The sequence below is a fragment of the Cucumis melo genome, chromosome 5 (assembly GCF_025177605.1).
Source record: "Cucumis melo cultivar AY chromosome 5, USDA_Cmelo_AY_1.0, whole genome shotgun sequence".
Lineage (NCBI taxonomy): Eukaryota > Viridiplantae > Streptophyta > Magnoliopsida > Cucurbitales > Cucurbitaceae > Cucumis > Cucumis melo.
The window spans coordinates 14570629-14642717 of record NC_066861.1 but is presented as its reverse complement, the minus strand read 5'-3'; the positions used below and the strand labels follow the sequence as shown (position 1 = coordinate 14642717).

General features: G+C 34.4%; 2 protein-coding genes and 1 long non-coding RNA gene across 7 annotated transcripts; 1 reads left to right on the top strand and 2 right to left on the bottom strand.

Annotated features, from left to right (window-relative positions):
* Positions 1 to 20423: 20423 nt before the first annotated feature.
* Positions 20424 to 27041, bottom strand: LOC107990539 (uncharacterized). 2 transcript variants are annotated; one of them, XR_007820810.1, is made up of 3 exons: positions 26725 to 27041; positions 25716 to 25808; positions 20424 to 25535 (listed from the first exon to the last, which is right to left on the bottom strand). It is a non-coding gene; the product is annotated as an uncharacterized LOC107990539 (long non-coding RNA). The 2 variants fall into 2 exon arrangements; XR_001762176.2 differs by lacking the exon at positions 26725 to 27041 and having other exon boundaries at positions 20424 to 24221; positions 24342 to 25535; positions 25716 to 26718.
* An 8726-nt stretch (positions 27042 to 35767) lies between these two features.
* Positions 35768 to 42482, top strand: LOC103485798 (glutamine--fructose-6-phosphate aminotransferase [isomerizing] 1). Its single transcript, XM_008443498.3, has 11 exons — positions 35768 to 36364; positions 36908 to 37080; positions 37362 to 37467; positions 38152 to 38297; positions 38985 to 39149; positions 39579 to 39939; positions 40031 to 40281; positions 40362 to 40476; positions 40980 to 41235; positions 41313 to 41481; positions 42034 to 42482. The coding sequence occupies exons 1-11, from the start codon at positions 36115 to 36117 to the stop codon at positions 42115 to 42117; spliced, it is 2076 nt and encodes a 691-aa protein (XP_008441720.1). The 5' UTR covers positions 35768 to 36114; the 3' UTR covers positions 42118 to 42482.
* Positions 42483 to 64036: 21554 nt separating this feature from the next.
* On the bottom strand, positions 64037 to 67494 carry LOC103485796 (uncharacterized). Of its 4 annotated transcripts, none has more exons than XR_536941.3 (3): positions 66719 to 67414; positions 65040 to 65163; positions 64037 to 64585 (listed from the first exon to the last, which is right to left on the bottom strand). XR_536941.3 is itself a non-coding variant. In XM_051084529.1 (2 exons), the coding sequence occupies exons 1-2, from the start codon at positions 67220 to 67222 to the stop codon at positions 65110 to 65112; spliced, it is 558 nt and encodes a 185-aa protein (XP_050940486.1). In that variant the 5' UTR covers positions 67223 to 67494; the 3' UTR covers positions 64593 to 65109. The 4 variants fall into 4 exon arrangements, 1 of the variants encoding a protein (XP_050940486.1); XR_007820809.1 differs by having other exon boundaries at positions 64037 to 64579; XR_536942.3 differs by having other exon boundaries at positions 64037 to 64465.
* Between the last annotated feature and the right edge of the window lie 4595 nt (positions 67495 to 72089).

Here is a 72089-nt window from a genome sequence, read left to right as displayed (position 1 = left end):
CCTTCTCTATAATCTATTTCAACTCCCAAAGCTCTTCTTCAGTCCAAGTTCAAATCAAAGAACATTAGGCATGCCAAGTACCTGCTTGGATTTAAGCTAGTTATCTCAATAAACTTCTTGCATATATATCTCCCAACGAAATTATATATTATCTTTAAATTATTGATGACTGTGGTTTTGTGGTACACTATCTTATTAGATACCTAAAAGGAACTGCTGGACAAGGACGTTACTCAAATTAACTACCAACTTTTAGTTTAATGCATTTGTAGAGACTGAGATTTTGGACCATATCTAGATACTAGAAAGTCAGTAATGGACTTTTGCATCTTTATGGTAGAATCTCTTGTCGGATGAAAGACCGAGAAATAACGTAACACTAAAAAAAACTAAAATAATTTTGGAGTTAATTATTTTAGTTTTATTTATTAGGTGTTGTTTGGAAAAACACATTGAGTGAAAATGATTTGTTTTCGTGGAAATTAAAATTAATTAAATATTGTTAGTTGAATATTGGAGGTTTTGGCTTGCTGTGTTTGTTGAGAATTTGATTAAATATTATGTTATGAGGTTTTGAAGTAAAGTTTTAGATTTAAAGAAATTTTTGAGTAATTATGTATTTATGTATGTATGGTTAGTGTGGAAAAAGTGAAAATAATCCTACTGTAGGAAAAATATAAATACTTGAAGAAAAGATATTTATTTTTGAAAAAAAAGATAAAAGTTGATTTGATGGGAAATTAATGGAAAACAGATAGGGTTGAATTATTTTGGAAAAAGGAAGAAGGGAAAACGGGAAAAAGAAAAGGAATAAAATAAAATAAAATAAAATAAAATAAATAATAATAATAATAATAATAATAATAATAATAATAATAATAATAATAATAATAATATAATACTAATAATAATAATAATAATAATAATAATAATATTATTATTATTATTATTATTATTATTATTATTATTATTATTATTATTATTAAAATATACTTAATTAACTCTCTCGATTTGCGTGTTGCACTATTCAACCTCTTCTTCCTTCATTTGAAGAAACTCTAGTTTGTTGCCGCTCGCTGCTCCACCTCCTTCGTTGTTCGCCTTCGTTGGTCGTCTCCATCCATCGTACCTCACCACGCGTCTTGTCGATCGCTGTTGTCCCTAGCATTTTGTCACGTCTAACCAAGTCGAGCTTGGTTTCCCTACACACGCCTCTCCACTGTTTAGCGAGCCACTTCTGTCCTCCATTCAAGCTCTACCTTTGCATGCCATCGACTGCACCGGTCTCATTCGTTCCTTCATCGAGCCAAGTTCAATACGTACCAACTTTTGTCTTGAGCTTGTTACACGCCATCCGAGCCGACCCATCTTCGAAGTCAAGTCAGTCCTCCTTCCCCTCCGTCGCACTCCTTCCCTTCGAGCCAAGCCGCCCTCTAGCTTTTTGCCCTTTAATTTTTAACTGCCATTTGAGTCTTCTAGTCAATTATTGATAATTTTTTGTACGGGTTTTGGTTTTACCCATCAAGTATCATTACTGGTGCTAAAACAAATTAATTTTGGATTTAAATTAAAGATTTTGCTTGAAGGTTCAATTGACTAAATTTTTGGAGGAGTAACCTGTGAAATTTTTTCCAATCAAAGTTGAATTGGTTTCAACTTCAACTTTGGGTAAGTTGCTTGGGAGGATTTTTTGAGACAATAGCTAATTAATTTTATTAATTAATTGCTGAATTTTCCTTTATTGTTTAGGATCTATTCGTTGGAAAGCTTTGACTAATGACTGTTAGGGAATAAACTTTTAGCTAATCTTGAGGTAATAGATTCTTCTACTAGACCTTCGAACTAAATTTAAGAGACTGCATGTGTTTATGGATTATGCATTGATGGTAGCTAAAATGCATAATTGATTTGTGTAGATGTTGGCTGATATTACATATTGATTATGGATGATTTATGGATTCCATGCATTATTGACCGCTATGACTAGTGATTCATGTCATGTTTATGTTGATTATTATATGTTTTTGGACTATGGTGTGTCTGTTGATTTTGGATGTTAGGCTTCATACTCCACCCGTATTATGTTCCTATTATGGGGACACTCACTCGATAAGGGGTGTTCCTACGGAACCACTCGTACGATTAGAGTGTACCTATAGATCACATGTATAGTTAAGGGTCAGTTATACTGTGTTGATATGAGGTTACTCGCATGGTAGAGGTATTCCGACGAGATCACTCGCATAATTAGGGGTGTTTCTACGAGATCACTTGCCTGATTTAGGATGTTTGTATGGTCTCACTCGCCCAGGTGTGCTCCATTGGACACACGACATTATTATTACGTTCCTAACGGAAAGTTAATAAGCCATCTAGCGGGACTAATAGTAGGTCTCCCTTACTAGGTTTATTTTATATACTCACTTTTTTCTATGTTTAATGTTTCTAGAGAAAAGTAGAAGATCTAGAAAGCTAGCGAGTGACAGAAAAGACCCGTCATGCCATATGGGAACCTTATTATGCTTTCTCTTCTATTTATAAGTTTTTTCAGTATTTTGATTTTTAGACATTTTATTAAAAGTTTCATCTTATTTATTTATTTATTTATTTTTGTTTCTCTTGAAAATTTTTGGAACTTGCAGGTTATGTTTTCACATTATTTTTACTAAATTTTTCAATTTTATGTCTTTTGAACATTTATTTAATATTAATTTTATAAGAATTTTAATTTTTCTCTTTTCAAGAAAGTGTCTTTTGTTATGTCTTTTGAGTAATGACCTCAGCTTAGTTTAAGAGTATGGGTCGTTACAAATAAGCCATTGTATCATGATCATTAACCAAAGCTGAATATAAAGCTCTTTCCATGGTGTCGAGTGAGCTCTTATGAATATATCACCTTATACGGGATTTGCAAATCAAATGCCTTGCTCCAACCATAGTTTTTGCTCCAACCAATTGCATCTAACCCCACATATCATGAAGGACAAGGCAATAATCCTTTGCCGATGTTGTCTCATTCGTGCGTTAGGAGAGCTTTTCACGATGTGTTTCTCATGATGATCTTGTCGACGTTCATTTTTATATTGGCGTAGCCTCTACCGATGCTTTCCTGACTTCTGTCGACACATCTCTGCATCAGCATACCCCCTTCTCCTTGTAGTGTACCTATGCTTTGCTCAATGCATGATGATGAATGTTTAGAATAAGTTTTCCTCTTTCTCGTCCAAGTGCAAGCGACGAAAGAGGTTTCTTAGTAAGTCTAGGGTCGAACACAAGAAGTTAGTTAATCTATGATTTGTATCTTCTCTGTTTGTTTGAAGTATAAATAATTTGTCCTTATTAAGACGAGCAACCTCTCAGTGCTTTCACCACATATTTCGTGCATTTATGTGATATATATGCAAGGAAAAAATTTGGCGACAATATTGTATTGCTACAATCTCTTCATCGTATGGTTAGAGAAACACGGGTCATTACACGCATCATGTAATATCCGCATCTTTTATCCCATTTGCTTGCTAAAAAGTTGAGAGAGTTTTCCCAAGATCTTGAGGTAGAGGTACTAAGACTCGATCCTGTTTGGTCAAGAGAAAAGGTAGAGAAGAGATAGAAGCAAGAATCCTAAGCCAACCTTGAGAAATTTCGGGCGAGATGGAAAACAGAGAGTAAATCTTGGTGCTATGGCAGGGGGATCTTGATGCTGGACTACCGAGTTCAAAGATAGCAAGGTTTAAAGATGTGCTCTTGGACCATCTTCGGACTGTGGCAAACTGAGATGATAAACAGAAGGGTTTTAGAGATGGATCTCGGGCCATCTCGAGGCCAGATCAAGACTGGAAGTAGAAAAGGAAAATATTAGGATTCTTGGGCATAGTTTCAAGCATGTCAGACTGAGAAAAGTGAAGTTTTCAGAGAATCACCGATCGATCTTAATCAAGATCATTTTACATGTAGTGGAAAAACTTTTGGAAATTTATATCTCACGAAGGCTAGCGTTTCTCGGGCTCAAAGATCATTTTAAGTACAATAGACTCTCAATTCTCTCATTTCTCACCATTTTCACTTTAAGAGCAAAGTAGAGAGAAGAAGTAAAGAGAAGTTGAATTGGATGTTTGGTCAAGAGACATCCAAGAAGGAAAATGTGTTAGGGAGTTTGAGCTAAAAAGGAATAGTAGAGCTTGAGGTTAGATCCAAATAAGTTTAAGTTTCTTCTTTATTGTTTAAAAAGTTTAAGAGCAAGTTTGTTGAGTTAGGGCTTGTTATATTAGGCTCTAAATTTATTGAGAGCTCGTGTTGGGCTAGGGCAAGCTTGAAGAACTGATTTTAAGCAAGCTAAGACCACCCAAAGAGCTCAAAGAAATCAAGGTTAGTAAGAAAAAAGTTCTCTTGAGAAGAAAAAGGAAAAAGGTAAGAAGTTGAAGAAGCTTCTTTAGCTGGAACCCAAAATTTATTCGAGTTTTCTAGTGATTTTTAGGACAAGAGGAAATAGAGAAAATCTATAAACCAAGAACCTAGCCAAAATTTATGAGTGACTAAAATAAATTTAAAATAAATTTCTAAGCTTGATTTAAGAATTTATAGTTTAAGGCATGATTTGAGTTTAAGTATTTGAATATGCTAGATTTATGAAATTATTTATAAAGCATGAGTTTCAAGTTAGAAATGAGTTATGAGAAAGCATGATTAAGTTAAAGCTCTAAAGCATTCAATTTAAGAAATGTTTCTTAGACTATAAGATTTATGAGAATGTGTTTGAATGCTAAGTTTCAGCAAAGAGATTATTAGAAGCAAAACTAGATTTGAGATTTGCTTAATGCAAGATTTAATTTTTGCATAAGCATGCTAACTTAAGTAAGTTAAAGTCTTAGCATGAGATTTTTGAATATGCTTAAGTCTATATCAAGATGTCTTGATCTAATAGCAACCTTACGAGGGATTCCAATAGATACATAGAGTTTCTATCAGATAGACTAGGTAAGAGATGAGGGCCTCAATGCACGCCTATATTTTCCATCTCATGATAGCTATAACGAGAGATAAGGTACTACTGGTGCCTAGAGTTTCATCTCGCAAGTACTGTATCAAGGGATAGGGCTACCATGCCTAGAGTTTCGTCTCGTAGATACAAATAGTTCAAGTTATAGCAACAAACAAAAAAAAAAAAGAAAGAAAAAGAAAGTTCAACGCTAAGTTTGAAAAGAAAGTTGCTTTGTTAAATTTATGCATATTTTGCTCAAAGTTTTCATTATCATGCTTGTTTTAAAAGTTGTCACTCACGGGGCTTTATAGCTAATCCTTTCAATGTTTAATTCCCTTACAGGTAGAGATCATGGTTCCGACGCCTGTTAAAGCTTCGCCTCCTCTGCTAGAAGTTTGATTAGATTTTTGTACGACTTATTCCATGCATGCATGTAATTAAGCTAATAGAAGACTTAGTTTTCGCGTTATTTGCAATAAACTAGTTTAAAGGTTTGAATTTGTTGAGTTTTGTAATAGTGTTGTCTGGTTGGGACTCTAAACTTCATTTTGTCTAGATAAGACTATTGAGAGGTTGTCCATTGGTTGGGTAAACCCGGGGATGTTTTGCAAAGATTTTAAACTATTGTTTTCAAGTATAGACATTTTCTTTCGCATTTTATGTTTAAAGTCATAAAGGATTTAGATAAGAGCTATAGGTTAAGCAAGGTCGACAAGTGTCGTTAGAAAAAGAACAATGTTGGTTGGCTTCACACCATGTCATGGGCCTAGTGAGGAGGTGCTCCAAGATGGGGTATGAAAGGTCAAGTGATAATTAATAGTCAATACTTTATCTTTTCTTTCGAAGGAGATAAGGTATTGATGACCATATTTGGCTAAACAAAACTTATAATTCATTCAACTAGAGTCTAGTATTAAAACACCCTACATTATGCAAACAATTAACTAAACGTGGAAGGAATGAACAGAGAAAGGAATATGGGAGAATAATAGAAGGAAAACATCAATATCATAAATAAAACTTTAGGTAGAGATGTCTATTTAACCCACGGGACCCGTTCTGAATGAGGTAGGGAATCACTTAATAAACGGGGAATTGGGGGAGGGAGTGGGGAAATGTTTTCCCCATTGGCAACTCAGGGCAAAGGACGGGGGGAATACATTCCCCGACTCCACCCCACCCCAAATAATATATATATATATATATATATATATATATTAATAATAATAATAATAAAAATAAAAATATGTAAAAGAGTAAGAAAAAACCTATTTTGATTCTGATAGGGTGTTGCGCGACATCTCTCTCATTTTCTTCTTTCTCATTCTTCTTGCTTTTCTTTCTTCCTTTCTCTCATTTTCTTCTTCCTTTCTCTATTCTTCCTTTCCTTCTTTTCTCTATTCCATTTCTCTATTTTTTTTTCCTAATTCAATTTTTATGTTGTGAACTTTTCTTAAAAGTATATGTATATGTTGTGTTGTGTCTTGACTTGTGATTTGTAAACTTTTCTTAAAACAAATATGTTGTTGTGTCATAAAAATATGATGTAATTAAAGGCTTTGCAGGACACTTATGGATAGATCTTTGATTTTTTTTAATGATTTTTTTAATTTTATGGATGAATTTCTAAATGTATCTTCTAATAATTGAATTTTTATATTTATAAACATTGAGAATTTGACATTTTAATTGTTTTAAATAAAAAATTAATAATATTTTATCGAAAATAAAACAACATTGAAAATGTATATACATTTCAAGTAAATATGGATTGGAAATGTATATTTTCCTAACCCTCTCCGCCCTATGAACATCTCTAGCTTTAGGCCTCTCGGCCATGGAGTCAAAATTACAACTTAATGTTAACAAAATACAAAAATAGAACAAAGAAAAGAAGGCAACCGCAGAGTACAAGTGTTCGTACTCTTTGACTTTGATTTTTTCCTTTACACTGAGGGGAAATAGACGAGGGAGTCTCTCTCTCTTTTTCAGACTCTCATCTAAAACAGAGAAATGAATGAAGGAAAAGTGCTTGCTCTTTACAATAATTTTTGCCAAAATTCGTACATGGAAAATGAAGAAGAAGCCTCAATTTATTGGTGAATTGTGATGTGACAGGATAGTATAGGGAAATAGGTAGCATGGGCTCTAATTAATTTTGATAAAGCTAAGTCAGCGTCACAAAGGTCCTTTATCAGCTTTGCAGATATTCACCCAAGTTGTAGGTTTTCATGTCAACCACTCTTTTGTTTGCTAGTGCTTCGTCTCGCCTAGCTTTGCTACAGTGGTCGCCTGGTTGGTTCGCGCCATCTTTCTGGCCTAACATTATCTCGAGGCTGCTCTTCATCTCGTATAAAATCCTTCAATAAGACAACTAAACGCGATAAACAGGCATACAACTCTTTTGTGATTCGCAGTGCACAACTTAATCAATTTCCTTACTTTCCTACATGTTTTCTTCCAAATCTATGCGTTAAGGCTTCATTATTCTATCTAAAAGGCTATAATAACTTGTATTTCTAAACGTTATCACCTACTTCTAGTTCTAGCACATGAATGACGCTCCATGTAATCTTTTGATCCCTTTGTTATCTCTTTAACTAATAATACTTCATCCTTCTAGAATAATGGTGAACAGAAAAACAAGGAAGTAGAGGCTTCCAGGCAAGATGAAGAACACCGGGTGGTGTTGCACTAGGTGTCATCCTCTAATCCTACATCGCATTCTCCTCCATTCCCTAGTCGCCTCAAGAAGAAACACGACGAATAACAATTCAAAATTTTTTTTGACGTCCTGAAATAGCTTCAAATAAACATCCCGTTTATTGATGCGTTCGAGCAGATGCCTTCGTACGTAAAATTCTTGAAAGATATTTTCACGAAGAAACGAAAGATGACAGAATGTGAGATTGTAGCTCTAATGCAGGTAATAATCGATGTCTTCAAGAATGGGGTACCAGAGAATATGAAAGATCCTGAAAGCTTCACGGTGCCTTGCTCAATAGGCAACGTGAATCTTGGTCGCTCGTTATTTGATCTTGGAGCAAGTATCAATTATATTTGATGCCTTTCTCTGTCTTCAAGAAGTTGGGAATAGCGAAAACTTAACCGACCAAAATGGCACTCAGTTTCACTGATAGATCCATAGCACGACTAGAGGAAAAAATTAAAGATGTATTGATTAAGGTGGACAAATTCATATTTTTCGCAGACTTCGTTATCCTAGACTATATGAAGCTGATCGAGAGGTTTCAATCATTTTAGAGTGACCATTTCTTTCAATAGGCTGCACCCTTATAGATGTCCACCAAGAGAAGTTAACCATGTGGCTTAATCACCAAGAAGTTGCCTTTAACGTTGTTAACGTGTTAAATTTTCTTCTAATGTTGAGAACTGCAACACGATTGAATCCCTTGGGTAGGATTATTGCAAGGAAGAAGTGTTCACTAAGCTATTGAGCTCTGAAGAAATCTATGAAGAAGAATTCCCTGAAGGCATTTTGGAGGAAATGAACATCGTGTATGATGCAAGGAAGCTTGAATGTCACTAGAATCAGAGCTGAAGCCATCGTCCAACCACCTAAAATATGCATATTTGAGGGAAAATGACGCTCTATCTATCATCATCTCCGTCCAATTGAATGCCGCAGAAGAGAAGACGTTATTGAATATGCTGAAACACCACAAGAAGATGATAGGATGAACCCTAACAGACAGTTAAGGTATAAACCCATCCTATTGCATGCATAAAATCAAGTTAGAAGGACACTCGAGCACCATTCAGTTTCAGAGGCGATTAAATCCTACGATGAAAGAAGTCGTGAAGAAAGAAATTATCAAATGGCTCGACGCAAGGGTAATCTACCCAATCACTGACAATAAATGGGTCAGCCCAGTTCAATGCATGTCCAAGAAAGGTGGGATAACTTTTGTTCAGAATGAAGACATTGAATTAATTTCAATGCGAACAGTCATTATAAGACCCGCACCAAAATAAAAAATAAAGAAGTAAAATTTGGCTAAGTGTTTTGAACTAGGCATTTTGAAGTAAGAGTAAGCGATAAGAAGGAGAGGACTAAGGTAGTTCGCGAGGAAGATTTTTGAAGTTAAAGTATTGCTATGCGATTACGACATTACGCGAGAAGAATGACTAGCCGAGAAGAAGTAAGAAAACTTTTTAGAAATTTCCTAAGTTATGAGCCATGTGCAGAGAATAAGTTAAGCATGTTAAGGATAACTCTTAAGTTTACACGTGCAACATTTCAAGTAGTAGCTAGCAAAAGGACCTCAAGATTTGGTGTCTTTGGCATTAGACGCGTCAAGGATGCTCAAGTCGCACTGCGTCTCGCATACCAAGAAAATTGGGGTGTAGAATTTGTATGGACTACCGTAAACTGAATGCGGCGACGAAGAAAGACCACTTTCCTCTGTCTTTGATTAATCAAATGTTGGACAGACTTCCTAGTTAAAAGTACTACTGTTTGCTGGAAAGAAGTACTACTACTTTCTAAATGGTTATTCTAGGTATAACAAGATTACAATTGCACCTAAGATCAACACAAGACCACATTTACATATCCTTATGTCATGTTTGTGTTTTGTCGCATGCCATTTGGATTGTGCACAGCACTAGGGATATTTCAAAGCTGCATGATGGCTATATTCTCAAACTTTCTTGAGAGATCGGTTGAACTTTCCATGGACGATTTCTCAATTTTTGGGGATTCCTTCAACGAATGTTTGAGTAGCTTGGAAGATGTATTGAAAAGATGCAAAAAGACACGACTCGTGCTTCATTGGGAGAAGTGTCACTTCATGGTAACAGAGGGAATTATGCTTGGGGACAAGATCTCCATGCGGGATTAGAAGTAGTCTCTGCAAAGATCGATATATAGACTTTTGGGACATGATGGGTTTTATCGCTGATTCATCAAAGGATTTTCCTAAATTGCCAAAGTGGTGAGCAGCCTATTAGGTGCAAACAAACCCTACAATTTTGATGACAAATGTCACTAGGTGGTCAAGACATTAAAAGACATGTTGACCTCAACGCCTATCCTTATCACTCCTGATTGGTCATAACCCTTGGAAATTGATGTATGATACAAGTGATGTTACGGTAGGGGCTATGCTAGGTCAAAAGAAGAATAAGGTGATACACTCAATATATGAGCAAAACCTTAATTGAGGATAAAGAGAACTACACAACTAAGAAAAGAAGATGCTCGTCGTAGTATTCGCCATTAAAAAGTACAGGAGCTACATTGTTGATTCCAAAGTGACGGTATGCACTAATCATTCTACGATCAGACATTTGATGGCAAAGAAGGATGCCAAACCACGGTTGATTAGATGGATCTTACTGCTTTAAGAATTTGACTTGGAGATTATAGACCATAAGGGTACCGAGAACCAAGTGGCAGATCACTTATCGTGTCTGAGTGACGAGCCTTTTCAACGCGAGAAGGACATTGAAGACTACTTTCCTAATGAGCAACTATTTTGTATTGAAGAGAGAGAACACTGGTATACAAACATAGTTAACTATTTGGTTTGTATAATATAGCCAGCAACGTAAAACATTGTTTCATGAATGCTAATTCTATAGATGGGTTTAGTCATTTATGTACAATCTGGGGCCAGATCATATAATAAGAAGATGCATTTTAGAAAATGAAACAAAGGAGATCCTTGCTAAGTGTCATGATGACAGGATGTAAGAATAACCCGAGTAAACCAAAAACCCAGACTACTCAACCCATATTATGTGGGCTGGATTGAGTTGAAAAAGTTGAATTTTTTTAATAAAATATAAAGGTTAAAAGCTAGGTTAAACTAAACAGTAAACATGTCACTTCAAGTTCACGCCCTTCCTTCGTTATTTTCCCTTTCTCGCGTCATGCCTTCCCCTTTGTCAATTGTCTCTGACTCTCCTTGTCTTCTCATTCTCACCGTCAATCTCTTCCTCGCCGCCAGTCTCATCCTGTAACGCCCAACAAATTCGATATTTCTTTTTGTTTTGGCCATTGTCATCAATATTAAGTGTGGTTATGGGAATTTTTAAATTTATTGGAAGAACCTTACCATTTTGATTTTCTCGAGTAATTAAGGTTGGGAATCCTTATTTGTTCAGGATAATAAGTATTACTTTTATTTTATTATTTTATTTTTATTGGAAATAATTAGGGAAACCTTATTAAACTAAAGTTGGTTATTTTTGGTGAGATTTGGGGAGAGAGAGGAGGGGTTGTTTTGGGCTTTTAAAAGGAAAAGAAAAGAGTCATTTTTTTTATAAAAAGGCCTTGGGACTCGTGCGTAAAGAGGAAGAGAAAGAAAAAAATCAAAGAAAGAAAGAGGGGAAAAGAAAAAGAAAAAGGAAATTTTTTTATTGAAACCCTAGCCGCCGCACGCCGCCGCCGCCGCCGCCGCCGCGAACCCGAGCCGCCAAGCATCTCCCCTCTCTGTTCAGCAGCGCAGCCGAGCCTACAGTCGAAACCGAGCCGTCGCCGAGCTTCCAGCTGCGTCGGAAGAATCGTCCAAGCCGATCCAGCAGCCGAGCGTCCGTCGGAGCAGCCGTCTCTCGCACGCCCGAAGCCGAGTCGAAGCCACCTTCGCGCGTCCGCAGCCAACCCGACAGCCAGCCGAGTCGCGCCGCTTCGATTCGACGCAGCGCAGCCGAAACGCTCGTCTGCAGCCGTCGCCGAGCGAAGCCGCGGTAGCCGGACCACCAGCAGCCGCCGCGCCACCCGAAATCCGGAAGCCGACGCCCCGCGCGTAAAGATCCGTCCGAAAACCCGCTCCGCGACCCGAACCGGCGCGCGCCATCTTCTGGAACCCGACCCGCGCCCGCGTGCATCCGCGTGTGAGCCGCGTCCGCGTGTGAAGCCGCGCCGCGCGCTTCTGCGAAGCCGAGCCGCACGCGTAAATTCCTGTTGCAAGCCGAGCCGCACGCGTAAATTCCTGTACCGAGCCGAGCCGCGCCTGCGCCAAGCCGAGCCGATCCCTGTCCTCTTCCAGCCGAGCCGCCAAGACTAATTTGGCTCCATCCACCTAAATTTTGGTAATTTAATTAATTATTGTGGCATTTTCCAGTAAGACTCCATGCTTCGGACGTTAATTAAATTAATTTGGGACTAAATTAAGTTATTTTCCTTAAGGGACGTCTTGGACCAAGTAATTGCGGCAGCGCGGGATTTCTTCAGTAGGGGCTCGAGCACTGCAACCTCCTTCTAGGGTAAGTTATTTCAAATGAGTCTTGAACCGTTAGTCGTTGGCGACCTAATTACGAATTTTGGCATATTAAACAGTTAGGACCTCGTCGCTTGGAAAGCGTACTGCCTCGCGGTCAGGACTCGACAAGTAAATCTCCAGGTAAGAGATTCTACTACTAGCTCCATGCTTAGAAATATGAGATGATGTATACTCCAATTTTTGCATGTTGAGGATTAGACGGTACGATGCCTGAAATCAATGTTAGTATGATGTAAATGACGGTATGGTTATACTATAGCCTGTTATGTGTGGCGAGAGCTGTTATAGCTATACGACGAATGCCGAGACGGAGAGGGCAGAGATGATTTATGTGATATGTTATATGCTGATGCCATGTGTATGTATACTGAAATTAGGGTACCTGTTAGCTTAATCTGTTAGAGTCGTACCTGCATGGGTGTCCTTCGGGATCACCACCTATTGAGGACTGTGTGGTCCGACGGGACGCCAGTCTAGCATGGATATAGATATGACTCGAGTGACTCGACGGGGTCCTCGCATCCCGACTGTCCTAGGTGTCCCCCGGGGCTCCGAAGACCAGAGATACGTTCCTACGGGAGCGCATGTTGCACGTGTTCGGGAACGTGCCAGAGATTGGGTACCAGTTACAGGACTCTGACAGGAAGTTAACAGGCACCTAGTGGGACTAGTAGTGGGTCCCTTACTGAGTATTTTATACTCGCTCTCTTCATTTTATGTTTTCAGGTAGAGGACGAGGCAAGGGCAAGGGCAAGCTGGCGAGCGACCCGAAGTGACCGTGGAGGGCCATAGGGACTACTGCTTCCGCTTATCCTTATTTTAGACTTTCGTATTTGAGTTTGAGTACTTTTCATTACTTAGCATCTTTTTATGTAGACAGGGCCCGAGTAGGACTTTAAAATGCATTACACTTTTTTGCATAACTACCTTGTTTAAATTTTCATAAATAAAATTTCTTAAACCTTATGCGTCTTTAATAAATTTCATGACTTAAACCACTTGTTCTATATTTAGTAATGACTTCGATTCAGTATAAGGAGTTGGGTCGTTACACATCCTCACGTGTGTTCCTCCATGGCCCTCGCTGTTTGTCTCCCTCTTCGCAATCTCTTCATCTTTAGTTACAAAAGGTTAGTAGAAATCAAGTCATTGTAGTTTGGCTTTGCCTTTGGTTTATTTTTTCTTTCTTTTTTGGGATTAGTTTATCTTTTTTGCTCCTTTCTTTCACTACAAGAAAATGTTTATTTTTCGACGCATAACACAGACGTTGGAAGAAAAAGCTTTTCTTGACGTTGGAGCAGCTTCGTCGCAAAAGGTTGGCAATCTCGACGCGACATAAGGCGATGTCGGTATAAGGTAATTTAATAAAAAAATTACAAACTTCTTTCGACGTCGTTATGCATTCCATCGGGAGGAGTTTATAATTTTTTTAATATATTTAACTTCTTTCGATGTTGTTATGCATTGCATCGGGAAGAGTTTATAACTTTTTTAATATATTTAACTTCTCTCAATGCCGTTATGCATAGCATCAGAAGAAGTTTATATTTTTTTAATACATTTAACTTCTCCCGACGTTGTTATGCATGGCGTTGGGAGAAGTTTATTATTTTTTAAGATATTTAACTTCTCCCGACGCCGTTATGCATGATATCAGGAGAAGTTTATAACTTTTTAATTTATTTAACTTCTTCCGATGTGGTTATGCATGGCGTCGGAAGAATTTTATAATTTTTTAATATATTTAACTTCTCCCGACAGCGTTATCTCGACAGCGTTAGTCATGCGTTGGGTGTTCTCCTTCAAATACCATTTTCAAATGTGTAAAACAGATCTATGTTAGTCGAAAATAAGGAAAAGGGAGATCGAAAACGAGGGAGATGAAGAATGAATGGTTTGAAGCCCGAAAGAAGAAGGTCTACCATCGCTCCCAATCCACCGTTCGTTGCTTACTGTCGCCGTCGATGCTTGTGAGATGTTGTCTACCCTTCACTGGTAAGTGTTTTTTTTTTATTTTTTTTTGTTTTGGTTTGAGTTTGAGAAAAAAAATACTAAATAGGTATGTTTTTTTTGTCAAGACCTTCTCTTGTGCATTTTTCTCCTTGCCATCGCCATCCACTGTTGCCCTTCCATTGTCGCCACTGTCTACCCTTCCCAGTAAGTCTTTGTTTTTATTTTTTTAGTTTTGGCTTAAGGTTAAGAAAAAATATTAAATATGTGTGTTAGTTTGGGTTTCTTCTAAATTGTAGTTTGTTTTCTTCTAACTTTCCATTTGTTTTCCATTATGGGTTTCTTCTTGGTTGTAGTATTCTTTTTTTCTAAAAAAAGTAGAGGATCTCCCAACGCTGCATTTTATGTGTCAGGTGATCCTCTCCCGACTTATTTTTTTCAACTTCAATCCCAATGCAAATTTATGCATAAGGAAATATTTTTTCGACACTTTTGTGCGTCGAGAAATCCTCATTTTCTTGTAGTGATTTTGTTATCAATCTTCTTATTCTCACCAATGCTTTTTGTGGGTTGGTTGCTTTTTGGGTTTCTGCTTTACTTGTCGAAAGTATTAGGTGGGTTTTGCGTTCATGACTGTGAATTTAGCTCTTTTTGCTTTATGAGTTCTCTGAGTGGATTAAAATTGATCAATTCACTCATTTACTTGCTTTGCTGCTTGTTCTTCTTAATTGAATTCGTTTGTCTTGTATACTTTTGCTTCGTTTAGCATCAAACTTTCTATAGTTTTTTAAGTCGCAATAACTTAAGAAGAAGTTTAGAGTCTGTAAGTAAAGTTGAGTTTTAGACAGGAGACTCGTAGTTATTGGAGAATTTGAAAGCTAAGCTCCATGGACAACATTTATGTTTCAAAAAAAGTAGACTACTTTGCTTTAAGGTTTCTTTGTTTTGTTTTTCAACTTTTTCTGAGACATTTTGTGAATACTTTAGTTATTACGATTTCGCTAGGATTTTTTTTTAAAACATTTTCTAAAAGTGGATTACAAAATGAAGTTGTTGTGAGTAACAAGCTAAAAGTAAAAAACTGAAAAATAATTTTAGTATATCATTTTTTTTTATTTACATTGTTGTTGAGAAAATTAATCAATTTTAGTATATCATTTTTTTTTGTTGATTGTTGACTGGTTACATTGTTGTTGAGAAAATTAAGCAATTTTATTATATCATATTTTTCAGTTGGTTGTCTTGACTGTTTACTTTGTTGTTAGTTGCTGAAGCAATTTATTTTTAAGATTTCATTATTGGTCTGTTTACATTCTGCTGTTGTTTGGGTGATTGGGTGATTGTATGGGTGACCTGACTTTAGTTTTATACTCTTTTAGACCATGGAAACAAGTAGTGGACAACATAGTAAAACTAGCCGAGTCTTAGTCCTAGTTTTGCCCCTTCCATTAATAACGGAATGGGAACTGTAACGACCCAACTCCTTATACTGAATCGAAGTCATTACCAAATATAGAACAAGTGGTTTAAGTCATAAAAAAAATTTTAAAACGCATACGGTTTAAGAAATTTCATTTATAAAATTCAAACAAGGTAGTCATGCAAAAATGTAAAAGCGTTCTGAAGTCCTACTCGGGCCCTATCTACATAAAAGATGGTAAGTGATGAAAAGTACTCAAATTCAAATGCGAAAATCTGAAATAAGAATAAGCGGAAGCGGTAGTCCCTATGGCCCTTCATGGTCTCACTTCGGGTCGCTCGCCAGCTTGCCCTTGCCCTTGCCTCGTCCTCTACCTGAAAACATAAAATGGAGAGAGTGAGTATAAAAATACTCAGTAAGGGACCCACTACTAGTCCCACTAGGTGCCCGTTAACTTCCTGTTAGAGTCCTGATAACTGGTACCCAATCTCTGGCACGTTCCCGAACACGTGCGATCATGCGCTCCCGTAGGAACGTAACTCTGGTCTTCGGTGCCCCGGGGGACACCTAGGACAGTCGGGATGCGAGGACCCCGTCGAGTCACTCGAGTCACATCTATATCCATGCTAGACTGGTGTCCCGTCGGACCACACAGTCCTCAATAGGTGGTGATCCCGAAGGACACCCATGCAGGTACGACTCTAACAGATTAAGCTAACAGGTACCCTAATTGCAGTATACATACACATGGCATCAGCATATAACATGTCACATAAATCATCTCTACACTCTCCGTCCCGACATTCGTCGTAACCATAACAGCTCTTGCCACACATAATAGATTATAGCATAACTATATCGTCATTTACATCCTACTAACGTTTATCTCAGACAACGTACAGTCTAATCCTTAACATGAAAAATCGGGGCATACATGGTCTCATACTTCTAAACATGAAGCTAGTAGTAGAATCTCTTACCTGGAGGTTTGGTTGTCGAGTCCTAAAAGTAAGAGGAGGTGTGCTTTCCAAGCAGCAGGGCCCTAAATGGTTAAAGACAACAATTAAACCGAACCTTCAAGGAACAGAGATCCAAGAGTCGTTTGAAGCAACTTACCCCAAAATCAAGGTTGCGCTAACTCCCTTTAAGTCGAGAAAGAATCCCACGCTCCAACACCAATTTGTCCAACCGGCCCCCTTTCAGAAAGATAATTTAATTCAACCATTAAATTATTTAAAGAAACTAAAATTCCTCTTCGTTGGGTATACCAAATCCCAACTATCTTCCAAAACTTACCAAGGAACGTGGGGGAAACGGCCAAAATTTGTGTGGCTTCGAAAGGTAGGGATCGGCTCGGCTTGATTAGCTGGAAGAGCAAGGATCGGCTCGGGTGCAGGCGCGGCTCGGCTCAGTAGTAGGCGCCGCTCGGCTCGGCGCAAGAGCTGCGCGCGTGCGGCTCGGCTTGATTGGTTGGACACGACGCGGCTGGGCTGCGCGGGGCGATCGGGTCGCGGGGAGCTTCGGCCGGGTCGGGTCTTTGCGCAACGTGGCGCTGACTTTCGGACTCGGGTGGTGCGACGGGTTGCGGCGGTCCGGCTTAAAACCACGGCTTCGCTCGGGACGGCTCCAGACGGAGGCTTCGGCTGCTCTGCGTCGGATCGAAGCGGGGCGACTCGGCTTCGGCTGGCCGACACGGCTTCGGCTTGCAGACGCGCGGGTGGTTCGGCGCGGCTTGTGGTGCGGAATGGCGTCGGCCCGGTGGCGTGCGACGGTCGTTCGGCGGCGGCGTGGAGGGTGGCGGCGGCTGTGGTGGGAGCAAAGTGGGGCTAGGGTTTTCTTGGGAAGGTGATGAGTTTCACGCCTCCCAATGCCCCCTTTTTAAAAGAATAAAAAATAATAAAAAGATAAAATGAAACCCACACCAATTTACTTTCTTTTCTTCTTTTATTATTAATTTCTTTTCTACTTTAGTCCAATGGCAACTCTCCTCTCTCTCTTCATTAATGCCACCATTGACCCTTTCCAAGGCATTAATTAATTTGTTGCTTCACAATTAATTAATTTATTTCACCCTTAAACCTCAACAATTAAATAACCAACCAAGGAAAATTTTAACCTTAATTAAGTGTAAGTCAAAATAAATCTCATTTCATAACCACTTTAGAAAATAAAATACTCTTGAGATGAACAATGGAACTCTAATTTACTGGGGCGTTACAGGAACTATGAGTTCAAGTAAACCACCATTACCCGATAAGAAGAGAGCTAGAGCCACTAAGAAAAACAACTTCTACTGTATGGATCACTTCACAAAGTTGAAAGAGAATAGTTCTAGGTGCACATGCAATTATTGTGATAAAGAGTATTGTTGTGATAGTGGCTCATCAGAACTAGCACATTATGGAAGCACTTAAAAAATCAATGTAAGAGTACCCATATAAGGAAGTAAAAATAGGACACACCATTTTGACTCTTCAACCTTCCACTGGTGGAAATTTTTTGACTACCATTTTTAGTCAACAATTATGTAGGGAAGCATGTGCTAAAATGATAATTGTTGATGAGTTGCCATTCAAGTTTATCAAGAATGAGTGGATTTAGACATTTTTGTAGAGTGACTTGTCCTAAGTTTGACCCTCCTTTAAGAGTAACAACTACTAAAGATATATATCAATTGTACCTTGATGAAAGAAGAAGTTGAAATATTTCTTAGTTAGCAATTCTCAACTGACAACTGACACATGGACTTCTTTGCAAAATGTTAACTACATGGTACTCACTGCACACTTCATTGATTCAGATTGGGTTTTGCATAAAAGGATTTTGAACTTTTGTCAAGTTGCAAACCACAAGTGTGAGACTATTGGAAAGGTCATTGAGAGTTGTTTACTGGAATGGGGGATCGATAGTCTTTTCTATAATTGTTGATAATACAAGTTCAAACGATGGGGCAATGTCGTATAGTAAGAAAAGATATAGAAGTTGGAAAACCCTAATCTTTGAAGGAGAACTGTTACACATGAAGTGTTGTGCTCACGTAATTAACTTGATTGAAAATGAGGGATTGAAAGAAATGCATGTGATTTGATTGCTTGTGTTCGTAATGTTGTACGGTATGTTAGATCATCCCTTAAAAGATTGACAAAGTTTAAAACTTGTGTGGAGGGAGAGAAAATTGATAAGCTCTTGTTTATTTAGATGTTCCAACAAAATGGAATTCTACATATTTTATGCTTGAGCATGCACTTAGATTTGAAGAAGCTTTTCAAATTTTAGAGGAAGAAGAGTTGGATTATCAAGACTATTTTGCAGAAGATGAGAATTAGTCCAACAAGTAATTCTGATGGAAAAAATGTTGAAGTGTTTGTCATGTTTTTGAAAGTGTTCTATAATGTTATTAATAATATCAGTTGTTCCTTATATGTGACTGCCAATTCTTTTTTTTCATGAGATGTAGGAGGTTAATAATCTTTTAATTGGTTCGAGCAATGAATATAACTCTGTTTTACGTAACATGACTATAAATATAAAGTTAAAATATGACAAGTATTGGGGGTCAATTGAAAAAATTAACGAGATTGTATTTCTAGCTTGGGAGCTTGACCCTCAATATAAATTGGACTACATTGGCTTTTGCTTTGAAAGTATACATGATGATGCTATAGTTAAAGTTCTTGTTGATGGAATTGAAGTTTATTTGATGCGTTTGTATAATTGTTACAATCACAAGTTGATGGTTTTACCATTTGTAATGATTTGAGTGGTCAAGATATTGTTTATGAACAAGTAGAATCAAATGATAGTTTGAGACTACTGAGTTCGGGAACTACGATGGAAACTAACACGAGTTGTAGAGTATTATCATACTACAAGAGAAGAAGACAAGAATAAAATATTTTAGAATTGAGGAATGATGTTGTTCGGTATTTATCTGACCCTTGTGAGGAGCTAAATGATCAGTTTGATATTCTGACTTGGTAGAAATTAAACAAGGTTAAATACCGAATTCTATCAAAAATTGCTCAAGATATTTTTGTCGTTCTGGTGTCTACTGTGGCTTTTGAATCTACATTTAGTATGGAGGAAGGATTCTGGATTCTTTTAGGACTTCCTTATCACCTAAAATAGTGGAAGCTTTGATTTGTACACAAAATTGGGTTTGTGGAAAAATAACCTTATTGGATCTTTGTCTAGAGCTTGAAGAAATAAAGATTTGTGAAAAAAAAAATTAAGAACGGTAAGTGTTGTCTCCAACTTTTATTTTTATTGGACATTGTCTTCTTATATAGTTATACGACATTTTATAATTTTATTTTGTGTTTTTAGATAATATCAAGTCCTCCGTCAAATCACAAACATGATCTAAACATGATTAATGGATTGACGATTTTCGTGGTAAGTTGAATACTCGTATTTTCGTCATTTTGTTTAGTTTATATATTTAAACTACTTGCTTGGTATATTTTTTGAATTTTCAGGACAAATTTGATTGCTTGGGATGCTTATTGGATCTTTAGAAATTTATATTTGGCTTCTCAGCTTATGTTTAAGAATTTTCTTATTCCTTTATTATTAAAGTTCTTCTTCATGAACATTTATGGGTATGTTTGGATTTATGTATGTTTAAGAACTTTGAATTTATGTATGTATGTAACTCTCTAAATTTTGAATTTATGTATGTTTGTAATTTGAATGTACAATAATTTTGAACTTTTTTTATTTTTTTTTAAAAAAGGAACAATTTTGAACTTTACAAAAATTAAAATTTAGAAACAAAATAATAATAATAATAATAATAATAATAATAATAATAATACAACTCGACAACCCAACCCAACCCATATTTTACAGATTGGGTTGGAAACTAAATTTGGGTTATTTGGGTTGCCAACTCAACCAACCCGAAAAATATGGGTTTGGTTGAGAATTTTTCCAACACAACACAACCTAACTCAACCTGATTACACCCTTACACCATATGTAGGACACTTTGGCGGGTAGAAAATAGATGTGAGGGTCTTGTAGAGTGGGCATTTCTAGGCAACTCTATTTCAAGATGCGAGAAATTTTGTGGTCAATTTGACTAGTGATAGAGGACTAGAAACATTTTTCATCGCAATGAAATGGCTCAACAACCAATCTTAGAGATAAAACTCTTTGATGTTTGAGGAATAGACTTTATCCCTTTCCACAATCTGGCGGCCATATTTACATTTTGTTGGTCGTAGACTATGCCTCAAAGTGGGTTGGAGCCATCTCCTGTGTGAAGAATGATGTGACTACTATCAGTAAAGTTTTGAAAAAGAGCATCTTCTCGCGTTCTGGGACACCACGAGCCCTTATAAGGGATAAAGGATCTCACTTCATTAATCACATCACAGGAAAATTGTTGTCGAAGTATAATATAACTCACAAAGTTGCCACACGCTACCACCCTCAAACAAATGGTTAGGCGAAAGTCTCCAACTAGAAAATTAAGAACATTTTGGAGAAAGTAGGGTAAATTTATCTTGCAAGGACAGGGCAGAACATTTGGACTCGACATTATGGGGTTATTGAATCCCGTATAAAACAGCAATTGGAATGTCTCCCTACATGTTAGTCCTCAGACAGGACTGTTATTTACCACTTGAGTTGGAGCATAAGGCGTTAAACTTCGACTATCATGTCGTAGGAGAGGTGAGGTTGCTTCAATTACATGAGCCTCAAGAGTGGCGCTCTCAAGCCTATGAGAACACCAAAATTTATTAAAAAAAAAAAAGAGGAAGGTGTGGCATGAGTGCCACATTTGTAAACGTGAGTTGTACTATGGGCAAAAGGTATTACTCTTTAACTCACATTTACATATGTTTCCAAGGAAACTTCATTCAAAATGGTTTGGACATTTTGTAGTCAAAGAGGTCTTTCCACATAATGTTGTAGAGATCATATCGCTGGATGGAAGTAACACGTTCAAGGTCAAAAGGCAAAGACTCAAGGTGTACTATAAAGACGAAGTCGCATCAAAGTCTCTGTAGATTTAAAGTAAAATGCCTTCATTTAAATTTTCTTGACGCATTGATGCGTTTGTATTTTCACGAACATATTTTAATACAAGTGTATCATTCTTGTGCATCACTTTAGGTGTACTATAAGTAATGCGTTCAAGGTCAAAAGGCAAAGACTCAAGGTGTACTATAAAGACGAAGTTGCATCAAAGTCTCTGTAGATTTAAATTAAAATGCCTTCATTTAAATTTTCTTGACGCGTTGATGCGTTTGTATTTTCACGAACATATTTTAATACAAGTGTATCATTCTTGTGCATCACTTTAATGCTTTATTTTTCTTTCTTTCTTTTTAATTTATCTCTTTGATTTATTTGTTTGGTTATTTCCTTTTTTTTCTTTCTCATATCATTTATTGATTTCTTTATTGCTCTCCTCTACTGCTTTTTAGTTTAGGAAATTTTGTGCTTTGCTAAGGGTTGAGAAAAACTAAATAAAGCCCAAGTCCTAGAATGCAGCCTGATAATGAGTATGCAGGATACCCGTAAGCAATAAGACCAAAATAGCTTTTCCTACTCGAAATTTTGTGACGTTAGGAACTTGTACCTCGCGAAGTGGGAATCGAAGAGTTGCATTTAGTGCAACCTTCATTTCTACTTTCGAAGGGATGCATCACTAAGGTTGTTAGGTCTCATTTAATGCCCTGCACGTTAATAATGATCTACGCTAATGCATTTCACTTATAAATAGTGAAGAGAAACTTCGATTTGCCTCATTTGCACTCTAGACTTTCAGACTTTCTAAAGAAATCTCTCTCTGCGTTCTTGTTCTTCCTTGAACCTCATCCTTCTCGTCAAAAACTTCATATCATCAACCTCATCTCTAATGGCTGGTAAAACAAAATCCACCACTAAATTCATCAAGACTTCCAAATTTCTGAAAAGGAAGGAGAAATCTTCATCCACTCTTACTTAGAAACGACCATTCACTAGCCCCGTCCCTTCTCACAAGAAATCCAATCAATCTTTCTCCTATAACACCAAGCTTGAGGGGTCTGCAATGAAGAAAATCGCCAAGCCCAAACCCATTGAAAACCCTTCCATCGTGCATTATGATAGGCCTGATTTAGAACCAGCATAACGCTTAGAAGGGCAAGTCGAAAATCAGATCGCACCTACATGTGAATTGAGGAGGAAGGATGAAGATGATATATTCGAGGACTTGAGTGATTTGGATCGAGTAAGAACACGAAAAGTGGGAGAAGAGGTAGTGGATCAATCAATCCACCCCAAGCTACAAGCACCCAAAGCATGGCAAAGGGAAAGTGTTGGTGGGCAAGGAGTTGGAGGTTCAAGCGCCCATAGATTCGTTATACTTAGAAGTTGATGAAGAAGATAGGGAGACTCTTGTCGCTTTCCTAAAGGCGAGGAAGGAAAAGAGAGAATAAGAGGAAAGGAAGAAGAAAGAACAAGAAGGAAAAGAAAAGAAAAAGAAGGAGGATGAAGAGAGAAGAAGAAGGGAAATTGAGGAAAAAGAAAAGCCTTTTGAAGGATCACTGCAAAAGAGAGACGAGAAGATTCAAAGATGAGGGTTTGACTGACGAGGTCTCTCATCTCCACCATAAGTTTTCTGAGAAATTGAAAAGTGTTGAAACTCTGACGGGGACAAAAGAGAAAATGACATAGATCCAAAATGCCATCAAGAGAAAGGAGAAGAAAAAGGAGGTGCTTGCAGTAATAAGTGAGCAAGTTGAGTAGTTACCATCCAAGAATAAGGTCGTAAGGGAAAGGAGACTGAACGCCTAGAAGAATTAGAGAAGGAATTAGACGAAGAGTTGGAGATGATGAGCCCATCTGATAAGAGGCCATCGCCTGAACACAAAGAAATGAAGAAGGCCACCGGAGCTAGCAAGGCAAGGAAAAACACAAGGTTGAGTCATCTAGACCCAAACCGACGGCAAGAAGCGAAGATCCCAAGAGAATTTCATTGAAAAGGAAGTTAAGGTGGAGAAGGACCTTTTTCCTTTTTTTTGGGCCGCTTTTAGATTTCCTTTTTGCGTCAATCAAGGCATTTGGCTGAGGAAGTTTTTTACTAGGACAACAAAGATTTAGATGGATGTGGTCCACAAGTTTCATGATGTGAATTACCATCAGTCTGAGTTCTTGGTCATAATTGATGGCTACTTCAACTCGGAGGTCATTAAGGAACTCTATAACTTGCCTAACAACGCGGAATACCCAGGGCAAGCAATAATCACAAGGCCCATAAAGGGGCAGGCCAGGGAGGAGTTGAAAGTTATCTTATGTCTTAGCGCGGAATAGGAAGTAACGCCCACGATAAGGTATCAATTATACCCACACTAGCTAACAACTGAGGCAAATGTGTGGTTTTTTTTCATTAAGAAGAAAATTCTTCCCACGCGACATGACAACACAATATTAGTGGAGTACACGATGATGTTATATTGTATCTGACAAAGAAGGCGTTCAATCTGGGAGAGATCATTCAAGGTGCCATCCTCGCGTGGATGGAAATTCCTAAAGGCGTCATGCCCTTTCCATCAACAGTAGAGAAATTGTGCCTACGCATCATTCCTTCTTTGGCGACATGCCCTCAAGAAGTCATCCTGGATGGTGTCTGCAATCAGGCAGTGTTGAAATAGAGTAATAACAATTCATCAAAATAAAGAGGAAGATTGTCGCTTGAAGATGTTGAGTCAAGTTAAAGACCCTAAAGGAAATGAGGATGAAGAAGTACCTTCATTGGCACCATTAAAGAGAAAAGCCACATCAACCTTAAAACAACCCATAAAGAAACCTAAGGTTGATGTGATGACTGACCCTGCCACGCCTAAATTACCCCCTCCCTCCACATTAAGAAAGTCCTCCAACATCCACCTCGCGAGGATAGCCTCTCGCCCCCCCTCCTCCTTTAAATGAAAAAAAATTCTCACTTCTCCTCAAAGAACCAAAACGCCTTCTCCTCTTAGAGAACAAACTCTACCTCCCGTTCCTCAAAATGACCTACCTCCACCATCATCACCCATTCCTCCATATCCCCTAGACAACGAAGCCTTGTGCTGCCTATGTATCGGCAAACCACACCACCCTACCTCCATCGAAATCTTGTTTTCACCAAAAAGACCCAACTCCATCTCTCCCCACCATCTCTCCAAGGAGACGAACCACTGTGTCGCCTATCCTCATTTCGCCACCCGATCAGTTGCCCAAATATAACCAAGACCCATTATGCCCTGACCTCAATAAGCCTTTATCTGATCCAAAAGTTGTTACAAATGAAGTGATTCCTCTCCCAGCAGTGGGAGTAAAGAAGAAAGTCCCAATAGTTGTCATATTAGAAGAGGAAGAAACGCAATTGAATACGCCTACTGTGAACAAACCATAGTAGAACAATGAGACGCGAGCCAGTGTTGATGACCCACTCTCCAAGCGCAAACAATCTACCCTTGGAGTAGCTAGCGAGACAAGCTTCTCTACGTTGCATCACCACGAACCATAAGAGTCTATCGCGTAGAGTGATGGTGACAACATGTTTAACTGCATTGGCACAACTGTTTGCAAGCCTAGCTTTAAATACTTGGAAGAATTACTAGTTGTGTAAAAGCATCAAGGCAAGCAACTTGATGCGACAAAGAAGATTGTAGAAGAGTTGCAAGATGAAAATGTCGAGCTTAAAGAGAAAATAGTCCAACAGCAAGTTGGACACAATGTCGGCAGACTAAGAACAACAGTCTCAAGCCTCACTTCATTGATCATCGCACAATTCATAATGATGTGACAGATGGCTACACGACATGAAAGGCAGTTTCGAGCATCAATGGAATACACCCATGTGGTGTTTGTTTACACATAACAACTCCTATCATTCTACTGGACTTAGAGCACCATTCCCACCAATCCAACCAGCAAACCTTGGCGACCCTGATCCCCGCTGTCAAGGCAAAAAAAGCATATGATGAACATACACTAATTGGTAAGGTTGCTAAGATGTAACGTGCAAATATATGTGAAAAAATGATATGGAAAATGTAATACTAGTTGCAAGTCAAGAACCAAGAAAAAGAGTAATGAACACACCAATTTACCTTGTAAAAGGAATTTTTAGATTTACCTTTAATTTTTACTGTATCTTGGTGTCAAGTTAGGGTGTCAAACCAAAGCTTGAAAGGAAAGTGGTTGATAACAAAAATTCTTGAAACCAAAGCTTGAAAAGAAAGTGGTTAGTAGAAAAAAGAAACATAAAATAATATGTAGGAAATATCAAGAGAATTTGTAACAAAGAATCAACACAAGTTATTTTTTAGATGCAAATTTAATCCAAGAACAAAAAGTAGAAATTAAGTTCTATGAGAAAAATGAGGCAAGGGGCAATTCGCATTATTCAATTCTTATCATTGAGCTAAAAGAAACATGAATGACTTTTACTTTAAAAAATAAATTCTTGGCTAAGGTCCTTGAAAAATCAATTTACTTGATTCTTAATGAATCTTGATTAAGATTCAATCCTCTAATTAAACAAAGAAAGATCAAACACATGCATACTAAAATTGCTCTTATCCAAACATGTCATTGATCAAAGTTATCTAAGAATCAAATCTTAACCAAGAAAATAAATCAAGTAACCTTAAACTAGATTCAAGAAAAGAGATAGGGACACACAAGCATTCATTGTTAATCCTTGCGACAATAATTCATGCTCATCGACTCTTGTTCTTTTAAAGAAAACAAAGTACCTTGCATACATTTTAGAGAGAAATACAACATGTGTTTAATTGAACTTCACTGGGCACAAAAATTGATGGGATTAAGCTCATATTATGATAAGAACAAGGGTGATTTATCTAAGCCTTAAAACAATCAATCTTTCAAAAATTAACGTGTTCATAATAAGCAAGAAACAATATGAAATTTCTTGTAGATAAAGATAATTAATTGAATTTTGTACCTTATTTTTTAAATAAAATATATCCTTGCATACTAATTAAACAACGAAGAACAAATTAAAAGATTATTTTATTGAGAACACATATAATTGAAAGTATAAATTGTTCTTGAACAAAAATTAAATACTAAAGAAAAATGGAAAAAACTCTAAATTGAATATAAATTGTCTTTCTTACCTCTTAGGAAATTACCCATGCGGATGGAAGTATTTTGTGTTTTGGCATAATTTCGGGATGAAAATCGGAGAGAAGAAAGAAAGGACTTTATTATTTTCTGAAAGAGGGTTTTGCAACAAAAGTGGACCTTTTTAACCAAATGATGGAATGAATAAAAAATGCATTGAAGACGGGTATTTATAGCACTCAAATGGTGGTGGAAGGGGCTGAGGGAGTGTAACTTCCGATGAAAGATCCATGTGAAGCTTGAAGAAGATTCCGTCAATTTCTGGGTTGCACGCGCACGAAATTTGACGGAAAAAAGGGTTGATTTTCGGAAAGTTGGCATATATACTTACAAAATTGCCATTGAAGAAATTGGTTAAAAACTAATTTGTAGGATAAGAGGATCGAACTCGGGACGTCTGTGGCGCGCCTCGAAGGAAAGGACAACACGTGGCGGCAATAGAGTGGCAGAAAGTGAAGAAAGGTAAGTGCGTGACGTGATTTAAAAATTCCGAAATAATTATGCGTCTTCTGAGTTTCGAACTTATGATCTTGTGGTGGCGCGGGCAATTTTGAAGCTGACGCGTGGCAAGATGAAGTTCGACGTATTTACGAAAATGTCATCCCAGAAATTGTTCAGAAAATATTTTGCATCCTTCATGATTCGATCCTATAACCTCGGAGTGGTTTGAGCGCATCGAATTTTGAATTCTATTTTATTATTTACCAATTCGCCCTTCGATCTTCAAATTGTCCATTTTTCTTCATTCTGACTCGTTTTTATTGATTTTTATTGCGTTCACTTCGTAATATGGAGTCTAGATTCTAATTATGCATAAAATATGAAAATAATGAGTATGCATACAATATAAGTTGAGAATAAGCTACAAACAATTGGGTCTAGAGCCCGTTTGCTAACGTTTTCGTTCCATGTTTCTTGTTTCTTTGTAACGTCCCAAATTAAGATAATTTATTTTTAATTATCTTAATTTTAATTTTGACAATTGTTGAAATTATTTTGGATTTTATTCATTTAATTGTTGAGAATCTTTCATTTGTAGAAATTAGAACTAATCAGATACTTTGGAAAAATATCAAATTAATTGATTTTGGATTAATGTTTGGAATTGGTTGTTTAAGTAGAAGTGTGGTTGGTGGAATTATATGTAAAGGAATTTTGATTAATTATAGTTATGATTATGTAATTAATTGAAATTGAAGTTAAAATAATTATATTATGAAGATAATATAATTATTTAGGAATATATTGTTTTGGGAAGATAAAAAGAAGATTTTGGTGTGTTTTAAATGAAGAGAGAGAAGGAGTAGGTTATTTGGACAAAAATTAGGAAAAGGAAAATAAAATAATAATAATTTTATTATTATTATAATTATTTTGTTTAAATAGGCCTCATACTGAGTGCTTTTACTATTTATCATCCCATTCCTCAAGCAAACCCTAAGAACCTTAAAACCACCCAAGTCCATCGCCACCCATCTCTGATCGACGACCGCCGCGCAAGCCTACCCGATCCGAGCATTGTCGTTCATCCCAAGCTTCATCAATTGTCCGTCTCCGTCTCCATCAACGAGTTGGAAAAACCCTAAAACCACCCTAAACCCTAAGCGTCGTTGCGCCTTCAACGAGTCGTTTTCTTCCGTCGCTACTCCATCGTTCACAAACCACCACGAGCGTCGTCGATTGTCGCAAGCCTCCACGTCGATTGCCTCGTGCATCGATCAGCAGCTACCGTCAACCAGCGTATGAAGAGTCGATCGTGCGCACAATACTCCGAGTTGGGTTCACCCTTAACCTAAGTCGCTGACCTTCGCTAGCCGCAAATTATACGTGTGTGTTCGATGGATCTGAGTCGCATCGAGCCTCCCTTGTGCATGCCTGCCTCCTCCAGCCGTGAGCCACGAGTCGCCCTGTTTTCCAAGCCAAGCCGCCTAGATGGTTCCTCCTTAGCCAAACCATTTTTGAGCCGCTAGTCTTAATTTTTGCCCTTTTTTACCTATTTTGGTAAGTTGGATTTGGGTTTGGTTAATGCCCAAGAAAGATTTGGTTGGACTCGAAATAATTAAATTTTGAATTAAATTGAATTATTTTTCTTGAAGGACTGGTTAAATCAATTGGAAGTTTGCACTGTGGAATTTTTCCCAACTAAGGGTAAGTTGGATTCAACCTCAACTTTGGGTAAGTTGAATTAATTAAATTTTTTGATCCTTAAGCAACTATTAATTTAGTTATTCATCTTGGTATTTTATCCTTACTGTTTAGAATTTTTTTGGGAAGCTTGAATTTGCTGTCAAGATTGTATTTTTGTGGATTAAGCTAATCTCCAAGTAAGAGATTCTCCTACTAGACTTTCGAATCGAAGTATGAGCTTGCATGTAACTTTTTCCATTATGCATTAATGTAGCTAATATGCATGATGTGTTTATGATTTATGATGATTTGTAGTCATGACTAGTTTATGCTTATGATGACTGTTAGTGCTGACTGAGTTATGTTGATGATGATTGTTGATGTTGATGTTATGCATGAATTATAATCTCATGATTAAGAAAGCTATGGGTAATATTCATGCCATGATTATGACATTATATTATGCTACATGTCATGGATAGGTCGTAATGTTAGCTTATCTATTAGAGTCATACCTACATGGGTGTTCCTTGGGATCACCACCTTTTATGATTGTATAGTTCGACGGAATCATCAGTCTAGTTTGAGATGATATGTTACGTGTGACTTGACGGGGTCACTCACAGCCCGATTGTCTTAGTGTTCCTTTCAAGGTTCACTAAAGACCAATTTGTCCTAGGTGTTTCTTATGTTCATCGAAGACCAATTTTGTCCTAAGTGTTCCTACGGAATTACAAATTGCACATGTTCAGGAACGTGTCAGTTTAGGGGTACCACTTTACAGGACTCTAATAGGAAGTTAATAGACACCTAGCAGGACTAGTAGTAGGTCCCTTATTGAGTATATTTTTATACTCACTCTTTTATGTTTAATTTTTCAGGCAGAGGTAGAGGTAAGGGCAAAGGAAAGCTAGCGAATGACAAGAAGTGACCGTGGCGTGCTAGGAACACTTTTGCTTCCACCTTATGTTATTAGATTTTGATTTATGCACTTTTATTTATTTTACTCTTTTAAAACTAGACAGAGCCCGAGCTAGGAACTTACTTTTAGATTTATTTCTACTTACTGTAGCTTATTTGTGATTTTAATGAATATTTGAGATTTTAAATTAAGGAGTTTTTTATTTTCTTTTTCTTTTTTTTTTCTTTTGGAGAAAGAAAGTTTTATCATTTTTGAGGTAGTAATGATCTCAGCTTAGTATAAAGACTTGGGTCGTTACAGTTGATATAAGAGCTTAAGTTTTAGGTTTTGCAGATTGATTTACGATGTAAGTCTTTGTTATTTTTTTTGTTTTTACCCTATGGCTAACACGGTCCTGCGTCACTCGCCATGTATGTTTTATGATTTATGATTTATGATGATGTTATGAATATAACCTTGCATGAATTAAACTAGATAGTGTATGAATGTTATGATTGCATTGTGAAAACTTCTGCTGGTGGAATTTAAGAAAAATACCGCCACACAGAGGTGCACGTAGAGGTGATAAGGGAGGCAGAGGAGTTGGACATACCCAACCTGGAGAGCAACTTGCTATACACACTGCCAACCCTACTGCAGCTGTCACTCAAGCAGACCTCACTACAATGGAGAAGAGATGCCAAGATATACTGAGAGATGCATTGGCACTGTTGCATGCTGTCCAACAGACCCCACCGGCCCTTGCTCAGACCCTAGTGGAACCCTAGATCGTGCCAAACCAACTGTCAGCAGAGGCTAAGCATATGAGAGACTTCAGAAAGTACAACCCCAAGACGTTTGACAGGTCCATGGATGATTCCACCAGGGCCCAGATGTGGTTGACTTTTGTAGAGACCATCTTCAGGTACATGAAGTGCCCTAACGACCAGAAAGTTCAGTGTGCAGTATTCTTTTTGACAGATAGAGGCACCGCCTGATGGGAGACTGCAGAGAGAATGTTGAGTGGTAATCTAAACCAGATAATCTAGAAGCAGTTCAAGGAGAGTTTCTATGAAAAATTCTTCTCTGCTAGCCTGAGGTATGTTAAGCAGTAAGAGTTTCTAAACCTAGAGCAAGGCGATATGTCTGTGGAGCAGTATGATGTAGAGTTTCATATGTTGTCCCGTTTTACCTCTGATGTAGTAAGGAATGAGGCTGCTAGGATCGACAAGTTTGTTAACGGTCTCCGACTAGATCTCCAGAGCTTTGTTCAAGCCTTCAGGCCGACCACCTATGCTGATGCGCTGTACTTGATAGTGGATATGAGTCTGCACGAGAGAGCTAATCCGTCCAAAGTTGCAGGAAGAGGGTCAACCCTAGGTCGAAAGAGGAAGGCTGAGTTGTAGCCTACGATAGCACTATAGAGGAATCTGAGTTCAGGTGGTGTTTTTTAGCTGCATCGTCAGGAGCTTGCTGCAGCATGAAAGACTTTAAGAGAGCTACCTGCTTGTTGTAGCTGTGGGAGATCTTATGGAGGACGTTGCTTAGCAGGAAGTAGGGTTTGTTACAAGTGCAAGCAACTAGGGCATATAGCTGACTTTTGTTCTCAGAAACTATTGGAGACTACCTCGAACCAGATTCCTATTTCCCAACAGGGAAAATTTTTTTGTCACTACTCGTCAGGAGGCTGAGCAAGCTGGTACTGTGGTGACAAGTACGTTCTCAATCTTGGGGCACTTCGCATTTGTGTTGTTTGACTTTAAATCATCTCATTCTTTCATATCCTCAATATTTGTACAACATATGTGTTTAAAGGTAGAACCATTGAGTAGTATACTATCTGTTTCTACTCCATCGAGAGAAGTTATGTTGTTCAAAGAAAAGATAAAAGCATGTCAAGTAGAGATAGCAAACCATGTGTTAGATGTAACCTTGCTAGTTTTAGACATGCGAGATTTTGATGCAATTCTAGGTATGGATTGACCATCTGCCAACCATGCAAGTATAGACTGTTCCTGCAAGGAGGTAGTTTTTAACCCTCATTCAGCGGCTAGTTCCAAGTTTAAGGGGCAGAGACTATGGTCCTACCCAAAGTTATCTCAGCTATGAAAGCTAGTAAGCTACTCAACCAAGGTACTTTGAGTATCTTGGCTAGCATAGTAGACACCAGAGAGTCTGAAGTTTCATTGTCATCTGAACTGGTGGTGAGAGAATATTCCGACGTTTTCTCTAATGAGCTTTCAGAACTTCCACCTCCCAAGGAGATCGATTTCACTATTGAGCTAGAGCCAGACACTGTTCCTATATCCAGAGCTCCCTGTAGAATGGCCCTAACTGAGCTAAAGGTCCAATTGCAATAGTTTCTAAAACAAGGATTTTATTTGACCTAGTATGTCACCTTGGGGAGCACCAGTATTGTTTGTAAAGAAGAAGGATGGATCGATGCGCCTTTGCATCGATTACAAAAAGCTGAATAAGGTGATAGTCAAGAACCGCTATCCATTACCTAGAATTGATGACTTGTTTGATCAGCTACAAGGAGCCACTGTTTTCTCTAAGATTGATTTATGTTCAGGCTATCGCCAACTGACGATTAGAGACAGTGATATTCCTAAGACTGCTTTTCGTTCTAGATATGGACATTACAAGTTCATTGTAATGTCCTTTGACTTGACCAATGCTTCTACTGTATTTATGGATTTGATGAACAAAGTGTTTAAGGATTTCTTAGACACTTTTGTTATAGTTTTCATTGATAACATCTTGGTTTACTCCAAGACAGAGGCTTAGCATGAGGAACATTTGCATAAGGTTTTGGAGACTCTTCGAGCCAATAAGCTATATGTTAAGTTTTCCAAGTGTGAGTTCTGGTTGAAGAAGGTATCTTTTCTTGGCCATGTAGTGTCTAGTGAAGGAGTTCTCTAGACCCAGAGAAGATTGAAGATGCTACCAGTTGACCTCGACCTTTTATAGTCAGTGAAGTTCGTAGTTTTCTTGGTTTAGCAGGTTATTACAGAAGGTTCATGGAAGATATCTCTCGTATAGCCAGTCCTTTGACTCAGTTGACAAGTAAGGGGGACTCCTTTTGTTTGGAGCCTAGCATATGAGAGCAGTTTTCAGAGCTTAAGCAGAAGCTTGTGAATGCACTAGTCCTTACAGTGCCAGATGGATCTGAAAGTTTTGTGATTTACAGTGATGCCTCTAAGAAAGGACTGGGTTGTGTTTTGATGCAACAAAGTAAGGTGGTTGTTTATGCCTCTCGTCAGTTGAAGAGTCATGAGCAGAACTACCCTACCCATGACTTAGAGTTGGTAGTGGTTTTTGCACTGAAGATATGGAGACACTACTTGTATGAAGAGAGTATACAAATTTTTACTAACCACAAGAGCCTGAAATACTTCTTCACCCAAAAGGAGTTGAACATGAGACAGAGGAGATGACTTGAGTTAGTAAAGGACTATGACTGCGAGATTCTGTATCACCCAGGTAAGGTGAATGTGGTAGGTGATGTGTTTAGTAGGAAGGTGTCACATTCAGCAGCACTTATTACTGAGCAAACCCCTTTGCTTAGAGACTTTGAGAGGGCTGAGATTGTAGTTTCAATAGGGGAAGTTACCTCACAGTTGGTCAGTTGTCAGTGCAGCCAACTTTGAGACAGAGGATTGTTGCTGCTCAACTAAACGATCCATATTTGGTTGAGAAGCGCCGCCTAGCAAAAGCAGGGCAAGATGATGAGTTTTCCATATTCTCTAATGATGGACTTATGTTTGAGAGGCGTTTATGCGTCCCAACAGACAGTGCAGATAAGATAATTGAGAAAAAGGAAAAGGCAACAAATAAAAATAATTGAGAAAAAGAAAAAAGAAACCAATAAAAAACAAATAGAAAAAAGTTGAGAAAAAAGAAAAAGAAAACCAATAGAAATAATTGAGAAACGGAACGAAAGAAACTATTTTTTTTCCCAATAATTCCATATAAAATGGGAGACATTTCTAGTTTTTTTAGAACGAGAAACAAGGAATGTTACCAAACACCTCCGTTTCTTAAAAAAATGAAAAACAAAAACAGAAAACAGGGAACGAGAACGTTACCAAACGGACCCCTAATTGCCCCAAGACCTGCGAAGAAGATTAAATTTGGGGGTGTTTTCTCACCTTTTGTATTATTTATTTATTTATTTGGCCTTATTTAATTTATGCTCTTTTGTAATTATATATATACTCTTTCTTGAATTGATTATTTATCTAAGTACAAATTTCTTTCCTTTTATGTGTTATACCTTTCCTTGTCTCTTGCTTTCATTCTTGCATTCTTTGCGATTATTTCTTTTTGCTAATTTGCAAGGATAACTTCTATGACAATACTTATGCAAAGTATAAGTTAGCAATGTATAGGTAGGACATGTACCTTTTATTACATAGTCCCAACCTAGACACCTACTTAAGGTGCACAATTAGAACGCATCATGACATATCTTTGAGTCAATTTTATAATGAAAATTACGGAAGTAGCACAGGCGTAGTTGATGAAGTCCTCAAAATTGTCTATGAGGCCTAACATGGTCCATTTCATGTGCTGCCTCCTCTCTCTCCCAATCATCGCTAGCTTGATGAATAAAATAGCGACATCTTCATCTCATCCTCGTCACTCTCAAAATTTAGGGTTGGGTACTCTTTGTCCAACTCAAACCCATTCATATTTGTCTTATCACCCAAGCACAACCGTCCCAATCTAAGGGCTTTCTCCTGTTCAAATTGAATGGGACGTCTCGACCTAAACCTCAACCCTATGATAATATCAAAATCCTTCCGCCCAAAGTAGACCTTCTGACTAAGTAATCTAAAACTAATTAGGTCGTCTCGCTCATCTTCGACCTCTCCCAACAAGATGTAATGGCAAAAAGGTCCATTAAACACCAACATAACGTCCAAGAAATGACCGAAGAGGGTTTTCCTAAACATATTTATATATATGTCTAGGTGTTAACTTATTTTTTATGTTTGATTTTGGTGACAAGAGGCATTTGCAAAACAGAAAACACACGTAACAAAACAAAATTAGTAACATGTCCTAAAACTCAGAGTAATCTCGGTTCAGGCAACATGAATAACCAATTGAACTCGGACAACATTACACCAGAATACCATGAGATAAGGGTTTAATATGCATTCTGTGATGTATCTCAAACCAATCTTGGAGGAAATCGTCTCGAGATTACCCCAGACTATACATGTATAATGCAACAAATCTTGAGACTCATTCAACGAACCTTGGGGCAGTTTCATCAATCTCGCTTGAGATTCTTCATTTGCAAAGGGCCCAGATTGATGAAATTGTCGAGATTCATCAAAGGAGACCACATGCATTAACTTAATAATATTAATAACGCTCTCGGCTGAATTTTTAATATAATTAAATAATAAAAATTTAGAAACTTTATCAAGTGAGAGAATGAGTATTTATTTTATCTAAAAGTGAAATATATCTCAAAATTAGGAGTATGAGAAATATAGATTGTGAACTAGGCTGTAATCTTTCAAATTTTATCCATGTTTCTATTCTTATATTACTTTATTTCTTTGTTTACTTTAAACGTCTTTTTTTTTTTTTTTTATCAATTATTCCAAATTTCTTATTAATTATAAGTTTACCATTAAAAAACAAATATGTTTCCTTTTATTTTAAGAAAATTTACCCCTCTAATATTATTTCAGATTTATAATTAATTATAAGATATTAAACAATTCATATAGTTAGCTTAAACCAACTATATATATATATATACTTCAAAACAACTGTTGTTTACATGTCAAGCAATTATTGATTATATTTATTAAAAAAAATTAAATTATTATAAGAAAGAATTCAGAGTATGTCCCATGTGATTTTATTCTACTATATATTAAAAGAAAAAGAAAATTGATATCGTAAAGGCAAAAGGAAGTGATAAGAGAAATAGAAGAAAAATTGGTTGTTTGTTTTATTTCAACAAACACCCATTGAGAGAGAAAAAGAGGAATGAAAAGGGCAAATTGGGAAAATAAGGAAATGGTATGATGGTGACCAAAAGAGAAACAAATGAATGGAAGATTCAAAAGGAATGCAATGGGAGTTTAGTTTCCATCAAAGTGTTTGAAAATTAAACTCCCTCTTCATTTCCAGCAACACCTAATTTAGCATTACCAAGTCAAATCTTCAACGCCATACCCAATACCCAATACCCAATACCCAATACCCAATACCCAATAGCGCCAGCTATCTCCATCTCCTTCTTCCCCCATAAAATTCACTTTCTTCAACTCCATACCTATCACCCCTTGGATCTCATTCTCGAATTACCCATTCCAACATCACAATGTGTGGGATTTTCGCGTACTTGAATTACAATGTCGACAGAGATAGGCGCTTCATTCTCCAGGTCTTGTTCAATGGCCTCCGCCGTTTGGAGTACAGAGGCTACGACTCCGCTGGGATCTCCGTTGATTCTTCCCCTTCTTACTCTCAATCCAATTCAGATCTCACCAATGGCCATTCCCTCCCTCCACTTCCTCTCGTCTTTCGCCAGGCTGGCAATATCGATTCTCTCGTCAAATCTGTTCACCGGGGTATTTCCTTTTTCTTTCTCTCTCTGTTCTTTAATTATTGGGTTTTTTTTATTTTTTTTTATTTGTGACCTTCATTCACCCTGTTTAGTTCATGTTGTAACTACGTAATGTCTAATTACTTGTTAACTATGGATTAGTAGTTATTTCTGAGTTAATGTTCTTAATTGAGTTGGATCATGCTTTTAATGACAGCATGATCTCACAGGGTTAATTTTGTAATACTGCCTTGGCATATACTTCATTTAATTCATACATGAATGTTACTATTATGACAAGACATGAATGAAGCTTGTGTGGTGCAATAATTCTTTTTCCTGATCTCACCTCACACACTTCTGGTTTGTTTTTGAGACTCTGTTTTCCTAAGAAACAAGGACATTGACAGAGCAAAGTAACTGTTTATGCTTTTACTTCTTTCTCTCTCCTGTTCCTTTTGTGATTGTTTATTGCTAATACTTGTTTCCTTCATTTGTTTGAAGTTAATAACTCCTTGGTCTTGGGCAATTTTAGACATAGCTAACTGTGGCAATGTAAAATTTTCAGATGTTGAATCAATCAATTTGAATTTGGATGAGCATTTCTCTGTACATGCTGGTATTGCACATACCCGTTGGGCAACTCATGGAGAGCCAGCTCCAAGGAATAGTCATCCTCAAACCTCTGGTCCTGACAATGAATTTTTGGTTGTTCACAATGGAATTATTACTAATTATGAGGTTTGTTGAGAGATTTCCATTACTTTTATCTGTTTATATTTTCTTATACAACTAATGTCACAAGCGGAGAATTGAACTTCTAGCCTCAAGTAAATTGTTAGATGCTTTAGTTGTTGAGCTAAACACATGTTGAACTGGTTGCTGGATTTCAATTCTATATTTTTTATTCTGCTACCATTCATGACTCTCCAATTTATATTTTACTTTTATAATTCTATTTGCTCCAATATTTCATTTTCTCTTCCCTGATGTCTGACCTTCACTAAAACTCTTCTCTTCAGGTCTTAAAGGAAACTCTTGTCCGACATGGTTTTGTTTTTGAATCTGATACTGACACGGAAGTAATTCCCAAGCTGGCAAAATTTGTTTTTGACAATGCAACTGAAGGTATAAAAAACTTATGTTAAAGAATACAACCAAATGTTGAATAACAAGACCCGGTGAAACAATAGCTGTACTTCTGTGTGTTTCCTATATATACATACATATATACATATATACATCTATTTATAACTGCCTTACCAAAATACAAGGTGACATACTTTCACAGTTCTTCCAAAATGTATGAATATGCATTTATTCTGCAAGTACCAGGATATGTTATTTATTGATGCCCTAAATTTAAAAGCAATAACTACTATATTGTTGTGAAGATCGAACAAATTTCTGTTCACATAATGTGACAAACTGAATAGATGAACCTAATTTGACGTAAAATATCTTGTTAAAATATTATTATGAGCAAGCTTTTGGTTATCTTATTACCATTTACCATGGGTGTCTGGTTTCCTCAGTTTCTATAACATTTTTTTGTAATTAGTATTTGTTAGAAAACAATTCTGCAGGATCTTTGCAGTGTTTTTCATAAAAACTTTGGAGTGCAATTCCTAACAGCTGTTTAGCTTCTTTGACAAGCAATTAGTATTTATCTGCTTATGTTTTTCGTAATAGAATACCACTTGTCATGAGTTTAAGTTATGAATATGCTCATTTGAATAATTTTTTTAGTGTTTATCAGAAAATCAAATTTCAGTTGATTATGGCTCATGCGAATATGATCTTGTTTTACAGGTGGTCAGGCTGTCACATTTAATCAAGTTGTGCTTGAAGTTATGAGGCATCTGGAAGGAGCTTATGCTCTGATTTTCAAAAGCAGACATTACCCAAATGAATTGATTGCTTGCAAACGTGGTAGTCCATTGATCCTCGGAGTTAAAGTAAGTTAAGACTTAAGAATAATAGTAAAAGATTAACGACTGTAGGCTCCTCAACTTGGCCAGTCTTTTTTCAAAGAAAAAAAGAAAAATTGGGGTAGTTTGTCTTTTACATCTTTACTTTCTCTTCTTTCCCATTTTGTTTGAAGTTAATAGAAGTATTTGAATACTATTGCGAGGGTTTCATAAACGTAAAAAGATTTCCTGTTGTTATTCTGATTTTTGTGATTATTATCCATCATTTCAGCATTTGACATTGATTTTTGTAGGATAGCTCTTTGACATTAGGTTTTGTGAAAATTTTGAGGATATCGTTTAAGTTGTGATAATTGTTATGGTATATATGGTATTCTTGTTCATCAACAAAATAGTTATAAGTTTTGTTGAGGATTGGTCCCTTGGGAATGATACTTTCGATGTAGACATCATTCATGTTTGAATTCCAGTAACCACATTTGATGTTGTGATTTTCTCCTTTGTTCTTAATGTTATATCTATCTAGCAAGAGGCTCCATTGAAGTTCAAATTATGTTCTGGTGATATTCATTAAAACTTCTGTATTGTAGCTTTTAACAATACATTATTCAACTTTAACTTTGAATTATATACTCTTCATTTGTAAATGTCACCGTACTTATGTCTAACTTCTCTCTTCCCCCTTTTTTATTTTTACTTTAATTCCTATGTTAGGATTTAGCTGAAAATACCTGCAATGGATCAGCATTCAATGATGACAAGTTTCTTTCCAAAAATGGGCACCCAAAAGAACTTTTCTTATCCAGCGATGCTAATGCAGTAGTTGAACATACAAAGAAAGCTTTGGTGATAGAGGATGGTGAAGTTGTTCATATCAAGGTTTATTTTCTTTCATCTCTTTTCTCTTTTTCAGCCTTGATTCTTTCTGTGTTGCAACCATAAATTGCTGGGTTGTCAACATATTCTTTTGAACTTGCCATTTTTCTTTATTGATTATGAGCATTTACTTTTCTATAACTTCACATGCTGCTTTGGAATGACGAGGAGGTTGGTGTGTGCCTCATTCTTGTTGAGAAAAAAGTATGGAGGTTCAATCTTTTGTTTCTCCAACTTATCACACCAAAATATGGAGCAACTCATAGAGTTGTTTATCAATATTTTTAACTTTGAGGCATTATTGACATAGAATTCCTCATCCGAAGCTCTATAAGAAAAGCAAATTGCAATGATAAATTGTTGGTTCAAATTACAAAGAAATTGTTAGTTTCGGATGCTATAAACAAGGGGCTTTTATGTTGTTTGCTTTAGGATGGAGCTATATCTATATTGAAGTTTGACAAGGAAAAGGGGAAAAGTGGTGGAGCTCTTTCTAGACCTGCATCAGTGCAACGTGCACTATCTGTCCTAGAAATGGAGGTTGAGCAAATAAATAAGGGAAATTATGAGCACTACATGCAGAAAGAAATTCACGAACAGCCTGAATCTTTAACGACTACAATGAGGGGTAGGCTAATACGTCGAGCTTCTTCCAAAGAGAAAACTGTTCTCTTGGGTGGACTAAAAGATCGCCTTAAAACAATAAGGCGAAGTAGGCGTATTGTTTTTGTTGGTTGTGGTACAAGCTATAATGCTGCTTTAGCTGCCAGGCCTATCCTTGAAGAACTATCCGGTACTGACTGTTAGATTATAAGTATATCTTCCAATTGTGAAAATTGGTGGTTACTGAACTTTCTGCATTTCTTTTTCCTTGTCTAATGTAGGTGTTCCTGTTACAATGGAAATTGCTAGTGATCTCTTGGATCGCCAAGGGCCAATATATAGAGAAGATACGGCAGTTTTTGTCAGTCAATCTGGTGAAACTGCAGATACTTTGCATGCCTTGGAATATGCTTTAGAAAACGGAGCATTGTGTGTAGGCATAACAAATACAGTTGGTAGTGCAATAGCTAGGAATACACATTGTGGAATTCATATAAATGCGGGTGCTGAGATTGGTGTTGCAAGTACAAAAGTGAGAATGGATTCACCAAACTTTTATTTTTTATCCAATTTGATATTGATGGATCTTATTATAACTTAGAAAATTTACAGGCATACACAAGCCAAATAGTTGTGATGGCCATGATGGCTCTTGCAGTTGGTGGTGATTCAATCTCCCATCAAAGAAGAAGAGAGGCTATAATAGATGGCTTATTTGAATTGCCAAGTAAGTCTTGTTTTACTTCATTTATATTCCTTCTCATTTATTATATGTTTGGTTTAAATCCTGTTTTGGACTGTAAGCTTCCATGTTTATTTTGTTTGTCTCTGAACTTTTAAATGTTTTGTCTTGGTACTTGAACTTGCATAAACTATCATTTTGATCTTTCAGAAACACCTGACACAGGCACATTTATATTGATTTACTTGATTAATTGACGTTTACATGGTAAGTTTTTTGAAGTCATATATGGTCAAGTATCACATGACTAATGAAAAATCACTTGTATGACTAAAATATATATTTGACATAAAGTTAGGTACAAAGTAGAATGTCTTAACTTGACGGACTAAACAAACCTCTAAAATTTAGAAACTAAAACAAAACAAGTTTGAAAATTCAAGGTCCTAAACAAAATGAACCACATTTTTCTAAATTTTCTTCAGCACTTTTTTATGAGCTTGCAAAAGGGCTTCGTAACTTAGTTACTTTGACATTACTAATTGCAGACAAAGTGAGGGAAGTGCTGAAACTTGATCGGGAAATGAAGGATCTTGCCGAACTATTGATTGCTGAGCAGTCACTTCTTGTCTTTGGGAGAGGATACAACTATGCTACAGCGCTTGAAGGTGCTTTGAAAGTAAAGGAAGTGGCACTAATGCACAGTGAAGGATTGCTTGCCGGGGAAATGAAACACGGTCCTTTAGCATTGGTCGACGAAAATCTCCCGATCGTTGTTATTGCTACACGTGATGCTTGCTTCAGGTTTACTTTTTTTGCTGGTGTAGAATTGTATAAATTTTCTAAAACCTTCAGTTGCTGAGTAATCAATCTGTTAACAGCAAGCAGCAGTCTGTCATCCAACAACTTCATGCTCGCAAAGGTCGCCTCATAGTCATGTGTTCCAAAGGGGACGCTCAAAGCGTGTGCCCCGGAGATTCCTGTAGAGTAATAGAAGTTCCCCAAGTTGAGGATTGCCTTCAACCCGTCATTAATATTATTCCATTACAGGTATTAATACTGAGTTTTGTTGGGTAATTGATTGACCTGAAACGTCAAAACAAGCAGAATAGTTCATTTATACTAATTAAATATGAGTAGAAGGTTGATGGTTAAAGTATAAGGATAAAGTGTTTTGTTTAATTTGGTCCTTAAACTTTCAGTGTGATGACTAATAGGGGGCCCAAGTTCACAAGGTATTTTTTACAATTAGAAGTTGAAGTACTCATTAGACTCTTATTACAAGTTAGAGACCAGACATTGCATTGAAATTCATAGATAAAGTTACAAAACATAACTTAAATACCATAGTGTAACATTGTAAAGCACAATAGTTCATTTATAATTATACTAATAAAATTAAGTACTGGTAGGCCCTTAAAAGTTAAAATGTGGATGGTTGGCTTCTGATTTTCGACCCAATTCTTTAAAATCCTTCGATCTTTTAGTTGTCTGTCAGCGAGTGTGCATTGAGAATTTGAATACTTTTTCCAAGTTATCCATGAATTTATGTGGCAGTATATTTGTGTTGAATTATGACATTGCCTATTGTGGTTGGTGCAGTTATTGGCATATCATCTCACTGTTCTTAGGGGTTACAATTGTGATCAGCCTAGGAATCTTGCCAAGAGTGTGACAACTGAGTAGTGAACTGCCACCATTGACAATATCTTTCTTCTTCTTTCACTCTTAACACCTCATGAGGATTCGACTTCTTTGCGCTACACTCGGGATCTTCTTGTAGATTGCGACTTCTGATCTTCTGATGATTTGATTTTAACTAGGGTTGGGAGCCTTGTCCTTTGTACATTAGCAGATAATAGTTGCTGCTGGGCTTTCACAATTCTATTCATTTGGAAGATAATGTGTTGGGTTACGATAATTATGATATGTTATCTATGCTTCCTTTTTATTTGACTTATCTTCAACTGTTGTGAATACCTCATCTTAATCTCAACTCTTCAAGTTTAGATGGAATATAATAAAGGGGCAGAACCTCATCTCAATCTCAACTCTTGAAGTTTAGATGGAATATTATAAAAGGGCAGAACAATCAAAGCATATAAATGAGTGATGGCAGCTACGTCGATTAATTATTGGTATTGTTAGATTTTTGTATTTATGGAAGACTTGCCATAAATATTTCTTTTCCTTTTTTCTTTACCTTTTGTATTCTATTTAAGTTCCTCGATTGTACCTTTGTAATTACAAGAAAATAATAAAAACAAAATATCATAGTTTTTCTCTCGGTTCTCGAGTTTTCACGTAAATCGGTGTGCTTTTTATCTTACTTTCAATATGGTATCAGAGAAGGACATTGAATGCACCCTAGAAACCCAAGAAAACACAACCAATGATGGAAATAAAACAGAGGAGACAGCTAACAGTTTTAGTGTTGTCGTTAATGTTCGGATGAGTGTTGCCATGGATGAATGGTTCTGCCGCCTTCAGAAAACGTCGAACAATTCATTCCTGTCAAATCTACAGTTGTCCGCATTGCCAACATGCACGGTTGCCGTGGAGATACACGCATCGATCCTTCCTCCACAGATAGCGTCGACCAACCCATTCGTGCAACCCTTTTCTTCATCCGTGGCCCATATTGCTCCCCACGCCTCGATTTGTGTACTGCCACCTAAATCCGACCGACAACTACAACTTCTGTTGTCAAATTTGTATACCACCCACTGACCTAAGCCATCATCCCGATGTTAATCATACTAAAATTCACTCAACATTTGAGGTTGGTGAATCTTCGGCACATTCCAACCCTAACGTGCAAGTTTCATCGAGAATAGCTTAACAACGACTGGAAGGGCTTCGACAACAGATTGCAGCACTTGAGGCTACCTTAGGGACGACATCCAATACTTCTGTATCGATGTATTTTGAGAATCCGGTAACCTCATTTCCTACTTTATCCTCTTCTTATGTGACAATACAGTGGCTCAGTCTACTACATATCACTTTTTAGGGGATAAGTTGAATGACAATAACTATTTTTCATGGTCCTAGTAAGTGAAGATGGTACTTGAAGGACGAAAAAAATTTGGCTTTCTGACAGGGAAAATACCTCGCCCTCCACCGGATGACCCACAAGAACGGCACTGGAAGGCAGAAGACTCTATTCTTCGATCCATATTGATCAACAGTATGGAACCCCAGATTGGCAAGCCATTACTGTTTGCTGCAATTGCCAAAGATATTTGAAACACGCCTAGACACTTTACTCTAAACGTCAAAATGCCTCTCGTCTATACACGCTGAGGAAGCAGATTCATGAATGCAAGAAAGGAGCCATGGATGTAATATCCTTTTTTAATAAACTTTCTCTTATTTGACAAAAGATGGACCTATGCAAAGAACTAGTCTGGAGAGATCCTACTGATGGTTTACAGTATTCTAGAATTAAAGAGGTTGATAGGATTTATGACTTTCTTGCTGGTCTTAATCCTAAGTTTGATGTAATTCGAGGGCATATACTAGGCCAAAGACCGATTCCCTCCCTGATGGAAGTCTGTTCTGAAATTCGCCTCGAGGAAGATCACACAAGTGCTATGAATATCTCTACAACTCCCTCTATTGACTCAGCTGCTTTAATGCGAGGTCCTCTACCAATGGCAATGACAAGCACGATGGAAAACCAATTCTTGTCTGTGAGCATTGTGAAAAACAATGGCATACCAAAGAACATTGTTTGAAGTTACATGGTCGTCCTTCAAGAGGTAAGAAACATTCTCCCAACGACAAACATAACACAGGGTGGGCATATGTGAGTGAGTCTGCTGGACCTTCTCAACCATCTGAGTCACAAGGGAACCAAATCGATCACGGTTCCGCTACTCTAGGTGCCATTTTCCAATCAGATATATCTCAGTCCTTTAGTCTTATTAGTGTTGATGGAAAGAACCCTTAGATTTTGGATTCTGGTGCTACAGATCATTTGACTGGGTCCTCTGAACATTTTGTCTTATATCCCTTGTGCTGCCAATGAAACAATTAGAATTGCAGATGGCTCATTGACCCCCATTGCTTGATAGGGGAAGATTTCTATATGTGCAGGGCTCTTCTTAAATATTGTTTTGCATGTACCCAGACTGTCTTATAATATGCTTTCTATAAGCAAGGTTACTCATGAGTTAAACTGCAAAGCAATATTCTTATCTAATTCTGTCTTTTTTCAAGACTTGAGCTCAGGGAAGATGATTGTTACTGCTCGACATAGTAGAGGACTCTACCTCCTTGATGATGATACCTCTTCTGGTAGCACTTCTAGGACTTGTCTTTTTTCTTCTTATTTTATTACTTCTGAGCAAGATTGTATGTTGTGACATTTTCGTTTAGGCCACCCTAATTTCCAATATATGAAATATTTATTTTCTCATCTCTTCTCTAAAATTGACGTGTCTACCTTATCTTGTGATGTATGCATTCGGGCCAAACAACATCGGGTTTCTTTTCCATCAAAACCATACAAACCAACCTATCCTTTCACTCTTATTCATAGTGATGTCTAGGGACCATCCAAGATAACAACCTCATCTGAAAAATGGTGGTTTGTCACTTTTATAGATGACCATACTTATCTTACCTGGGTCTTTCTTATCTCCGACAAATCTGAGGTCATATCACCACCATTGATACCTCTAGTCTGAGTCTTCCCCATACTTACTGTATCTCAAACTTAACCTTTAATCTAGTGTTTGTTAGTCAATTGTGTAGTCTTAGCTTACTATTTCCTTTTCTCCCAATGGTTGTTAGGTTCAGGATTAGCAGACGAGACAGACAATTGGCACAGGTTGCAAAGTGGGAAGATTGTTTGAGCTAATATCCCTCCAGCTTCCTTCTCCTTCATAAGTCTGCTCCTATCACTGACTCTGATACATATCAGTGGCACCTTCGTCTTGGTCATGCTTCTTCTTAAAAAATTCGTCATTTAATTTTCGTTAACAATTTGCATAATGTTACTAAGTTTGTTCCATTTTAATTGATTAAAATGCAAACTTGCTAAACAATCTGCTCTGTCTTTTTCTCTCTCCACTTTTATATATGATAAACCATTTGATTTAATTCATTCTAACATTTGGGGTCCTGCCCCTACTACTACTGTTCATGGTGATCACTTTATGTTCTATTCATCGATGATTACTCTCGATTTTTACATGGATTTATTTTCTTAAACATCGCTCTAAATTATCTCGCACTTATATTGAGTTTGCTAAAATGATTCACACTCAATTCTTTTGTCCTGTCAAAATCCTTCACACTGATAATGCTTTGGACTATAAAGACTCCACAATTCTTTCTTTTTTCTCCCAACAGGGCACTCTTGTTCAGCGCTCTTGTCCACACACCTCTCAAGAAAGTAGGCATGCTGAGCGTAAACATCGCCACATTCTTGACTCGGTACATGCCCTCCTTCTTTCCATCTCCTGTCTTAAAAATTTTTGGGGTAAGGTTACTCTTACATCTATCTATAACATCAACCGTCTTCCTTCCTCTGTTCTTCAAAATATTTCATCATTCGAAAGACTATATGGTACTCCTCCCAACTACTCTAACCTTAAAAGTTTTGGTAGTACATGCTTTGTTCTTCTTCACTCTCAGGAACACACTAAACTTAAACCACATGCCCATTGCTCTTGCTTTTTTAGCTATGACATAGAACATAAAGGTTTTTCGATGTTGGGATCCTTTTTCTAACAGACTTTGTATATCCCGCCATGTCACCTTTTGGGAGCACACTATGTTTTCTTGTTTGTCCTATTCCACACCTCCTTATCAAGTCCTCATCTTTTCTTCACTAATACATCTGTTGAACTCTTTTTTAGTTCACTCCTCATACTAAGCTTGCTCAATCTTCACTTGCTCTTGCGAACCCGAACCAGCCATCTGTCTCCAATGATGATTCTGAGCCTACTCCAAATACCCCTCTTTATCATTTTACTCGGGTAAAGAAACCTTCCATCCATCTCCAAGATTATCACTGTTTTTCCACTATTGTTTTCCTTGTTGAACCTAACTCTTATCAAGAGGCCAGTGGATTTATAAAATAAAGATTCACTCTGATTGCACTATTGAGCGTTATAAAGCTCGTCTTGTTGCAAAAGGTTACTCCCAAGAATATGGTATTGACTACGAAGAAACATTTGCTTCCATAGCTCGCATGACATCTGTTCGAAGTCTGTTAGCTGTCGCTACTGCCAAGTAGTGGCCCTTTCTTCAGATGGATGTCAAAAATGCTTTCCTCAATAGGATGTTATTTGAAGAAGTATATATGAAGCCACCCCTTAGAACTTCTCCTCCTCCCCACAAGGTTTTCCTTCTGCGTCGAGCTTTATATAGTCTGAAATAGGCTCCACAAGCTTGGTTTGCCACGTTTAGCTCTACCATTATTCAACTTGGTTTTGCCTCTAGCTCTCATGATACTGCGCTCTTCACACGTCAGACACCTCATGGTATTGTTCTTCTTCTTCTCTATGTTGATGATATGATTATTACAGGTAATGATCCACAAGCCATATTAGATCTTGAACATTATCTTGGCCACACTTTGAGATGAAAGATCTTGGATCTCTCAACTAATTTCTTGGTATTTAAGTCTCTCGGTGCTCGGACGGGTATTTGTTGTCTCAAGCAAAATATTCCTCTAATCTTTTGGTTCGCTTAGGAATCATTGACTCCAATACGGCTTTGATGCCATTAGATCCCAATGTCACCTGATCCTTTTTTATGGTGTTCCACTTGAAGATGTGAGTTTGTTTCAACAACTTGTTGGCAATCTCATCTATCTAACAGTGACTCGTCCAGACATTGCATATGTTGTTCATATTGTTATTCAGTTTATGGCTGCTTCTCGAACCATCCATTTTACTACTATTTTGCGTATCCTTCGTTATATCAAGGGAACTTTGTGACATAGACTTCAGTTTTCTTTTCAATCGTCTCTTGTGTTATCTGACTACTCTGATGCAGATTAGGCTGGGGGTCCTATTGATCGATGATCTACAACAAGTTACTATTTCTATTTAGGAGACTCTTTCATTGCTTGGCACAGTAAGAAACAAAGTGTCGTTTCTTATTTCAGTACCAAATCAGAATATCATGCTTTTGCTGATGGTACCGCTGAACTTCTGTGGCTTCATTGGCTCCTTACTGATATGGGTGTCCTTCAACAGGGTCCCACCCTCCTTCATCGTGACAATCGTAGTGTCATTTAGATTGCTCACAATGATGTCTTTCATGAGCGTACGAAGCACATCGAAAACGACCGTCACTTTGTTTATCCTCATCTCTTGAGCAACACTCTCCTTTTACACGCTGTTTCTACTATTGAGCAAACCAACCGATATCTTCACTAAAGCCTTACCACGTAGTCGCTTCAGTCAGTTACTTACCAAACTCAAGTTGACAGCTACTTTACCACCTTAAGTTTGAGGGAGGATATTAATGTAAATTATACAATTTAAAGCATAATTATATCTCTTTCCTTATTTAGTTTTATAGATTGTCTATTTATCTTAGATTATTCTTTTGTAAATATATCACACAGAATATTTGTATCAATAAAATATTTCCTCTACATTCTCAATTAAACCCTCACAATTAGGTATTCTTGAGATTAGTTTTTTTATTTCTTCTTTTATCCCTTCTCGCTTTTCTCCCATTCTTAGGTCTTGAAACTTGGTGGTGAGGTCAAGTTATAATTCTAATATGGTCTCATGCTAATTTATATAAGTAATTGAATAGTAATATCATGAGATATATTATATTGATCAGAAATTTTCAATTTTCTTTTAATACCGTAACCAAGTCAATTCAAACTTTTAAATCTTTTTTCATTTCTAATATAATTGACATTCATACCCAAATAAATAAATAAATAAGCGAAGCAAATTTAAAAATATTTTAAATCTAAAAATATCTATCAATTTGGATTTCAAAGATTCGATAAACATCAAAAATCCAAGAACCAAGCCAACTTATACTCACTAACAAATCTATCATTGATATAATCATTGATATATGTGATAAACTAAAATCAAGTTTGTGTTGCAATAAAAATCAAGTTTGTATATTAGAATTAGGCATTAATTGGAAGGAACGTTTGCCTCAATTAATAAAAATTTGAGCGATTTGATATTGTAATTCTTCAATTAATTAATTTTAAAATTTTGGAATGTCATACTCGGAGTCTATTTGTAATCACCAATAACTATATCTATTAATGATAAACGTTTGCCACTAATAGTTTTATTATTGATAATCTTCTATCCAAAAATGGAAACAACGGCGACAAGATAGAAGATAAAAAAAAACGTGAACCATTCTAGCATGTTTTTAATTAGTTTTAAGTTTTTATATGTTATAATAGTTTAGCCTCATTTTATCATACATGCAAGGAATTTTTATTTATCTGTGTATATCTTGAACCTATCACTAATAGAAAGTAAAATTTTGATATAAATTGTAAATATTTTCAACAGTTTTATTGTTTAAAACAACTTTCATATTTCATATTTCATATATACACTATTTAAATGATTATCATTATAAGACAAAGCTAATATAAATTCTAATAGATTAAATTTTTCATTAAAAAAAATATCATAATTAAGATTTATTGAAAATGAACTGGAGGTTATACAATTCACCATACAAATGTTAAGAAATAGGAAGAAAAATGAAACTTACCCTTATAGGTTCCAAACTTCACGTAGCCCTCTCCTCCATCACGAACAAACACATTCTAGAGGGTAGAGTAGAGAGGAATGTTTTGTCTCACAATAATTCCTTTTGCTATGAATGCATTCAACCCTAATAAGAGCTATAAGGATGTATCATGTATATATAGCAATAACCTAATAATATATTAATTCCACATTTCTTCCCATTATTAATTACCCAACTATTTTTTAACTAATCATTTTTATTAAATTAAATCACATTCAATACAAAATAATCTATTCGTATAAATCTCTACATGTCACAACTCCGTACGAATGTAATTCATATAAGTTTAACATTCGAACATGATTCAAATATAATATATCTCTCCAATAATATAATCTAAATTATGAATCGCATCTATTATTAACTATATCCATTAGTGTATAAAGATACTCTGTATATCATAGTAACATAAAGTTCCCCTTGGCAATTTGAACTATTCAAATTCTATTCCTTATAGTTATCGTAGAGAGCTAATATGGGAACCTAATAGACTTATATATCAGAAGCTTTAATGATATATAGGAGGTTAATTAATTAAATTCTTTTAATTCAATCAATCAATTTTCATTAACTATTAATCACTATGCCGAAAAGTGATAGTTGGACTCTTTGCACTATATATATATTTTTGTGCACATGGATATAACCAATCGATAATGAGTTGACCCTTCACAAATCACTCATAACTATATCTAAGTCAAATTATTGTTTTACCTATGTCGTAGTTACATATAACTCCTTAAGTACTATTGATTCTCTAATGAGCAGATAGTTTATAGTCCAACAATAAACTAATGCCTCTCAAGTCAGTGTGAGGTGGAAGTTGAAGGGATAAGAGCCATTTGCAGTAGAAGAATTGAACCGAACCCTAAACTTAATTTAATTGAGAAATTAAAAATACCATACATTGGCAAATTACATAATCTAATTAATCATGTTTTTTTAATTAAAAATAGAATACAGAGAGATTGGAACTTACTCTAGTTGTCGATTTTGTATAAAAAAATGCCAAAATTACCACCACTGGAAAATCTTTCTATTCTCCGAGTGAATGAGAGGAATGACTTGTGGGAACCAACTGTTGGAATAAGAATTTTTTACGAGAGCTTTCTTTTTTTTAGAGAATACACAGATAGAACTATTTCCAGAAATTGCTCATTTCTCCGTGGTGTTACCTACTTCCTCTTTCTTGATCAGGAAGAAGGGGAAGTTAATGAGAGAAATAGAATACGTGGGAAACCATCCCACGTTTCCTAAATAACCCCCACATATGGGTGTTATTCATTTAATTTTATTAATTTAAATTAAATTAATTCAATTTTTAATTAATCAATTAATTAATAATTAATTAAATCATTTTAATCGATATTTCATTTAAATCATATTTAAATGAATATCTCTCACATAACCTATAAATTAAATTAATTAATTAAATTAATTAAATTAATAATTAATTAAATTGTATTTAATTAATATTTTATTTAAATCATATTTAAATGAATATATCTCGCATTACCTAAGTTTTAATTTAAATAATATAATCAAATCAAATTTAATTAAATTAAATAAAACTAAATGATTAATTAATGCTCAAATTAATTAATTGCTAAATTAAATATCTTATATTTAATTTAATCCAAATTGAATCATATTCAAGTATAAATTGCTCTCATAACCTATAGTTTTAATGTATATCATATACACATTAAATTTTAACCTATAGTTTTAATATGCATTTAATCCACATTAAATTAATATTTGAACCTATTCAAATATTTTATGCTCTCATAAATTAATTTGGAATCATATCCAATATAATAAAGTTAAATTAACTTATAAACATTATATTACAATTTATCATCATACATTATATTAATTCTCAAAGTAAATTTGAACATTTCAAATTGCAACCAATATATATTAACCTCATTACCTTTACAAGCTAGGAAAGAGAACTAATGGAACTATAGATCAGAAACTAAAACGATATGAGATTAGTTGGCTAAAGTCATTAACCACATTAAACAATATTCGTTAACTGTATGTACACTCCACTAAAAACTCATAGCTGAACTCTTCTCACTATAGATATATTTTTGTGTTTATGGATATAGACAAATTACAGTAAGTTAGTCATTCACAAGTGTTTGTAACACCAGTTGGGTCAAATTATCGTTTTACCCTTGGGTTACTTCTAGTCCTTAAATATCAATACTTCTCTAATGGACAACCTGTCTATGGTCCAACTTATAAACAAAAACTCATCTCGTACCATAGAAAGGGTAGGACCCTTGTTCAAGTCCAAGATATACCATTTTAGGAAACTCTCATCTACTAAACCTAAAGTCGGAAGGGAGTAAATTCTCTCTTGGTCTTATCCCCAAAATGATAAGCATATGGAGTTGGCAATCTGGCAACTCTCACTCGTACAAAATCAAAGGACAATTCCTAGGTCATCCTAATGAAATAGAAACCTAACTAGTTTACGGAGTGATCTTATGCAGTGTTCGTATAGGGAGACATGCAAGTGAGAGTATCCTATGCAATGGGATAAGGTACCTAAAGACCCTTTTAAATTGTATCTCAAACATTGATCCCTATATGTCCCTATATACTATTCAAGGTCGTGTGGAGATGTCGGCAAACCCACCTTTGCCTATCTTTGTTAGATTTATTTTAAATATAATAATATTATTAATGTGGCCCAATTGCATTATATTCAATTTATCTCTTTCGGACCTATTATTTTATTAGGCCTATTAGGTTAAAAGATAATGCTCTAATTAAACACCATGATAGGTGATGTCTATAAATAGAACCTTAGAGGTTAGTCCTCTTATTGCCTCATTAAGTAGTTTATTCTTCTCATCAAGAAATCTAATTAAGTTTAAAAGAAGGCCAAGTGAGAGAAACACAATTTCTTAAGAAGATTATTTATGGATCCATGTGTGTTGTTCTTTAACTAAATTTAATTTGTAAATTCATCTCGTTCAAAGATCTTGATACTTATTATTATATACAATGTTAGAGTTTTATTGTATAATCATGAAACTAAAGTTTACATGTGGTATCAGAGCCTTGATTGAGAACTTGTGATTTTACATGAATGATTAATATTTTATAAAATGTTTCCACAATATGTTTTTCTTAAATTTAAAGAGGTTCCCAACCTCGTTAAGATTTCATTGATAATTGAAATTTCAATAAAATTGATAATGTTTCTATGAGAAGTTTTAATCATCAATTTGAGTTGAGTTTATTTATGATTGTCGAAAGAATGGAAAGAAATTTAACCCACCACAGCGTGTAACGCCCCAAAAATTTAGATAATTTTGGAGTTAATTATCTTAATTTTGTTTAATTAGATTTAATTTTTGGGCGTTATTTTGAATCCATTTAATGAGAATTATTTGATTTATGTGGGAATTAAAATTAATCAAATATTTCTTGGATGAATATTTAATTAATTAGAGGTTTTGACACGTGGTGTTTGTTGAGTTTTTATTAAATGGTAGGTTAAGAGGATTAAGTAAAGTTGTGGATTTTTAGTGTTGTTGAAGTTGAATTTAATTAAATAATTATGGACGTTATTTAATTAAACCGTAGGGTGGAAAGTTTGTTGGAGATTTGATAATTATATGTATACGTGGAAATATATATATATATAATTATTATGTTAAAGGAAAAGATAATTATATTTGTTGAAATATAATTATTTAAGGAAAAGATAGTTGTATTTTGGAGAAAGGATATTTATTAAAGGAGAAAAAGTAAAATAATTATATTTTGGGAAAATATAATTATTTGTAAAAGGATAATTAATTACTTTGGAGAAGATAAATAATAATTAATTATTGTGGAAGATAATTAATTATTTTGGAGAAAGATAAATAATAATTAATTATTGTAGAAGATAATTAATTATTTTGGAGGAAGATAAATAATAATTAATTATTGTGGAAAATAATTAATTATTCTGTAGAAAGATAAATCTTCTTGATTATGGAGTGGAGTTGCTATGGTTGGGTTAAGATAATTCATGTTGAAAGTTATATATATATATAATTATTATGTTAAAGGAAAAGATAATTATATTTGTTAAAATATAATTATTTAAGGAAAAGGTAATTGTATTTTGGAGAAAAGATATTTGGTAAGGGAGAAAAAGTAAAATAATTATATTTTGGGAAAATATAATTATTTGTAGAAGGATAATTATTTTGGAGAAAGATAAATAATAATTAATTATTGTCGAAGATAATTAATAATTATTTTGGAGAAAGATAAATAATAATTAATTATTGTGGAAGATAATTAATTATTTTGGAAGAAAGGTAAATAATAATTAATTATTGTGGAAGATAATTAATCATTTTGGAAGAAAGGTAAATAATAATTAATTATTGTGGATGATAATTAATTATTCTGCGAAAGATAAATATTGATTCTGGAGTAAAGTTGTTATGGTTGGGTTAAGATAATGCATGTTGGAAGTTATAAGTGATTTATTGGAAAAGATTTGATTGATTAAAAGAATTGAGGACTTAAGTTAATTTGAGATTTTGGAGGGAAAAGTTGGTTTTGGTGGAATTGGATTTAATTGAGTATATATATATATGGATATATATATATATATATTTAATTAATTATTTGGAAAAGTGAAGTTAATTATATGATGGAATATAATTATATTTGTTTGGAAAAGAAGATAATCCATGATGGTTGATTTGATTGGACGAAAAAGATATATATTTATAAGAGAATAATGATTTAAATAAATATATATTTATTGTAGATTTTGGTGAGAGAAAAATAATAATAATAAAGAAGTATTATTATTATTACTAATGGTTATAAATGCCTAAGATTAAGACATTTATTTAGGAAAGATAATGGGAATAAAGATATATGTATATTTTTTTTGGTATTATATATATATATATATCCTAAAAGGAAAAGGAAAAGGAAATAATAATAATAATTATTGTTATTATTTGAGTCTATAAATAGCATTGGAATGCTTAAGATGGAAATAAAGGAAAAAGAAAAAGGTTCTTTATCTTTTTCTCTAAGATAACCCTCTGTTGTCGCCGCCGCCTGTTGAAGTTAAGATTGGTCTCTTTGGAAGCTTGAGGATTTAAAGTGATGATTTTTTTCATCAAGGATAAAAGAATTTTTCAACCTCCATTTGAGTAACCTTGGTAAGCAAATGAAATTAAATTAATGTTTTATTAATTTAATTTTGGATCTATTTGAGGTTTCTTTAAAGGTTCAATTGGCTAAACTTTTTAAGATTTAAATTTTGGATTTGACCAATCAAGGTTGAATTCGTTTCAACCCCTTTTTTAGAAAGTTAATTAATTTGGGAGGATTTTTTGATGTTAGTCAATTGCTGATTTCATTAATTAAGATACTAAGTGTTCCTTTTATGATTAGGATCAAGTTAATTGGAGAATTTTACTGTCAACTAGGGAGTACCTTTGTTTGGCTAAAATCTCCAGGTAAGAGATTCTCCTACTAGACCTTCGAACTGAATTTAAGAGACCGCATGTAATTATGATTATGCATTGATGGTAGCTAAAATGCATAACTTGATGCTACTGATAATGACTGTCATTGTATTGATGTTGATGATGATGACTGAGATTATTATGTTGATGATTGATGATGATGACTGATGTTATGTTAATGACTGGTAGATTGATGTTGATGATTGTTAATGCATGATATATTAATCACATGATTAAGGACGTTAAGATTAATACTCATGCCATGTTATGATGTTATGGTACATACTATGGATAGGGTGTTCTGTTAACTTTGTCTATTAGAGTCGTACCTGCATGGGTGTCCTTCGGGATCACCACCTATTTAGGACTGTGTGGTCCGACGGGACGCCAATCTAGCATGTATATAGATATGATTCGAGTGATTCGACGGGGTCCTCGCATCCCGATCGTCTTAGTGTTACCCCCGGGTTCACTACAGACCAGCATGTCCTAGGTGCTCCCCCGGGACACCGAAGACCAGATTTTCGTTCCTACGGGAGCGCATGTTGCACGTGTTCGGGAACGTGCCAGAGATTGGGTACCATTTTCAGGACTCTAATGGGAAGTTAACAGACACCTAGCGGGACTAGTAGTAGGTCCCTTACTGAGTATATGTTTGTACTCACTCTTTCTATGTTTAACATTTCAGGCGAAGGTAAAGGTAGAGGAAAGCTGGCGAGCGACAGAGAAGGATCCGTGACATGCCATATGGGGACTCAGTTTTGCTTCCGCGTTTATGTTTAAGTGTTTTAATATTCCGTTTTTAATGAAAATTTATTCTTCCCTCGTTTCAAAAAGTGTCTCTTGTCATTGTTTTTTTTAGTAACGACCTCGGCTTAGTATAAAGAGTTGGGTCGTTACACCGCGGATCATAATCATCAATTATTTGTGCTTGTACTGCCTATCACAACTGCGTTTATTAATGTGATTTTTTGTTTCTTCTTTTGTTTTAAAAGATCATAAGTTAAATTAATATATAGTAATCATGAATTAAAACAAATAAAACCTATTTATGAATTAAAATTTAGATTTTAAATATTTCGAAAGTTACTATATTTAGTATGATATATTTAATTTACGTTCAAATTGATGATTATGAATTAATTATAATTTATGTGTTATGCATATATTATGTTTTAAAGTATCCATTTATTCAAGTGATTTTAAATTATGTCATTTAGATTGAATGAGAGTTTCGATAAAATTATTTGCAATATTAATATTTTTGTAAATTTTGCAATTAAAACCGCTTGTGAATTATGTTATTCGATATGTATATATTAGAAATAATTTGTTAGTCACCAAAGTGACCAAATTAGTATGTTATATAGATATTAGATTAAACTTAATTGGGAAAAACAAATAAAGAAAAAGAAGATTAAAAAAGAAAAGTTTTTTTTAATTTTTTTATCATGAAAAATCTTTTATCTTCTTATTATGAAAAAGAAAAATAAAATAAAGAAAAAGAAGATGAAGAAAAATATTTTATTTTCTTATTATGAAACAGAAAAATCTTTTATATTCTTATTATACAAAAGAAAAATAAAATAAAGAAAAAGAAGATAAAGAAGAAATTTTTTTATTTTTATTATTATGAAAAAGAAAAAGAAAATATAGAAAAAGGAGATAAAGATTTCATTAAGTGGTATTTTACCCCAAATAATCACACTATCAAGATTAGGGTTTTCCAAGATTAATTTTTTTCTTGGATTTAAAGTTATCTCATATTTAATTATGTTCTTAATTACTCCATTAATGTTACTATTTTTGTTGGGATTGAATTGCTTAAATTTTAAATATAATAAATTATGCATGTTTACATTCCATAAAGTTTGGTACAATAAATTATATTTTATTGTCTTTTTTGCATTATGTTTAAATCACAAATAATTTAAAACATGTATTTGTTTGTGACTATTTGATATCTATGGTATAAATAATTTGTTAGTCATCAAAGTGGCCAAATTAGTTAAGTTCAATAGATACCAAATTAAGGTTAAACTCAATTACTCATATTTATGTAGTGATGATGAATCATATTATATTATGAAATATAAAGATATTATTATGAGTATATTGATTTTTATTATTATAAAACATTTAAATTGCAAAAAGGTAATTAGTAGTTTTATAATTTTGAATCTTATTGTTGTTAATTAAAATCTTTTATCATGATACATATGTTATGAACAATTTGTTAGGCACCAAAGTAGCCAAATTTGTAAATCTTTAGACATCAAATTAAAGTTGATTCAATTACTCATGTTCATTTGATGTTAATGAATGAGATGATATTATGAAACATTAATGATTTGATATGAGTGTATTGATTTTCGTTATTATAAAATATTTAATTTAACTAAAAGTAATTAATAGTTTTATAATTTTGACTCCTATTGGTTAATTGAGATGTTTGGTTAGATATTATTAGTATATCCAAAGATAACTAATTCATCTAATGGGCATTTAAATTACCAATTATATAAAACTAAATCTAACATCAGTTAAGTATAAATATTGTACATTGTTGTGCCTCCCAAAGAAGAACTTCAATTTATAAGTTGATGATTCTTTAATATTATCTGAATTTGTATTGTATCTTTATGTTTATTTCTCAAATCAATGATGCATAAGCATATCTATTTTGTAATTGCATCATCTGCTCCCGTTTCTATTCATTCGCATGCTACATCTATAATCAAGTTTAATGCTAGATCTATTGGCAAGTTTAATGAACTCAAGTTCTCTGATTGGTGTAAACAAATCTGATTCCATCTTGGAGTTTTGGGTCTTGATTATTTGGCTCTCTCAAGTGAAAAACTTGCTGCACTTACTTCAGCTGCTAGCAGTATGAGAATAAATCTTTTTATAATGTTTAGGAAAGATCAAATAGATTGAGCCTAATGTTTATGCGAATGATTGTAGTAAACAATATTAAGTCCGCAATTACAATATTGAAAATGCTAAAGTTTTTATAAAATTTATTGAAAATATGATGAAAAAGTATATTGTTTTGATCAATTTGCTAAATTCCTAGAAAGTCATGTTTACATGCTCAACACACAATACCAGGAACACCACAACAAAATGGTGTTGCAAAAGGACGTAATATCATACATAAATGAATGTGGTTAGAAGTATGTTAATAAATTTGTCTATACCTGTGTCCTTGTGAATGTATGCATTAAGAACCGCTCAATATTTATTAAACATGGTTCCTAGTAAGTTAGTTCCAAAGACACCTTTTGAACTGTGGATAGGAAGGAAACCTAGTTTAAGATACCTACATGTTTGGGGTTGTCAAGTAGAAGTAAGAATTTATAATCCACATGAAAGGAAACTGGATTCAAGAACAACTAGTGGTTCTTCATTGGTTATCCAGAAAAATCAAAAGGGTATAGATTTTATTGTCCTAACCACAGTACCAGAATAAATGAAACTGGAAGTGTAAGGTTCATTAAGAATGACGTAGTTAGTCAGAGTTTGAAACCACGTAAAGTGGAAATTTAAGAAGTTAAGGTGGAAATTCCATCATCCATAACTTCTTCTCAAGTTGTTGTTCTTGTAGTTGTTGATTCTGTTAACAATCCACAAGAAGAACAAATTAATGGTCAAACACCACATAATGATGTTATAACAAATGAACCTGTAATTGGGGGACCACAAGAAATAGAGTTAAGAAGATCTGTAAGACCAAGAAAATCAACTATTTCTGATGATTATGTGATTTATTTGCATGAGTCAGAATTTAACTTAAGCATTGATAATGATCCAATTTTGTTTTCATAAGCCACTAAAGGAGATAATTTTGCCAAATGGTTAGATGACATGAAAGAAGAGTTAAAATCTATGCATGATAATTAAGTCTGAGATCTTGAAGAATTGCCTAAAGAAAGTAAAAGAGTTGGGTGTAAATGGGACTTTAAGACCAAACGTGATGGCAATATCGAATGATACAAGACTAGACTTGTTGCCAAAGGTTATACTCAGAAAGATGACATTGACTATAAATAAACCTTTTTTTCTGTCTCGAAAAAGGACTCATTAAGAATTATTATGGCTTTAGTAGCTCATTAGATTTAGAGCTTCATCAAATTGATGTGAAAACTACCTTTCTAAAAGAGAAGTTAGATGGAGAAATGTTATGGATCAACCAGAAGGTTTTATAGTTGAAGAAAAGAAACATATGATGTGTAAATTAAAGAGGTCAATATATAGATTTAAACAAACTTCCAGACAATGGTATCTTAAGTGCAATGATACCATCGCATCTTTTGATTTTAAAGAAAACATCGTTGATCGATGTATATACCTAAGAATCAGTAGGAGTAAAGTTTAATCATTGTTCTATATACTTACTTACAAGAAATCTGATCATTTTGAGGTAATTGGATATTTAGATTCAGATTTTGCCGAATGTGTGGATACACGAAAATCCACTTTTGGGTATATGTTCCTATTAGCTGAAGGAGCAATTTCATGAAAAAGTGCGAAGCAGTTTATTGTTGCTACATCCATTATGAAGGTTGTATTCTAAAGGTGATGAACGTATGGAATTAAAATACTTTGTTGTTAAAGAAGAAGTTCAGAAATAAATAGTGTCAATCAAACACATTAGTATTAAACTTATGATTGCATATCTATTAACTAAAGGATTGCTACCATAGACATTCAATGATCATGTTAAACGTGTGGGCATTAGCAGATATCATTATTGAAATCAAAATTATGTTACTTAACACTTTGAGCTCATTTATTTATTGTTTCTGATTTTATCTTATGTTTCTGTTCTTATGATTAGTATATACATAAATGAATTATGTAAACCAAACAGGACATCGTCTTTGATAAAGATACTTATTGTTGGACTATTATTGATTATCTTTATTATAGATCATGTTAATAGAACAACTATTTCAGTGATACATGGAAGGGAGTATGTTAATGCAATGATGTATGACTGCAATGATTCTTTAGTAGTTTGTTTGACTTGACATGATAGGTTATGAAGTTTAATTTTACGCATTATGTCTATGAATGTATATGGTAAATAATGTCCATGGGCCAAGTGGGAGAATGTTAGATTTATTTTAAATATAATAATATTATTAATGTGGCCCAATTGAATTATACGTTATTTATCTATTTCGGGTCTATTATTTTATTACGCCCATTAGATTCAAAGATAATGACCTAATTAAACACCATGATTACTGTTGTCTATAAATATAACCTTAGGGATTGGTTCTCTCACTTCCTCATTAATTAGTTTATTCTTCTCATCAAGAAATCTAATTAAGTTTTAAAAAAGACCAAGTGAGAGAAACACAATTCATCAAGAAGATTATTCATGGATCAAGGTAGGTTGTTCTTTAACTAAATTTAATTTGTAAAATCATTTAGTTCAAAGATCTTAGCACTTATTGTTATATACAATGTTAGGGTTTTTTATTGTATAATCATGAAACTAAAGTTTATAATCTCCTCTCCCCTTTCAAAACTTGGGTGCCCCTTGGGACCCAAACCCATAAGTGAAGGTGTAGATATTTAAAGGACATGGGACTTCCACGTTGCTATCTTAGCAATGTGGGAATGCCAAGTTTGAATAGAATAATATTATTTTTTTGCTTTCTAAAATTTTTCGTTAACAATACTATATTTTTCTTAAGATCCGTGTCAAATCACTTGCATTTGAAATTTGCTTCAACTCTATTGTTTCTCCAAACATTATGATTCCACTAGATATTTTGAGTAGATCTTTTATTGTCACGATCAATACTATGAAAACGAACTCCATTGACAGTGCAACCATTTTAAGAACGAACTAAGGACCAAGTGATATATTGAGTAAAGATCATTGAATGTTTCTCCTCTTTGACGTAGTGAGTAAACCTATTAATTTTTAATAGGTTATTACAATTCAAATTTTATAACTTATTAATGATGTATAAAATTCATTCGAGAAGTATACTTACATGATCTTTAAACCAAGCAGAAAATGGTGATCAATGTCTTTGATTTAATTCTAATGTTTTGTCTAATCGAGTATGAATCATTCTTAAATATTCTCTATTCATAAATAATAGCACGCGATGAAACAAAAAATTGACATTAGATATAACATAAAATTTGAAGGACATTGACTAAACTTATAGGATCTAAACATACCTATACGATAAGACGTTATCTCAAAATTGTTGTTCAACGTACATACCTAATGTGTCTATTTGTTTCTCATTTTTTGTCAACATCTTTGCAATTGTCCCCCTAATGGTCATGCATTTTGCCTAAACACATTAAAATCTCCGCAACTTAGGCCAAGGTTGACCCTACCAATCACGAACTCGGGCATGCCTTTTGGCTTCTTTAATTATCTAATTATCCTAAGTCAACTAAAAAATCCTACAGAATACTTAATTAGGTCAACTTTCTCTGTAAATACATCGTTATAACTTTATATGAGGTAACTTGAGTCCAACTCTAAAACACTCTCTAGCTTGCACAGTTTTTTTAGTCTTTGACTTAGACATTAGAGTGTGTGTAGCCAAGCACCACAACTAGCGATATGCAAGCTTTCTCTTTTGTAGGCCACATTCTTCACCACTTCAATCAAATTCATTATTAGAGTCATGTGAAATTTAGGTATGCTAACCACTGTCCAAAATTTGGCATTAATACACATAATAATTTCAACCAAATATGAAAGAAAGCATGAATCGATAAATTTATGAAAGTTTAAAATATAAGTTGATGTAATTGTTCATATTTAGATCGATGTTACTTTCTAAGTTTGAAGGTGTAAACTGAAACTTCTCAAAGAACTTTTTTTTTTTTATAAAAAAAGAGTAATGACAAGATTTAAAGGAAAAAATAATCCAAGGTTTTCATATCTAAAATAAAATGTTAGAATGTTATACAAATACACCAAAACTGAATTTTGAGGGCTATTTGGGAGTTGAAATGTAATAGTGATTATTGGGAAACTGAAGGGTGTTAGAATATGTGAGGAATCGAAGGTGTAATGAAAATGAGATTGTAAAATGGGAAAATAGTAGAAAATCTTGGAGATCAAAATAAATTGAAAATTTTCCAATAATTTCAAAAACAAGAGAAATGAGTAGATTTAAAGTAAAAAAAAACAACATTTTCATATCTAAAATAAAATGTTAGAATGATATTATACACCTACACCAAAATTGAATGTTATGGGGCAATCTGGGGGTTATAATGTGATCGTGAATATTGAAAATTTTAATGATGTTGGAATGAGAGGAAGGAATTGAAGGTGGAACAAAAATGAGATTATAAATATTGCAAATAATAGAAAAGAGAAGTTGAAACAAAATGAGTTACGGTATTATAAATTGGACCCAAACATTGCATTTTGAATTAAATTATGAGCTCCCACACAACCATACATCTCTAAAATTTTAGAAGGGAATATTAGAGCTTCAATCCTTTTTAAAAAGTGGTTTTTTTAAAAAATATATAAAAAACCAGCAAAATATTTACATTGTATAGAATAATTTTGAAAACGGAAAAAACTTAAGTCCACAGTAGAAAATACAAAAAAAATGCCTTAGTCAACACGCGATTAATCGGCGACACATGCGCATGTAATTATTCTTCTAAACGATGATTATATGCAATCGTGTATCATTTCCTACACGATTTTGTAGGAAATGAAACACGATTGCGTACCAAATCTAAATGATCTTGGTTCAAGATCGTGCACCAATATCTTTTATATTTTGAACACGATCTTGTATCTGATTTTTTAGATTTGATACATGTATAATTTCCTACACAATCGTGTACCAAGATCTAAACGATTTTTGTTCAAAGATCGTGTACTAAAATCTTTTATATTTGGTACACGAATCTTGTATCAATATCGTTTAGGTTTGGTATATGATTGTGCATGAATGTCTAAACGCTCATGTATTCAATATTGTGTACAAAAATCTTTTATATTTGCTAAATGATCTTGAACCTTTATATTTGGTACACGATCTTGAACCAATAGCATTTAGCTTTGATATACAATCGTTTAATTTAGATATGGAAGAGAAAATATATGAAAAATGACGAATATTGTTTACCAAGTGAAATTTTGAAGAAATAAAAGAATCATAGTAATCGAAGAACAATCATCATGATTTCAAAAAAATATAAAAGAAAAATCGTAAAAGAAAAAGATGAAAAGGAAGAAGGAAGAAGGGAAGGAAGAAGGAAGAAGGAAGAAAGGGAAGTTATGAAAATTCAAAAACGAGAAAAGCTAAGTGAAATATTTAAAAAAATTAAGGTTTTTATAAAACTTATTTTCAGAAATATCTCAATGTCATATAAGGGATTTAATGTCATTTCCGGACAAAGTTCACCTGATGTTGGGCTGCGGGGGAGAGATAATATATTTATTATATATTTTTCCATATTTGCGAAACATTTTTAACTTTGGAGAGAAATGCATTTATTATATTTTTCATTTACCGTTTGTTGTCATTTTTAAGTATACTTAGAACATTGCATTCGGTATTTGCAATATTCTAACCAATATCTGAAATATACTTAGCAATTATATTTCATATGTTCTCAAATGCAAATAGTTTCACCACATATTATTGGTTTTTCTAATGGATTCATAATTATTTTTAAATATACCTTTGAACGATGTTTGTAAATATTCTAACCAAACTATACTCATAAATATATTACAATATACTTAAACATAGATATTTGCAATTATATGAATAACTTATATTTGAGATTAATGGTTATACTGTAAATATACTTGAAATTTGATGAAATAAATGTTGTTGTGTTATACCATATAACAATATATTATTTTACATAACTCATTCACTCTATATATCATTTAGTACATGCTAATAAGTTTGCATGTACCCAATACACCATTTTTCAAAGTAAAATCATCCATTGCAAAGTATATATGCCAACAATACGTCATTCACAATTATAAACCTAAACTCTATTAACAAAATACTGATACCTTAAAAAAAAGAAAAAAGATTTGAGTTCGTGTCAAAGGGATATGAGATCAAGATTGGGGCTCAAAGGGTGTTTGTCGAAACTCATCAAAAAAAAAGAAGATAAACTCGAATGCATTTCTCTACAAATAGACTAATATCTGTGTCTATCATGTTATATTGTTTTAATCTTTCTGAGGATCATCCAAGATAAAATAGAAATCTATTAAACCTTGATATAAAAAGAATATATATATATATATATATCTATAATAAAGAGATCAAATAGAGCTGTCGGATATCCAATTTAAAGCTATTAGATATTATATACAAATTTGAAGATTCAGAAACCTAACATATACTATTTAAATTTAAGGGACCAAACATACAAACTAAATTTGAACAGGTAATTAACGGGAGAAGAGAGAAAAAAAAAAAGGAACTCTAAAACATCTCTTCAACACCCTTCTTGTGGAAGGTTGGTACTGTGTTGACTATTATACAATAATTTTGAGACTTGGAAGGAAAGGTATGAGAGTTTTTAAGACAAGAAAAGAACCCCAAGACATTTGAAATACCTATAATAAGATTAGTGTCTATAAAGTAAATTATTGTACACAATACCATCATCTATCTATTCCTTACTTATGGCCAATTGAATTGCCTTTTTTCTTAATCTTCACCAACTGGTCCTTTCACAAAATAGAATCCTCCTCACTCTTGTACCTAATACAATTCCTTTTCATTATTCTTCTACAAAAATAGACATTGATTTGGATAATTTATGGTCTTAAGCTTCATAATAATAACTGTAAATGATTGCTGAAGATTAATATGGATCTGTACCTACATATGAAATGAACATGTGAGGCTTATAAATTACATGTAAATCCTCTTTAACTACAAGAAAGATCACTTTCGCAATGTACAATTTACAAGCCTGAATTTAGGACTAGGACAAGACAACAAAAACAACACTTCTTTATGTGAGTAGCCAAAACCAAACACAGCCAGAAGCAGTAATATACTTCATATAGAGATATAAACAAAAAACACTTACAACAGACGAGACAATCGCTAAATTATACCGAACTATTAGGATTTTTAAAAGCTGACCCAAGCAGCAATCTCCTCGCTTAAATTAGCCTATATTAGTATAGACTTGAGGGATTGGAGGCTAAATTAGCCTATACGAAAACAAATATGCCTCTTTTACCCCCATCAGACAGGACTACGAGGAAACAAAGACTGTACATAACAAAAGCAATCCACAAGTAGTAGAAGAAAATCTACGGTTTACCGGACCAGTGAAGCCAGACTCTCTCGAAACAAAATCCATGGAAAATCCGCAGCATTTCTTTATCGCTAATCTATGATGTTGCCCTTAGTTCACTGTCTTCAAGCTGGAGATTCTGTGCTTCCTTCTGAAATTATTTGACAACCCAAAGCAACCTCTTATTAAAAAAATACGACTTCCAACTATGAGTATACATTATGAAGGATTCCAATATTATAATATAAAATGCTGTCAAATACAAATCCCAGCCTAGTAACCATAAATTCAAAGAAAAATGCATCCTAACTTTAAATGTTAATAATTGTCCTATTGATATAAGTTGATTCCTAAGGAGCTGAGAATGTAGAAGCCTACAAGGCCTTAATCAGAAAAAAGTATCAAGGAGGCCACCATAATGAGACTAACAATTTTCACAGTTGGATGTGGAGAGAAACTGCAAAATTACTTAAAATATAAACCGATGATTACTAGGGAATATGCAGATTTTATAATCTAAATCCCATCCCTTCACTCACGTGAAGAACACAATAACTTACAATAACCAACGTCACTCACTCATCTCATTTTCTATGTGTAAGAGTTAAGTAGAAATAGATATAGGTGTAAGATTACCCCAAAATTGGGTCACTAGTTATCGTGTCTTGAAGCAGACTCAAACTATCCACATTGAAAAGTTTTCTGTAATCCTCTTAATAAATGATAAAGAGATCAAGGGTTCAATTCATGGTAGTCACCTACCTAGGAATTAATTTTCTAGGAGTTTTGGGTCAGACAGGTTGTCTCGTGAGATTAGTTGAAGTGTGCATAATCTGCCCCATACACTCACGGATATCAATCTTAATCATTGCAACTTACACTAAAGGACATGAAAACCTGTCAAAATTCAGAAAGTTAAGCCTCTGATATGTACGGGCAGGGGCATGAAGGGAATTGCTCACAGGACAGCAATTGGATAGAAAGGAAAGGATACCCGGGGGGGGGGGGGTCTTATTTTGCTTGTTTGGTTATTACTCTTGGTTTGTTTGTGAACATTATCTTTGAATATCAATATATTGTCACAGTGCTGCCTCTGTTTCTATATTTGTTTGATTTTACTGAGTTTCAGGTGGAAAATCCTAACATAAGCACAACCATCACTGACTCGATGAACACGAACACACGAATACATTAAGATACGACTATAAACCAACAATACAGCCTCGATGAACATCGTTATTCTTAAAAGAAGAGAACAACAATTACATTGACTCACTTCATTTCCATGTCTCTACAGCTTCACATCCTATCACAAATTTTACATTCCTATTCAACGTATTCATCCAAAATCTAAATAAGCTAAAACTGCATGTTTCCACCACAAAGCATTACTCTAATGCTATATTGATTAGCAGGTACCAAAAGAATGAATTAAAGAGAAGCAATGTTCTTTAACCATATCATTCTACAAAATTTTAGAAAACATGAATTAACAAACATTCCAGTTCTAAAGTATAAACAAGGCAAATAAGAGCATGGATTTATCAACATTACTGCCCTATGTGAAGTATAATACCAATGCTTCTTGGTTCATAATGAACAACAATATTTCCCAAAACAACGCAAAAACTTAACCAAAGATATCAAAATCATCATAACTACTTTCAATAAATGATGAAGCAACAAAAACATTAACTCCAACGTACCGTCGAAAAAGGGCGATCCGTATCAAGAGAGGCAGCATTGAAGGCGAAGGATTGATCAACCGGATCAGCTGCAGTGCAATCAGGGGGGGACTCAAAGAGGGAAAGAGAGAATTGCTTGTCAACAACGCCGACGTCGAAATGAATTACACCAGAAGAGGACAAATCGACACGAATTCCCTTAACAGGAAACCAAAGAAAGAGCTCTTGGGAGGAAATTCCAGCCAATTCAGCGATCTGTCCGTAGGAGAGCCTGCCAGAGACGTTGAAATCATAGTGAACCTCATTCTCGAACTTGGCATTGCAGGGTTGATCGAGGAAGACATGGAAACGGCCGGTGGAAGAATCAATTGAGAATTTAGTGATGTTCTTTGGAAGGAGGCCGATGGGGAGGCCGTGAAGGTGGAGATGGTCGTAAATGGTGGAGGGGTCAGGAGCGGCGATGAGAGGGGAAGCAAAGAAGATGAAGAAGAAGAAGAAGAAAGGGGAAAAGAGAAAAAGGGTCATGACGGAAACGAAAAATGGAGGAGAAAACAGAGAGGAATAGGGGGATTTTGAGGTTGCAGAAGGTAGAATAGAAACGGCGCGAGAACAGAGAAGAAGAAGAAGAAGAAGAAGAAGAAGAAGAAGAAGAAGTAGGAATGGGATTTTGTGAGGTTTGCGTTTCACTCTTCTTTTCGATTATTCATTCCCTTCTACACGCGCTTTCGAGCAGCGAGTGACTTTTAAATTTAAAAACTCTCTTTAGAAAAAACAATAAAATTAGTAAAAGGTAGTTTCTTTTAAACCTAAAACTACTTGTTCTTATTACTTTCCTAAATATATAATGTAATTCTAAATATGAAGATCCAAGAGCTCTCATCATCCAATAGCCACAAACCATGATAACTTCGCCCAAGGAGAGGAACCATGAATGGTTAACTACATAAATAAGCTAAAATAAAAACTACTTTTTGAACCGTAGATAAATTACTCTTCTTATGAATATTCTATGTATTATTAGATGTCCATAATTTTCTTAGGTTACAAATTCATCCAATAACCTCCCCCATCAATTTCCATAACTTTCTTGTTTCCTATTTATATTTGGTTTTGTAACCATTATTCTCACAACTCTATAAATAGAGGTGGTAGAAATCATTTGTATAGACACCACAATTGAGTTCAGTCGTCTTCTCTTCTTCTTCTCTTTGGTTGTTTCATTGTTTTTTTTTATTTCATAACACGTTATCAGCATGAGTTTCACCACTTTGGAGATTGTGTAAAAATTGATTTTTATTTATGTTAAAGATCCACTAGAATCTTCTTTATAGTTTTGAGGTATTTAGAATCTCGTTCAAGTATGGTGAGTGTTTTAATTTTAGTGATTTTTCATATGTATGTATTTGGTGTATTCATCATTTATCTTCTCACTATCATAATTCATCTTTCTTGAATTTAAACATAAAGTTGAAAGAAGATGAATTTAAACATTTGATAACTAAGTATGCAATATATGTTAATTGTGAAATTGTTTGCTAAGGTACATTTGTTATTAGTTTTATAATTTGATTTGATCGAATTGAAAAACTTTATTCATATTTTCATATGTTTGACAAAAGTTGCATGTACTTTATCCTCATACTTTGGTAGAATGACTAAATAGAAAAAATTTGTGATTGCATAGATTTAATGAAAAACGATCCTTAATTTGGTTTCAAGTTATGTATGACATTTCATGGTAAAATTTTGTTATATTAAATTTTGGATGAATGAGATATGTATATCATGACATATGTGTTGAATAAGCATATATTCAAACTTAAATTCTATTTGAAGTATATGTATATATGTGTGTGGTTACTATTTTAGATCATAGATGATTTTCATATTTGTTGAAGAATAAAATATATGTTTGAGAAACTTAAATAACCTTGTTTTGAGTGATCCAAAATAGAAAAGATATTGAATAATCAAGTATTTCTTGACTTTATTTTTTTGGTTAAATCTTACAGATTTGTAAAATATGCTATATCATTTTAGATGTATGTTATAAATGTTCTAATGTTATTTAGATTAAGGTGGTAAATCATGTCTTATTTTTAAATATAATTCTTATATTAGAAATATTTGATTGAGATGTTTTTCTAATTAATTTATATGAAAGTTTAAATTAGAATATTTGTTTTCCTAATTGGATTTCATTTTACTTGACAAATATTGTGGTAATATTTTTCTTCTATATATATACGTTAAGATTATATAATGTTAATGTTGTTTTTTAAATATGAGAATAAACTCTCAATGTTGTCTTTGAAACTTATTTAATTGTTGAATATTTAAATTATTCTCATGTGAACTTTGCGAATCTTACAAATTTTATATGTAGTGATTATATATATTTGATTAAGTTCTCTTATGACAAAGTTTATGAAAGTTATGTATAATCGTTAATTACTTCTTAAACTCAATGTTGATTTAATGCACCTGAAATTGCATAAATCAGTTAATGCTCATTGTTTTTGCCGTGTACCAGTAGTTGCACATATCAAAACATCTTTGCTCTTACAATAACAATTTGAGAAAGAAAGTTTGAAACATTATATCATAGATTGAGCATATGTTTCTATAATATATATAGTAAATTTTGATCAAATAATTTAATAGCATTCCCTGAAATGAATGTTACAATATTTAGTAAGATTGAAATTATATTAATAGAGAGGAAGCGTTTATTTGATCAGAACCATACATATTCATACGAGAATTTTATTTTCCAAATATTTATTGGAAAAGATACAATAATCTTGTACTTGTCATACATTAAAATCCTAAACAATGAAAAATGAGAACGATGTATGAAAGCAAACTTTGAGAAATTATCTGTATCTCTCGAAGAGATCATATTTTTTATTTTAAGCTTATAAATATGATATTATTTGGATATCACAGATTATTTACAATCTCTTGAAGAGATGATTATTCTTTTACCCATTTATATATATATATGGATGAAATATTTGAGTTTCCTTTTAATCTCTTGGAGAGAATAAGAATAACTGATATTTATCTGTTGCATATAGTACATCTATGCATATTATACTTAAAACTAAACAATACATCTTCAAGATTTGATAGTCTTGATATACTTTACTATCTTTGTAAATTTATCAAAGAGAAGTTTAGTAAATTGGAAAGGTATATGTTGTAATCGATATCATATCTAGAGAGAATGACTATAAAAATAATATATGATATGCATATATAATATATAATCTTCTGCGGATAGTGCATATAGAAAATTTACCTACTTTTACTTCTCAATTATATTACATACACATTCGTGTAATTGATATATATGCAACAATGAACCTGAAGTTCATTGATCCAAATATAAATTTATTTGACATAAGAGTCATTTTGGGTCAATAATGAAATTAATGTATGATTGGAAATATACATTGACATCCATTGAAGAACTAGAAGATTTTTTCATGTAATAAATTGTCAAGGGGTCTATTGTTCTCAAGAGGTTAATTATCAAACTTTCACTAGCAAAAATTGAAATTGAAACCTCACACTTTTGGGAAGAGATTCATGGTTTATTCTTGTTGGCACATCCTATTGATGACCATAGATATACTTATTATTTTGATTTAAGAATGTTAGTGAGCTTGCATCTCAAACATTTGATAAATGATTGAGATAAGTGAACGAACATATTGTAACATATGTTTGAATAGAAAAGCTTCTAAATTTGTATGAGATCATGTTCAGATGATGAAACAATTAAACCTTGGATGGATGATATATTTACTACGCAATTTGCTAGTTCTAATGAGACAATTTTTTTCCAACATTAGAGGGAGAAATTAAGAAAATGTTGGAAAAATATATTGAACGAAATGCATAAGTATTGTCTCATTTTGATCATCATACAAATTATTTTGAACTAGAAGTTCAAAAGATATCTCATTTAGAATAAAATGATATCAAATTAAATGTAGATGCATTTACAGAACATTTATAATTGTAAGAAAGTGACCGAGTTATAGTGGTTACAAATATACCATCTAAGAATGATATCCTAGTGCAATAAGTTGTCAATACTACACGCTTGAAGCGTGATAGGCAAATGTGAGTTCCATAGAGAAAGATCCTTAAAGAAGAAATAGTCAATTAATGATCAGTTAAGAATATGTATATTCTAGAAGAAATCCTAAATATGAGTAATCATAAGAATCTTAAAATTTAAAAAAAAGGATGGTAAAGAGATCTCGATAAAATTATATGTCATGACAAGAAATGAAACCATACTTAAATAACTTGACAACATTTTTGCATACAATGTTGTTCACGATATTATTTATGAAAATAAGTAATATGTACTTAGACATATTGAACAATGTCACGACAACACAGAAAGGATTGGCTTATATGAAAAGAAACAATCAAATCAAAATAAACTAATATGTTTCAAATCGTGAGAACTAGTTATACATTTAGAAAATGTCGAATATGATGAATACAAGTAAAGTGTTTGTAAGAAAAATAAATAGAAAGTGGGACAAGTTCCATAATAATTATTGCAAAGAATTGGTATTGGTTATATGAGAGATACATATTCTCCTATGGTGGATACAATACCATGAGATATCTAACATATCTTAGTGTGTATGCAAAGCTTAACATACACCTTATGGATGTAGTCATTATACATTTATATAAATTTATTAATAATTATATCCCTGAAAGATTAAAGGTTATGAAATCATATGATTCAATAATAAGAGAGTTATAAAATATTCCAGACGAATATCATCATCTATAGTACATTTTTGTTGATACGAGGGTATAAAAATAACCCATATTTGTCCAATTTGATGATTGAAGTAGAAATTCCTGAAGAGATTTCAAAGACAATAGAATTTCTCTAAAAAGAATTTGAGATTATACGTTTTGTCTTGCAAATAAAGCATAAAGCAAATGAAATTGGACTAGTTATATCATTGAACTTTCCTAGGGTGGTTCGTTCACATGGCCATGTGAAAAAAAAATATATCATTTGGTATTAGAAAGATAATGAAGAACTTGAGGTCTTGAAGAACCATAATTTTGAGAAATAAGTGCACTTGTATCTTTACTAGTTTATCCATTATCTGTTGTAATGTTTTTAGTAATTTTGTTACATAAAAATAATATTTCTCCAGAAATATTGAAGTTGAATTAAACTATGTTATGTTTAATCTAAGAATTATTAGCTCATAATAATTTATTCTAATAGATCTAATTGTGATCTAGTTGATTATGAAGCAGGTTATTTATCTAACCCATGCGAGCTAGATCTTACATAAGTTACTCAATACATATAGAAGATCTTTTTTATATTATGGCA

Bases quoted from the DNA above. Each gene is read 5' to 3' on its own strand.
- LOC103485796 (XM_051084529.1), bottom strand. From the start codon at position 67,222: ATGACCCTTTTTCTCTTTTCCCCTTTCTTCTTCTTCTTCTTCATCTTC. The intron at 65,164-66,718 runs GTACGTTGGAGT...AAATAATTTCAG, and splicing joins CGGATCGCCCTTTTTCGACG to AAGGAAGCACAGAATCTCCA.
- LOC103485798 (XM_008443498.3), top strand. From the start codon at position 36,115: ATGTGTGGGATTTTCGCGTACTTGAATTACAATGTCGACAGAGATAGG. The intron at 39,150-39,578 runs GTTTATTTTCTT...TGTTTGCTTTAG, and splicing joins GTGAAGTTGTTCATATCAAG to GATGGAGCTATATCTATATT. The intron at 40,477-40,979 runs GTAAGTCTTGTT...TACTAATTGCAG, and splicing joins TGGCTTATTTGAATTGCCAA to ACAAAGTGAGGGAAGTGCTG.